Source organism: Narcine bancroftii, chromosome 6, assembly GCF_036971445.1.
Source record: "Narcine bancroftii isolate sNarBan1 chromosome 6, sNarBan1.hap1, whole genome shotgun sequence".
Taxonomy (NCBI): Eukaryota; Metazoa; Chordata; class Chondrichthyes; order Torpediniformes; family Narcinidae; genus Narcine; species Narcine bancroftii.
In genome coordinates, this window is record NC_091474.1 from 219,881,759 (window position 1) to 219,953,847 (window position 72,089).

The 72,089-nt window shown below is 40.7% G+C and overlaps 1 long non-coding RNA gene across 1 annotated transcript; it reads left to right on the forward strand.

The window, feature by feature from the left end:
• The first annotated feature begins 18,606 nt into the window (after positions 1-18,606).
• On the forward strand, positions 18,607-49,241 carry LOC138735534 (uncharacterized). The gene is made up of 3 exons (XR_011339748.1): positions 18,607-18,854; positions 44,032-44,120; positions 48,451-49,241. It is a non-coding gene; the product is annotated as an uncharacterized lncRNA (long non-coding RNA).
• The last annotated feature ends 22,848 nt before the right edge of the window (positions 49,242-72,089 follow it).

Below are 72,089 nucleotides of genomic sequence, written 5' to 3' on the forward strand. Positions count from 1 at the left end.
AACTCAAAACGGTCAACCAGTTTACCTATCTCGGCTGCACCATTTCATCAGATGCAAGGATCGACAATGAGATAGACAACAGACTCGCCAAGGCAAATAGCGCCTTTGGAAGACTACACAAAAGAGTCTGGAAAAACAACCAACTGAAAAACCTCACAAAGATAAGCGTATACAGAGCCGTTGTCATACCCACACTCCTGTTCGGCTCCGAATCATGGGTCCTCTACCGGCACCACCTACGGCTCCTAGAACGCTTCCACCAGCGTTGTCTCCGCTCCATCCTCAACATCCATTGGAGCGCTCACACCCCTAACGTCGAGGTACTCGAGATGGCAGAGGTCGACAGCATCGAGTCCACGCTGCTGAAGATCCAGCTGCGCTGGATGGGTCACGTCTCCAGAATGGAGGACCATCGCCTTCCCAAGATCGTATTATATGGCGAGCTCTCCACTGGCCACCGTGACAGAGGTGCACCAAAGAAAAGGTACAAGGACTGCCTAAAGAAATCTCTTGGTGCCTGCCACATTGACCACCGCCAGTGGGCTGATAACGCCTCAAACCGTGCATCTTGGCGCCTCACAGTTTGGCGGGCAGCAGCCTCCTTTGAAGAAGACCGCAGAGCCCACCTCACTGACAAAAGGCAAAGGAGGAAAAACCCAACACCCAACCCCAACCAACCAATTTTCCCTTGCAACCGCTGCAATCGTGTCTGCCTGTCCCGCATCGGACTGGTCAGCCACAAACGAGCCTGCAGCTGACGTGGACTTTTTACCCCCTCCATAAATCTTCGTCCGCGAAGCCAAGCCAAAGAAGATGTTTACATTGTACCTTTAGTGGTAAAAATTACCAAGATATTCACAATTATCTATCATATTTGTAATTTTTTTTTAATGTGAAACTTTAAACTAAAAATATAATGTCCCGCACACAGCTCAGGTTACATATCACTTATGAAAGAGCAAAATCATGCAAATTTGTGTCTGAAGTCTTTACACAAGCAGGGAACTGGTCACAAAACAAATATATTGTTTCAGAAACCTGATAATTTAATTGATAAGCTCAACCGACATAAGAAGGATATACATAACCATCAGGAAAACCAGTTCAGGAAACATTACACCATACCATGTTAGCTCTGAGTTGTATGAATTAAGAATATCATCCACCAGAACTACTTGGCAGAGTCATTGGCAATAAATTTGAAATATTATCCCTTGAGTATTCATCACTGACAAAGATCTCTCACTTCAGAAGGAAATTAGTAGACAGATAGACAGATCCAATTAGCTGGATAGATACAATTAGATATTAAAATACAATTACATAGACTGATGGTTATGATTATAAATAGATAAGATTCGTTAGAGAAATATGTATGAATTAACTTAACAGATAACATGTGGTGAGACCCATAGATATAAATAAATAGATTTGATTAAATAAATAGATAAGATTGCAAAAAGAAATATGGTTGCCTTCTGTCTCAATTTGACAAAATACCTGTGCACAATACCTCAGAAATACTGCTAATAGGAACATAGGAACATAGGAAGTAGGAACAGGAGTAGGCCAAAAATGGCCCATCGAGCCTGCTCCGCCATTCAATACGATCATGGCTGATCTAATTGATGACCTAACTCCACCTACCTGCCTTCTCCCCATATCCCCTAATTCCTCTATCAGGTAAAAATTTATCTAACCGAATTTTAAATATGTTTAATGAGGCAGCCTCAACCACTTCCCTGGTTAGAGAATTCCAAACATTCACTACTCTCTGGGAAAAACTATTTTTCCTCATCTCTGTCCCAAATCTACTCCCCCTGAATCTTGAGACTGTGTCCTCTCGTTTTAGTTTGCCCGGCCAGCTCAAAAATCCTTCCTACATCTATCCTATCCATACCCTTCATAATCCTATATGTTTCTATAAGATCTCCACTCATTCTTCTGAACTCGAGCAAATACAATCCTAGACGATTTAATCTTTCATCATAAGTCAACCCCTTCATCCCAGGGATCAACCTAGTAAACCTCCTCTGGACCGTCTCCAAAGCCAGTATATCCTTCCTCAAATATGGAGACCAGAACTGGACACAGTACTCCAGGTGCGGTCTCACCAGTACCTGATAATGTCAACTAGAGATTGGTCGCATTAGACAGAAGTAAATTTGGTCCAGGATAAAAATAGAACTCCACTGCATTGTTTTCAATAATAGAATCTCTTATAAGAAAAACTTCAGACTTTAGTTTAAAATTAGTTATTCAGTTCCTAAATTTCTCTCCCCATAGCTACAGTCTGATCGGTTGTATACATCAGCAGTTTCTGCTTTATTTCTGATTTTCAGCATCTGCAGTTTCTTTTATTTGGATCTTAATTTAAATGTATCTGAAAGATAGTCCTTTCTGTTCCATCCTGAAGTATCAGCCGAGATTGTGTGATCCAAGTTATGTTATATGTCTCAGGTTGTATGTGTCGGATGATGGCTCTAATTTACTCCATGGATACCTGCACAGCGTTTTCACTGAGAATTTTGCAATAACTGTTGGAAGACAATGCTAACCTGTGCTTCTCCCTCACATGATCAGAGTGCTGCAATGGCAACCTGTGATATCAGACCTCAACAAACAATTGTTTGTGGCTTTCATGGGCACAGAGAATCATAATCTCAAATCTCAATGGACAATAATTATTTCTGTAAAGCTGATCCTACCATCACCTGCTTCCTTCTCCAACATCTTTCTTCTATCCAGTCATGACTATTCTAATGTCCCACTGATGAGCCTGCTTTCAACCACCATCTGTAACTTTCATCTCATCCAAAGTTTTTCAAGTTGGATCCTGTCCCACCATCAACCTTTGTTAATGATCTCCATTGGTTTTGAGACTGTCGCCTCCAAATTAAAATTCTTCATGTTTACATGACTTCATGAGATCACCCTCCCTATGTCTGTGATCAGCACCAACTTTACAACTCTCATTCTTCTGACTGTGGACTCTTGCCACCCTCTGTGATTAAAGCAGAGTAGAGGTGAGGAGAGTGTGTAAAGGATAAAAGGATGGAGCTAACAACAAGTATGAGTCAGCATGGAATGAATATAAAGAATATGCTGAAACCTCACCACTGACTCGTCATAAACAATGTTACAGGAAATCCATTTATATACGCACTTGAGATTTTAGTAGTCTTTGGACCATGTTTCCCCACTGTTACCTGCTGTTCTAATTCTCTCCACATGATGGTGCTTATTCACTGCAAAATCGTATTCTAATCTGGGCTGTTAATCTGACAGTCTCCCGGTAGCTACACATGTAACTGCACTCTGTGATCGATTTACTATTGGGTTTTTCATGCCTAGGATATTCAGTTTATCTTTCTCTTTCTTCCAGTTGCGTCACTTTATGCTTAGCTCTTTGAGTCTCTCTTTAGCTACTTGATCTGCATTTTCTAATCTTCAAGGAGGTAGATCTTTTTCAGGTGAATTTAAGGTGAGAAAATCAGTTTGAGCGCAGGTACAATTAAATACTATGATTTACTCATGACTGCTTAATTTTGATACAGCCCTGCCTTGACCAAAAGTACATACCTAAAACAGAGTTCATTTTATTTTCATTACAACTTTTTTGTAGATGGGAGAATATTAATAAATACAAAAACGAAATAGATTTCTTTGGCTTGGCTTCGCGGATGAAGATTTATGGAGGGGTAATGTCCACATCAGCTGCAGGCTCGATTGTGGCTGACAAGTCCGACGCGGGACAGGCAGACACGGTTGCAGCGGTTGCAAGGGAAAATTGATTGGTTGGGGTTAGGTGTTGGGTTTTTCCTCCTTTGTCTTTTGTCAGTGAGGTGGGCTCTGCGGTCTTCTTCAAAGGAGGTTGCTGCCCGCCAAACTGTGAGGTGCCAAGATGCACGGTTTGAGGCGATATCAGCCCACTGGCGGTGGTCAATGTGGCAGGCACCAAGAGATTTCCCTGTAGTTTGAGCAGTCTGATTTCTCGCCTTTGTTTTTGTACAGGGTGCTGATGATGGCATCACGAAGGTCCTGAGGCAGCTTGTGACAAAAACGAAATAGATAGAGCACTCATAATGGGGTAAAGAGATTCTACTGCAGTTCACAAGCATTACCTAATGAATCTTGGCATAAAGAAATATTAAAGTTTGAGCAAAATCTGGGTCTCAACAGGAGAGTTTTAAACAAGTCTGGAAAGTACATAAAGCAGAGAGATCTATACATTTAGAATGGTGCAGTGATTATACATAATCATATGAAGTTGTTGCTTATCCTATCACAGCAACACACTAAACTATAAACAGAGATAATATTTTATTGTTCATTGCTTCTTAAGTTTTAGAAGCTGCTGATGAGCATAAGATATAGGAGCAGGAGTAGGCTATTTAGCCTGTTGAGCCTCCTCCACTATTTAATAAGGGTGACTTGGTTAGTGTAGGGGCAACATCAGGCAGCACAGTTGGCGTAGCTATCAGCAGGGCACTATTACAGCGCCAGCTGCCTGGGTTGAAATACAACGTTGTCTGCAAAGAATTTGTACGTTCTCCCAGTGACCTGCATAGGTTTCCTCTGGGTATTCTGATTTCCTCCCACGCTCCAAAAATGTATGTGGTTTGTAGGTTAATTGGTGTATTTGGGTGGCATGAGCTCATGGGCGGAAGGGCCCATTACCGTTCTATACAGCTAAATGAAATAAAAATCATTGCTGATATGACCCTTAATTCTCCTTCTATGCAAAAATCTATCCATCTGTTTTTTTTTAAATGAGGCAACCTCCACTGTTTCTCAGGGCAGAAAATGCCACGGATTTCCCACTTTCTGGGAAAAGCAGTTTTTCCTCATGCCCCCCTTTACGAGACTCGCCTACCAGTGGAAAACACTTTCCAGCCTCCATTTGATCTTTCCCTTTCATAAATTTGCATCCCCTCTCATTCTTAGGAATTCCAATGAATAGAGTCCCAAGTGATTCAATCTCTCCTCAAAGGCTAACCCACTCATCTCTGGAATCAACCTGGTGAACCCACTCTCCATCAACTCCAAAGACAGTATATCTTTTCTCAAGAAAGAAGACCAAAACTACACTCAATACTCCAGTTGCACCCTTACCAGTACCATTTTCAGTTGGAAAGAACCTTCCTACACTTAAATTCAATTCAATGAAGGCCAACTTTCCATTTAACTTCTTGATGACCTGTTTCTCCTGCAAACCAACTTCAGCAATTCATGCACAAGCACTCTCAAGTCCCTCTGCACAACAGGATGTGACAATCTTTCACCATAAGTAATAATCTGATTGTCTATTTTTCCTTCCAAGGTGCATGGCCTCAAGTATATACAAACATAGGACTCCATTTGTCAGACCCTTGCCTACTCACTTAACTTATCCATATTTCTCTGCAGACTCTCTGCATCCATTGCACAATTTGCTTTTCCACTCAATTTAGTGACATCAGCAAACGTATATATGCTACACTCAGTCTCCACTTCTAAATCGTCAATGTATATCGTGCAGTCGCAGGCTCACCACTGACCCCTGTGTCACTCCACTCACCACTAATTGCCAACCAGAGAAGTACACATGTATCTCAACTTCTGTTGATTTGTCAATCCTCTTTCCAGGGTACTACATTACTGCCAACTTCATGCATCCTATCTTAGGGATTAGTTTTTTATCCTTATCAAATACATTCTGGAAACAAAAGTACACAACAACCATTTGTTCTCTATATACACTGTGCTCATTTAAATAAATTTGTCAAACACAGCCTACCCCTCATGAATGCATGCTACATTTTCCTGATGGAAGCATTTCTATCCAGATGTCCTGCTATTTCTTGCTTAATAATAGCTTTCAGCATTATTCCAATGACAGACGTTAAGCCAACTGGCTTATAATTGGGTTCATTGCTGGGTCCATTGTAGTTTGTCATCTATATCAACAATCTGGATGATATTGTGGAAAACTGAATCAGTACGCTTGCAGATGATACAAAAATTGAAGGTATTATGGACAGTGAGGAAGGCTTTCAAAGTTTGCAGCTCGATTTGGACCATCTGGAAAAATTAGCTGCAAAATGGCAGATGGAATTTAATTTGGACAAATGTGAGGAGTTGTACTTTTGGAGGATGAACCAAGATAGTTCATACATGTAAACTGAAGGGCACTGAGGATTGAGTAGAACAGAACACTCTGAGAATATAGATACATAATTCCTTGAAAGTGGTGTCACAGGTAGAGAGAGTGGCATGCTGGCTTTCGTAAATCAAAGTTTTGAGTAGAGGAGTTGGGATGTTATGATGAAGTTGTATAAGACGTTTCTCAGGGCAAATTTGCTGTACTGTGTGCAGTTTTGTTCATTGTTTTCTTGAAAATTTTATTTTTCATTTGAAATGGTGACAGGTAAAATAGATGGGGGAGAGCCAGTGGATGTGGTGTACCTGGACTTCCAAAAGGCCTTCGATAAGGTCCCGCATAAACAACTGGCTTCCAAAATCAAGGCTCATGGGATTGGGGGCAAAGTATTGATGTGGATTGAGAACTGGCTGGCAGGTAGAAGCCAGAGAGTTGGGATAAATGGCTCGTTTTCTGAGTGGAAGGCGGTGACCAGTGGGGTACCGCAGGGATCTGAACTGGGACCCCAGCTGTTCACAATTTACATGAGGGGATTGGATGTAATATCTCCAAATTTGCAGATGACACTAAGCTAGGAGGGGTTGTGTGCACGGAAGAGGGGGTCAGGAAGCTCCATTGTGATTTGGATAAATTGAGGGACTGGGCAGATATATGGCAAATGCACTACAATGTGGATAAATGTGAGGTTATTCACTTTGGTAATACAAACCGGAGGGCAGATTACTATTTGAATGGCAATAGATTAAGAGATGGAGAAGTGCAGAGAGACCTAGGGGGTACTTGTACACCAGTCTCTGAAGGCAAGCATGCAGGTACAGCAAGCAGTTAAAAAGGCAAATGGTATGTTGGCCTTCATATCAAGAGGGTTTGAGTATAGGAACAAGGATACCTTACTGCAGCTGTACAGGGCCTTGGTGAGACCCCACCTGGAGTATTGTGTGCAGTTTTGGTCACCTTATCTAAGGAAGGATGTTCTTGCAATGGAGGGAGTGCAGAGGTGATTCACCAGGCTGATACCTGGAATGGCAGGAATGACTTATGAGGAAAGATTGCGCAAATTGGGATTGTACTCGCTGGAGTTTAGAAGATTGAGAGGGGATCTCGTAGAGACATATAAAATTCTGGCAGGACTGGACAGAATGGATGCAGATGGGATGTTTCCAATGATGGGAAAATCCAGAACCCGGGGCCATGGTTTGAGGATAATAGGCAAACCATTTAGGACCGAGATGAGGAGGAATTTCTTTACCCAGAGGGTGGTGAATCTGTGGAATTCATTGCCACAGAGGGCAGTAGAGGCAGGTTCATTAAATATATTTAAGAGGGAATTAGATATATTTCTTCAGTATAAGGGTATTAAAGGTTATGAAGAGAAGGCAGGGACGAGGTACTGAACTTTAAGATCAGCCATGATCTCATTGAATGGCGGAGCAGGCTCGAAGGGTCGAATGACCTACTCCTGCTCCTATCTTCTATGTTTTCTATGTTTTCCATAATTCTTCATCATATAGAAATACAATGTAATAAATATGATACAAAATTATATACAATTTTTTTCTTTTTCTCCCCATCCCTCCCCCTCCCCAAAAGAGAAAGAAAAGAGAGAAAAAAAGAAAAAACACCTGAATTTATTTATCATTCACTATTCATATAATCCTAACATGTTATTCTATTCTGTGCATATTAATTGGGAGGAGCAGGCCGTTTTGGTCATCTAAATACAGGAAAGATATCAATAAGATTGAAAGAGTGCAGATAAGATTTACTAGGATGTTGTCGGGACTTCAAGAACTGAGTTACAGGGAAAGGTTAAACAGGTTAGGACTTTATTCCCTAGAATGTAGAAGAATGAGAGCAGATTTGAAAAATGAATGTAAAATTATGAGGGGTGCAGATAGAGTAAATGCAAACAGGATTTTTTCCAGAGGTTAAGTGAAACGAAAGCAAGGGGACATGGTTATTTGTTGCTTTTTAAAGTTTTCCCAATCTTCCATTTTCCCACTACTCTTGGAAAATTTGAATGAGTGAACATTTAGTTTGACGCCCTCCTTTATTGTGTTAGTTATCCAAGGCTGGCACTCCCCACCCTGACTCTTTGCTTTTAACTGGAATATACTTTTCCAGAGCATTGTGGAATACAGTATATACTGACTCGTTGCATCACAGCCTAGTTGGAGAATTCATGTTCCCAAGAATACAGAAAGTAACAAACCTCCCATCCATTGCAGACATCTATGTGAGCCACTGCCTCAACAAGGGAGCCATTTTCAGAAAGGACACCCATTACCCTGGTCACAACATCTTCTCACTTCTACTGTTGGGCAGCAGGTACAGAAGCCAGCATCTGTAACTTCAAGAACAGTTTCTTTCCAACCATTATCAAATTCTTGAATCTCCCCTTGTTACACTCATCAGGAACTGCTCCAACACCACAAAAGGATTGCCTGCACTATTACTAGGCCACATTTTTTCACTTTGATAACTATGAATAGTTATGATCAATCTATTTTTTCTTGTCTGTTTATTGTCTTTTTAATTCAATTAAATGGTAAGATCGTATTTATTTGTTTTACAAAGTACCTGTCATCTGCAGTGTAATAATTGTGGTGCCTTTGTACAATGTACGTGACAATAAACTCGGTTAGTATTGCAGTTAGCACAGCGCCAGCGATCGGGACCGAACCTGGGTTCAAATCCCACGATGTCTGTAAAGAGATTGTACATTCTGCATGGATTTTCTCCAGGAGGGAGGGGGTCCAGTTTCCTCCCACCCTTCAAAATCGTACCGGGGTGTAGATTAATGGGGTGTAAATTGGGCGGCACGGAATTGTATGGCCAAATTGGCCTGTTTCAGTGCTGTATGTCTACATTTTTTTAAATTAATTTGGAGATGCAATGCAGTAACAGACCCTTCCAACCCATGAGCCCGCGCCATTCAATTACCTCCATGTGACTAATTAACCTGCTAATCTGTCATTCTTTAGAACATGAAAGGAAAGTGGATCATCTGGAGGGAACCTTTGCAGTCAAGGGGAAAATGTACAAACTAGAAATAGCAGTGGAATTGATCCAAGGCCGTGTCGCTGGGATAGTGTTGTGCTAACTGCTACACGAACTGTACTGCCTATTATCATGGCCTTTAATTTTATCTGTATCATTGCACAGGACCAGATCTAAGATGGCAAGTTCACTTAAAGGTTCAGTAACATGCTGTTCAAGAAAGTCTTTCACTGACATTTTCTCGAACCTCATATATCTGCACTTAGCCATACCAGTCATATAAAAAGTTCATGAAATAATACATTAAAAATGTAATATACATGATATACTTCAGTTTTTGTCTGCCATAAGGCAAACAAAGAGTCACCATGGGCATTGCCCTGCAACCTTAGCAATAGGAGAAAGAGAAGCAAAGGAGTCTCATAGCATATCTCCACAATGCTGTCGTTAAGAAGTTCTGTGACTTTGGTGCAGCCTTGATGAAGAAGTGGTGATAAATTAGTCAGGATCTTGGTCCTTTGCTCGTGTTTCCATGTAAACCATAGAAGCAAAGAACACTACAGCATACAAACAGGCCCTACGGACCATCTAGTTTGTGCCAAACTATTATTCGGCCAGATTGCACCTAGATCAGAGCCGTCCATACCCCTCCCATCCATGTACCTATCCAAATTATTGTCTTAAATATCAAATGGACCCTGCATTCACCCATGCAGCTGACAGCTCGTTCCACACTCTCACCACTCTCTGTGTAAACAGTCCCCTCTCATGTTCGCTTTAAACATTTCACTTTTCACCCTTTAGTTCTTTCTCGACTCAGCTCAATGGAAAAAGCCTGCTTGCATTTACCGTGTCCATAACCTTCATGATTTTGGTTGGAGCAGGCAGCTTTTCAAGAAGACTTGATGCCATAGTGTACTTAGTTGAAGATACTACAGTCCTGGTGTACGGGTGGGAAAGCTGACATGGTGCCAATCAAGCAGATTGATCAGTAATGTTTCATAATCCACTTGCCTTTCCACGTTCTCAATGAAATGAAGATGATTGGTCAGGTAGTGTTTTATAGTATGTGTGATTTTTGCCACTCATATTTGTCCCTCATAATCAATTATTCAACAGGATAATCAGTTTATTGTTGTCAGTTTCTTTCTCAATCCCTTGTTTGACAGTAGCATGTTAGCCTACTTGCAGTAGACTGCTTATCCCCACTGTCCAGTGATCATCCTACCACATTGATAGCTGACAACAAGGTCATGTAACTCAAAACTATGATGTTCCATCTGTTTTATTGGATGAAATCCTAAATGCAAGAAAATGCATCAGAATCTGAATTTATTGTCATTTACATGTCATGAAGTTTATTGTTTTGCGGCAGCGTCACAGATGCAGTATTGCGATAAATTACATTTTTAAAGTGAATAACTAAGTAAAAAAGAAGAGAAAGTGAAGCGATGTCTGTGGTTCACCGTCTATTCAGATCTGACGGCAGAGGCGAAGTGGCTGTTTTTGTATTGTTGGGCATTCACCTTCAGGCTCCTTTACCTTCTTTGTGATTGTAGCAATGTGAAGAGGGCGGTGAGGGTCCTTGAGGCTTTCTTAAGACACTGCCTCTTGTAGATGTCCTCGATGGAGTGAAGACTGATGTCTGTGATGGCACTGCATGAGATCACAAATCCCTGTAGATTTTATTTTGTCCTGTGCATTGGCACCTCCACACCAGACAGTTATGCAACCAGTTAGAATGCTCTCCACAGTCCACCTGGTGAAGTTTGCCATATCAAATCTCCTCAAACTCCTCACAAAATAGAGCCTCTATCTGGCGGGCCTTCTTTGTGATTGCATTCCCTCATGGTACTAACCCTACAGATCACCAGGTTCTGTTTACAGCTCCTTGCCTGTTTAAGTTCATCTGATTTTAACTGAATGTTGATTTGGATGCCATAACAAGTGACACCACCTCTGCCTGCTTTCTTTGTCGATTATCATCAGTTAACTTCTTGGGAATTATATAAATGCTGATAAAAAGCATATTTGAAGCCAGTCAAATATGTGATTTCTGTGGCTAAATACATCAACACAGCGGACAAATAGAAATTTAGAAATAGGAGAAGGTCATTCAGCCCTTCAAACTTGTTCCACCATTCAGTACAATCATGGCTAATGATATTACTTCAAGTTCAAGTTTATTATCATCTGACTACATATCTTTGGCTTGGCTTCGCGGACGAAGATTTATGGAGGGGGTAAAAAGTCCACGTCAGCTGCAGGCTCGTTTGTGGCTGACAAGTCCGATGCGGGACAGGCAGACACGATTGCAGCGGTTGCAAGGGAAAATTGGTTGGTTGGGTTTGGGTGTTGGGTTTTTCCTCCTTTGCCTTTTGTCAGTGAGGTGGGCTCTGCGGTCTTCTTCAAAGGAGGTTGCTGCCCGCCAAACTGTGAGGCGCCAAGATGCACGGTTTGAGGCGTTATCAGCCCACTGGCGGTGGTCAATCATTTTTCGGACGATGCACACACATATACACACAATACACTGCTCATAAACATTACATATATACATACAGATATAATTCTAAATAAGCATATTATAAATATTTTGAAATTACTTGCTCAGTTACAGGATATTGTTCATCAATCTCATAGCCTGCAGGAAGAAACATTTTTAGTCTGGCAGTCCTGAATTTCATGTCTCCCTCCATCTGGTGATAGTAAGTGCTGGATGGAAAGGGTCCTTAATAATTCTATGAGTCCTATTTAAGTAAACTTCCAGGTGAATGTCATCAATGGAGGAAATGGGAGACCCCAGTGATCTTCACGGCCATTTTTGTATTGATTTCTGATCCAATGCTTTGCAGCTGGCATTCCACCAATTCAGTGCCCAGTTCCTGTGTTTTCTCCAGAATTGTTTAGCAATGGACAATGGAGAAGAGCTTTATGTAGACAAAAAATAATGATGGTGGGGAGATGGTTAATAATTGTAACCTAACTTACATGGCACAAAATTGTTAGGATTAGGTGGAATGTTAGTTTTACATTCCATAGATTTCAATGGAAAATAAAATTAGTGAGAGTTTAAAACTCGTTAACACCAGGCTTCCAACTTTTTCTTAAAAGAATATTGTCCCCAGTGTTAATTCACTTGCTAAAATTTATAGGTGAACAAATCAAAAGTGAATTTTATTGTATATTTGACATAGTGAAACATTTTAAGTTTACCTGGCAAGAGAACTATCAATAATATTTGAACAGAGATTTCAAGGTTAAAAAATACCATCACCTGAAAGTGCATGCTTGTGTTTCCCTCTGGGAGCAGTTCTTTCTCGCAGCATTAAATACTTTCAGCTGATCAGGTTTTGGAGGACTTGTCATTTGGCCTTCCAGTCCAGTGCACGTTCATCCTGGACAGTTATGTTCTCAAGGATCTCACCCAAGCCACTAGAAAAAACTTCCTAGGAAGAATTCAGTTCCAACTTGGAATGGAGAAGAAAGGAAACATTAATGTAAAAATAAATCATTTGGAAAATAAAACAAAACTAGAATTGATAGAAAAATGGAATGCCTTACCCTTGACCTTCTTGCCAGGTGGTCTTGGAAATAGCTCTAGATACCCCACAGGGAGAAAATAAATATCAATGGTGGCTACAAGAAGTAAATGTGTATTACTCTCTGGGATTGTTATGTTCTTTACACTGACTATAATAATCATAACATACTCTTTCCAGGAAGGACATATTTCTTCCTATTACAAGAGACTTGATTGTTTATCACAGAGCCAAATGTTGGTTGTAATATTTCCTTCTGTGATTGAGTGGAACCAATACTTATTCTCCCTTTCAAATACACACAAGATTTTGGGGCCTGTCTACTCACCATAGGGTAAATTGATAGTGGAGAGTGCAAACAGGTTCTACTTTTCCCTCATTGCTCCTTTCAAATACAATTCAGTTCAAAAGGTTCTATAAATACTATGAAGCATAAAGCCCAATAAATCCTTTCAACTCTCCAGTATAGCCCGTCACTAAAAAGCTTTTAGTTGCCATTACCTGTGGCTATTTCACCATTCTGCTTCAGCTCCAACTTAAATCTTCTTTGGTATTATGCTTGGCAGTTTTATCACAGACAAAAACCTCTTCCCAATAAAAGTATATGTGCTTCCACATTGTCTGCAGTTTAGTTTTTAATAGCCTTCACAAGTCTGTGATGTCTTTCGGCCAGAGAAGAACATCAAGCCTGGAGATGTTCAAGGAGTGTGATTTAAGGACTGGGAGCCAGATAGGTTCAGTTCCACTGTCTTCCTCCAATTTCCTGACTAGCCATGAAATTCTTTCAAGTGAGGGCTCAATTTTTTTTTAATATGTACATTTTAAATTATCAAATGACTAATACCATTGAGTACTGGAATTGGTGGGGTTTCATATGAAGATGATTTGACATGTCAGACCAGTGTTTGCTGAAATGTAGAGGTCTTAATTAAAACATATAAGATTATTGACTGTAGTGAGTGGATTTAAAACAAGGTGTCACCATTGAAAGACAAAGATAACCCATTCAAGACAAAAAAAATTTAAACTTTTTTATTTTTCACACTATGAACCATATTAATCAAAATACACACGAACAATTCCCTCTTGAGTATACACAGTGTCATTTTCTCCCCTTTTTCCCCCCTCCCTTCCCTCCCTCCCTCCTACCCTGCTCCAAACGCATTAAACATTTAACATATACAATACAATAAACCCATTAAACAATGTCATCACACAATGAAAATAAACAAGAAAATTGTGTCATCTACTTTGGCACACTGGATCAGTTCATTTCGTCTTCTTCTCATTCTATCATTTTAGGGGGTGGAGGTCCTTGGTAGGCCCTCTCTGTTGTGTTCCATGTACGATTCCCAAATTTGCTCAAATAATGTGACTTTATTTTTTCCAATGGAATACGTTTATTCATTTCTATGTACCATTGCTATTTCTCAGGCTCTCTTCTGATTTCCAAGTTGACATGATACTACAGCTAAGGCTATCATAATAAATCTTTTTTGCATTTCATCCAGTTTGAGGCCTAATTCTTTACTTCTTATATTACTTAGAAGAAAGATCTCTGGATTTTTTGGTATGTTGCTTTTTGTGATTTTATTTAATATCTGATTTAGATCTTCCCAAGACTTTTTCACTTTCTCACATGCCCAAATTGCATGTACTGTTGTTCCTGTTTCCTTCTTACAGCAAAAACATCTATCTGATAATGTTGGATCCCATTTATTTAACTTTTGGGGCGTGATATATAGCCTGTGTAACCAATTATATTGAATCACGCGTAACCTCGTATTTATTATATTTCTCATAGTTCTGGAGCATAACTTTTCCCATGTTTCATTTTATATCTTTATGTTTAGATCTTTTTCCCACTTTTGTTTGGGTTTATAGCTTATTTCATCATTTTCTTTCTCTTGCAGCTTGATGTACATGTTTGTTATAAATCTTTTAATTATTATTGTGTCTGTAATCACATATTCAAAGCCGCTTCCTTCTGTTAATCTCAGTCTGTTTCCCAATTTATCCTTTAAGTCGGTTTTCAGATGGTGGTATGTAAACATTGCACCATGAGTTATTCCATATTTGTACTTCATTTGTTCAAATGATAATAAATTATTTCCCAAAAAACAATTTTCTATTCTTTTAATTCCTTTTCTCTCCCATTCTCTAAAGGAAAGGTTATCTATTGTGAAAGGAATTAGTTGATTTTGCGTCAATAATAATTTTGGTATTTGGTAATTAGTTTTTTTTCCTTTCTATGTGAATCTTCTTCCAAATGTTGAGCAAATGGAGCAGTACTGGTGAACTTCTATATTGCACCAATTTTTAATCCCACTTATAAAGTATATGTTCTGGTACCTTCTCCCCTATTTTATCTAGCTCTATCTTGGTCTAATTTGGTTTTTCCCTGTTTGATAAAAATCTGATAGATATCTTAGTTGTCCTGCTCTATAATAATTTTTTAAAGTTTGGTAGCTGAAAACCACATTGTTTGTACCATTCTGTTAATTTATATAGCACAATCCTCAGTTTTCCTCCCTTTCCATAAGAATTTCCTTATTATTCTCTTTAGTTCATTGAAGAATTTCTCTGTTAAGGGAATTGGTAATGATTGAAATAGGTATTGTATCCTTGGGAAGATATTCATTTTAATGCAATTTACCCTTCCTATCAGTGTTAGTGGTAAATCTTTCCAATGTTCTAAGTCATCTTGTAATTTCTTCATTAATGGCTGATAATTTAATTTGTATAGATGGCCTAGATTATTATCTAGTCTAATACCTAGGTATCAGATTGCTTGTGTTTGCCATTTAAATGGTGATTCTTTCCTAAACTCTGTGTAATCCGCATCATTCATTGGCATCGCTTCACTTGTATTTGTGTTGATCTTGTACCCCAATATTTCTCCATATTCCTTCAATTTCTTATGTAATTCTTTTATTGATAATTCTGGTTCTGTTAAGTATACCATGATGTCATCTGCAAATAAACTGATTTTATATTCCTTCTCTTTTATTTTTATCCCTTTTATTAAATTTTCTGTTCTTATCAGTTCTGCCAATGGTTCTATTGCTAAAGCGAACAGTGACGGAGATAGTGGACATCGTTGCCTAGTTGACCTGCTTAATTCAATTGGTTTGATATATATCCATTTACTGTCACCTTCGCCATTGGTCCCTTATATAATGCTTTATTCCAATTAATATATTTCTCTGGTAGGTTGAACCTCTGTAATACTTTGAATAAATAATTCCATTCTACCCTGTCAAAGGCTTTCTCTGCATCTAAAGCAACAGCCACTGTTGGCATCTTATTTCCTTGTACTGCATGGATTAAGTTAATGAACTTACAGACATTGTCCGTTGTTCATCTTTTCTTAATAAATCCAGTTTGATCTAGTTTTACTATTTTTGGTACACAGTCGGCCAATCTGTTTGCTAATAGTTTTGCTATTATCTTATAATCTGAGTTAAGTAGAGATATTGGTCTATACAATGCTGGTGTTAGTGGATCTTTCCCCGTCTTTGGTATTCCTGTAATTATTGCTGTTTTACATGAATCTGGCAAGTTTTGTGTTTCTTCTATCTGGTTCATTACTTCCAGGAGAGGAGGAATTAATAACTCTTTAAATGTTTTATAGAATTCTATTGGGAGTCCATCCTCTCCAGGTGTTTTATTGTTCGGTAGCTTTTGTAAAATATCCTGCATTTCCTCTATTTCAAATGGTTTTATCAATTCGTTTTGCTCCTCTTCTTGCAATTTTGGTAGTTCAATTTTACCTAGAAACTCATCTATTTTGTTTTCTTTCCCTTCATTCTCAGTTCGGTTTAATTCTCATAGAATTCCTTGAAGTTTTCATTGATCTCTGTTGGGTTATATATAATTTGTTTGTCCTTTTTCCTTGATGCCAATACCATTCTTTTAGCTTGTTCTGTTTTAAGCTCCCAAGCTAGTATTTTGTGCATTTTTTTCTCCTAGCTCATAATACTTCTGCTTTATTTTCATTATGTTCTTCTCCACCTTATATGTTTGTAGTGTTTCGTATTTTATTTTTTTGTCCGCCAATTCTCTTCTTTTTGTTGTATCTTCCCTTGTTGCTAGTTCTTTTTCTGTACTTACTATTTCCCTTTCCAGCTGTTCTATTTCCCGATTGTAGTCCTTTTTCATCTTAGTTACATAATTTATTATCTGCCCTCTGATGAAGGCTTTCATTGCATCCCATAATATAAATTTGTCTTTCACTGTTTCCATATTTATTTCAAAGTACATTTTAATTTGGCGCTCAATAAATTCTCTAAATTCCTGTCTTTTAAGTAGCATGGAGTTTAATTTCCATCTATATGTTCTGGTGGGATGTCCTCCAGTTCTATTGCTAATAACAGGGGTGAGTGATCCGATAACGATCTAGCTTTATATTCCATTTTCCTAACTCTCCCTTGGATATGGGCTGACAACAGGAACAGGTCAATCCTTGAGTATGTTTTATGTCTACTCAAATAATATGAGTATTCCTTCTCCTTTGGGTGTTGTCTCCTCCATATATCCAAAAGTTGCATTTCCTGCATTGATTTAACCATAAATTTGGCTACTTTGTTCTTTTTGTTAGTCCTTTGTCCAGTTTTATCCATCTTTGAATCCAAATTAAGGTTAAAATCCCCTCCTATCAATATATTCCCCTGCATATCTACTATCTTCAAAAAAAATCTTGCATAAAATTTTGATCCTCTTCATTAGATGCATAGATATTGATCAAATTCCAGAGTTCTGAATATATCTGACACTTTATCATTACATATCTCCCTGCTGGATCTATTATTTCCTCCTCTATTTTGATTGGTACATTTTTATTGATTAATATAGCTACACCTCTGGCTTTTGAGTTATATGATGCTGCCATTACGTGTCCTACCCAGTCTCTCCTTAATTTATTATGTTCCACTTCAGTTAGATGTGTTTCCTGCACGAACGCGATATCTATTTTTTTCTTTTTTCAGTAAATTTAATAGCCTCTTCCTTTTGATTTGGTTATGTATTCCGTTAATATTTATAGTCATATAGTTCAACATGACCATTTCATACTCCTTTTACACCTCATTTCTGCTTCCTCACCACCACCTTCCCCCTTTTCCCCATTTTCATTTCTCAGTTTTCCTTTTTTGAATGCACTGTATGACAACACTTCTAAAACATAAAATACTTCAATCACTCCTACATCTAAAATTCCCTTAACTCCAAGTGTCACCCCCCACCCACCTCTCTGAGTCACCCCTTGTCCCTTGCCGGGGACAACTCCCCTCTCCAATCGGACTGCGAACACGTTCACAAGTATCAATTGATTTTACAGTGACTGTTATTCTCTCCCACCCAACCCTCTCCAGAAAAGACTTTTATCTTCACATTAAAACAAAGCTCCCCTTCTTTGCTTCTCTTTTTCTTTTTTTACCCCCTCCTATTCCTCCACTCCCCCCCCCCCCTTCTCCCTTACTTCCCTTTTCTTCCCTCCTTTAGTTATTCAAGACAAAACTTAGGATGTTTTTTGCTATCTGAGGGGCATGTGGTTTAGAGTCATACAGCACAGGAACAAGCTTATTGATCATCAAGCACCTGCCTACAGAATTCCTTTCTACCAGGACTTGATCCAAGGCCTTGGTTAATCAATTCCTCGTTTTGATCTTATTCCTCTGATCCCCCTTTGATCACTGGATCATACACCTCTGGTTGTCCCTTCCTAAAGTCAATATTCAGCTCCTTGGTTTTGGTGACATTGAGTGTGAGGTTGCTGTTGGAGCACCATTTAGCCAAGTTTTCATTGTCCCTCCTGTATTATGACTCATTGTCCATTTTTATGCAAATCTCTCCCATGGTATTGTCAGCAAATATGTAAATGGTGTTGTGTCATACTGAGCCACTCAGTCATAGGTTTATAGCGAGTAGAGTAGAAGGGAAAGAATGCAGCTCTGTGGTGTACCTGTACTGATCGTGCTTGGGGAGGAGACATTTTTACTAATCCTCACTGATTATAGATGACGCAGAAACAATTTGCCACAGCTGAGGTACCAGCTCACCAGTCCTCAACTTCGATCTCATTCTTATCAACAAATATCGTGAGAAAAGTCGCAAATTGATCTCCCAAGGAAGGACACCAATCAGGAATAATTTATCAAAAAAGTAAAATCCAGGTAAACATTCAAAATTAAATTCTCTGCAATATATCTGAAATGTCAGAAGCAATCCAACAGAAATATTGGGTATCCATTTATTAGTAATATTAGAAGGATAGGGCAGTTAGGTTAAATGGAATAATACTTAAAGAGGCTCAGGTAGACTATAAATGATAACAGACACCAGGAGGGTCAATTGGCCTGTTTAATCTACAGGTCTTTCACAAGCACATAAGCAGAGATGGAATCAGTGCTACTGAAAGATCATCAACTCAGTGAAACTTATACTTTGGTCAGCACGGTGTAAGGAAAAGTTACTGACTAATATATTCCAGACTGCATGATTATATGCTGAGGAGGTATGGGATGAAGTTCTTTGAGGATATAATGAGCCCGCTGAATAGAGGGGAATAGGTGGATGTGGTATGCTTAGATTTCCAGAAGGCATTCAGTAAGGTACCTCCTAAAAGACTGGTATAAGGATTCATGGAATGAGTAGTGTATTAGCTTGGATTGTGCATTGGTTAACCAACAGAAGGCAAAGTGTTGGGTAAATAGGTGTTGGCAAACAATAGTTAGTGGTGTGTCACAGGGATTGGTGCTGAGCCCACAGCTATTTATATGAATTGATTTGGATTTAGACAGTTTGGCAGGTCTAAGTTTACAGCCGATATCATACTGAGTGGTAAAGCAAATCACATAGAGGCAAGGAGTGTCCACAAAGAAATATAGATAGGTTAAATGAGTCGATTTGGTAAATGGTCGTCCACTTTGGAAGGAAAAGTAGTACATCGCACTACTATTTAGTGAAAAGTTGAAGCATGCTGTTCTGCAGAAAGACCTGAGTGCATGTACATGAATTACAAAAACCTAGATTGCAGGTACAGCAGGTAATCAAGAAGGTAAATGAAATGTTGATCTTCATCACTAGAGAGATTGAATTTAAGAACAGAGGTTTTGCTGCAGCTGACAGAGTGCATTGGTGTCCAAAGTTCGGTCTGTACCTGGCGTACGGTGTATGCAATGTTGGTCTCCTTACATGAGAAAGGATAAACTGGCTTTGGAGGCAGTGCTGAGGATGTTGTGGAGATGAGGGGATTGGCTTGAGAGGAGAGGATTGCCTGGGACTAGACTGACTAGAATGCAGATGAATAAGAAGAGATCTTACTAAGATTTATGAGGATATTGCTGGGTATTCAGGAGTTGAATAACAGGGAAAGATTAACAGTTTGGGACTTTATTCCTTAGAGGGCAGAAGAGGGGAGATTTGATAGCGGTTTTAATAGACAGAGTAAATGCAAGTAGGCTCTTTCCACTTAGATTGGGAGAGATAAATACAAGAGGACATGGCTTTAGTGTGAAAGGGGAAAGGTTTAGGGGGAATATTAGGGGGAACTTCTTCACTCAGAGTGTGGTGGGAGTTTGGAATGAGCTGTCATCTGATGTAAATACAGGCTCACTCTCAAGTTTTAAGAATAAATTGGATAGATATATGGATGAGAGAGGTCTGGAGGACTATGGAATGGGAGCAATCAGTGGGACTACAGGAATTATATGTTTCAGGACAGACAAAATTGGCCAAATAGCATGTTTTCTATGTTGTAGTTTTTGATCTTAAAGAAGCATAAAATTATGAATGGAATAATCAAGATTGGACTGGTGAGTGTTGGTAGCTGTGCTTTGTTTCAGGGAGATTGCATTGAAATGGAGTGAGATCCTTAGCAACTATTTGAAATCATACAGATAGAGCCAGCAGAAGAATAATATAAAGAAAGGAATCTCAAGCAGAGATGCCATTGTTGGAACAGCCTCTGTGTGTGTGTGTGTGTGTGTGTGTGTGTGTGTGTGTGTGTGTGTGTGTGTGTGTGTGTGTGTGTGTGTGTGTGTGTGTGTGTGTGTGTGTGTGTGTGTGTGTGTGTGTGAGTGTGTGTGTGTGTGTGTGTGTTTGTGTGTGTGTGTGTGAGAGACTGTCTGTCTGTAGGGGTGGTGAACTATTGGCTTTGGCTGAAGAGTCTTCGGCGAGCAGAGGCTGAGGACATGCTGCAAGTCAGTTAAGACCTTTTCATAATAATTCCAGAATAGGTAGTGGAGCTCCTGTTGCAGCATGTGGGAAATCTGGGACAGCACATTTTCCCTGATGATTACACCTGAAAGAAGTGCATCCAGTTGCAGCTTTTGCAGACCACATTAAAGAACTGGAGCTGGAGCTGGATGAACACTAATTCATTTGGGAGGCAGAGGGGGTGATAGACAGAAACTGTAAGGAGACAGTCACACACAAGAGGCAAGATGCATTTAACTGGGTAAATGTTAGGAGAGGGAAGGGTATGGCAGTCAGCACAAAGCATCCCTGTGGCCATTCCCCTCAACAATAAGTATACTGTGTTGGATACTGTTGGAGGGGACATTGTGGTTGTGGTTCCCCCTAATACTTGTCAAGTAGGATAGACAGGGGAGATGAAGTGGATGTTGTGTATTTGGATTATAAAAGGCCTTTGTCAAGATGCCACACATGAGTCTGCTAAACAAGATGAAAGTCCATGGAATTGCAGGAAGGACACTAGTATGGGTAGAGCATTTGCTGATCATCAGAAAACAGAGTGGGAATAAAGGGATCCTATTCTGGTTGACAACTGATTACGAGTTGTGTTCCGTAAGGGTCGGTTTTCCGGCCACTTCTTTTTGCGTTATATATAAATTATTTAGATTATAAAATAGACGGCTTTGAGGCTAAATTTTCAGATGATTCCAAAATTGGTAGTAAGGTACTGAGGATACCAAAAGGCTGCAAAGAGACTTGGATAGATTAGGAGAATGGGAAAAGCTGTGTCAAATGAAATATAATGTTGGAAAGTACCGTATTTTTACACATATTACATGTGCGTTTATTTATTTTTTACAAACCCACCATGCATTATATGCATGTGCACGCTATACAAGAATATTTTTACATGTTGAAACAATGCATACAATTTATAGCGGGTCTGGGAATGTAATAGCAGTAATGAAAGAACGCGCACAATTTATATTAATAATATATAACATAACAATTACAGCACGGAAACAGGCCATTAGGCCCTTCTAGTCCACACCGAACCAAACACCCCTTTCTAGTCCCACCTCCCTGCACAATGCCCATAACCCTCCATCTTCTTCTCATCCATATACCTGTTCAACCTTTTCTTAAATAATACAATTGACTCCACCACCACTATTTCTCCCGGAAGCTCATTCCACACGGCTACCACTCTCTGAGTAAAGAAGTTCCCCCTCATGTTACCTCTAAACCTCTGCCCCTTAATTCTTAACTCATGTCCTCTTGTTTTAATCTTTCCTCCTCTTAACGGAAATAGTCTATCCACATCCACTCTGTCTATCCCTTTCATAATCTTAAATACTTCTATCAAATCCCCTCTCAACCTTCTACGCTCCAAAGAATAAAGACCTAATCTGTCCAATCTCTCCCTATACTCTAGATGCTTAAACCCAGGTAACATTCTGGTTAACCTTCTCTGCACTCTCTCCACTCTGTTTATATCCTTCCTATAATTAGGCGACCAGAACTGCACACAGAACTCCAAATTAGGCCGCACCAACGTCTTATACAATCTCAACATCACCTCCCAACTCCTATATTCCATGCAATGATTGATAAAGGCCAGCATACTAAAAGCCTTCTTCACCACCCTATTCACGTGAGTTTCTACCTTCAGGGAACGATGTACCATTACTCCTAAATCTTTCTGCTCTTCTGTATTCATCAATGCTCTCCCATTTACCACGTATGTCCTATTCTGATTCTTCTTACCAAAATGAAGCACCTCACACTTATCAGCATTAAATTCCATCTGCCATTTTTCACCCACTTTTCTAAGCAGCCCAAATCCCTCTGCAATCCTTGAAAACCTTCTTCATTATCCACTATTCCACCTATCTTAGTATCGTCTGCATATTTACTAATCCAATTAACCACCCCATCATCTAGATCATTAATGTATATAACGAACAACAATGGGCCCAATACAGATCCTTGAGGCACACCACTGGTCACCGGCCTCCAACCTGACAGACAATTATCCACTACCACTCTCTGGCCTCTCCCTTTCAGCCAATGTTCAATCCATTTGACTATCTCAAAATTTATACCTAAAGACTGCACCTTCCTAACTAACCTTCCATGTGGTACCTTATCGAAGGCCTTACCGAAGTCCATATAGACAACATCCACTGCGCTACCCTCATCCACATTCCTAGTCACCTCTTCAAAAAATTCAATCAGATTGGTCAAACATGACCTTCCTCCCACAAATCCATGTTGAGTGCTCCTGATCAGACCCTGTCTATCCAGATGTTTATAAGTACTATCTCTAAGAATTTTCTCCATTAATTTACCTACCACAGACGTCAAACTTACAGGCCGATAGTTGCCAGGCTTCCTCCTTGAACCCTTTTTAAATAACGGAACCACATGCGCAATGCGCCAATCCTCCGGCACTATCCCCATATCTAATGACATTTGGAAAATTACCGCCAGAGCCTCTGCTATTTCCTCCTTCACTTCTCTCAATGTCCTGGGGAAGATCCCGTCTGGTCCCGGAGACTTATCCACCTTTATATTCTTCAAAAGCCTTAAAACTACACCTTTTGTAATCTCTATATTCCCCATATTTACCCAATTTGCTTTTTTTATCTCACAACTCCCAATATCCTTCTCCTTAGTGAATACCGAAGAAAAGAAACTGTTCAATATCTCCCCCATTTCTCTAGGCTCCACACACAGTTTTCCGCTCTGATTTTCTAAGGGATCAATTTTGTCTCTAGCTTTCCTCTTACCATTAACATATTTGTAGAACTCTTTTGGATTAGTTTTCACCCTGCTTGCCATAGTTTCCTTGTACCTTCTTTTAGCTTTCCTAATTCCTCTCTTAAGATTCCTCTTACATTCAATGTATCTTTCAAACATCTCCTTAACTCCATGCTTCTTATATCTAATGTACGCCTCCCTTTTTCTTCGAACCAAGTTTCCAATATTCCTTGAAAACCACGGCTCTCTCAAACCTTTTGCCCCTCCTTTTAACCTAACAGGAACATAAAGCTTTTGCACTCTCAAAATCTGATCTTTAAAAGACTTCCATCTCTCTACTACATCCTGCCCATAAAACAAATTGTCCCAATGCACACCCTGCAAGTCCTTTCGCATCTCCTCAAATCTAGCTTTTCCCCAATCAAAAACCTCAACCCTTGGCCCTGACTTCTCTCTTTCCATAATGACATTGAAGCTGATGGCATTATGATCACTAGACCCGAAGTGCTCGCCAACACTAACCTCCGTCACTTGACCCATCCCATTTGCCAACAGTAGATCTAACACTGCTCCTTCTCTGGTTGGCACCTCTACATATTGTTGTAAAAAACTATCTTGCACACATTTCACAAACTCTAACCCATCCAGTCCTTTCACAGAATGTGTTTCCTAATCTATATGTGGAAAATTAAAATCTCCTATAATTACAACCCTGTGCTTATCACAAATATCTACTATCTCCCTACAGATTTGCTCCTCTAGGTCTCGGTCCCCTCCGGGTGGTCTATAATACACCCCTACACGTGTAACCTCTCCTTTCCTACTCCTCAGTTCCACCCAAATAGCCTCCGTGGATGTGCCCTCTAATCTATCCTTCCTAGGCACCGCTGTAATATTTTCCCTGACAAGCAATGCAACCCCACCTCCTCTTGCCCCTCCGACTCTATCACACCTAAAACAACGAAACCCAGGGATATTCAGTTGCCAATCACATCCCTCTTGCAACCATGTCTCACTAATCGCTACCACATCATACTTCCAAGTATCAGTCCACACCTTCAGCTCATCCACCTTTTTTACAATACTCCTGGCATTAAAATATATGAATTTCAGAGATTTCCCAATTTTTAATCCCTGTTTTCCCTCATCTTTAATAACAACATTATTTACTTTTCCTGCCAATTGCCCTTCATCTTCTTCCAGAGCATTTCCCTTCTCTATCACCTGCCCATCCATATTCAAATACTAACTACAAACTTTCTTTGTTTGCATTCTAACCTTCTCCTTACTGCTCTGTACTATTTTGTTCCCTCCCCCCAACCATTCTAGCTTAAAGGATCCTGAGTAGCCCTAGCAAATACCTCTGCCAGGATTCTGGTCCCCCTGGGATTTAAGTGTAACCTGTCCTTACTGTACAGGTCACATCTCCCCCAAAAAAGGTCCCAGTTATCCAGAAACTTAAAACCCTGCCCCTTACTCCACCCCTTCAGCCACGTGTTAATCCTCCACCTCATCCTATTTCTATTCACACTGTCATGTGGCACAGGGAGTAATCCAGAGATTACCCCCTTTGCGATCCTTCTTTTTAACTCCCTACCTAACTGCCTGTACTCACTTTTTAGGACCTCCTCTCTATTTCTCCCTATGTCATTGGTACCTACATGTACCACGACCTCTGGCTCCTGTCCCTCCCACTTTAGGATATCCGGGACACGAGCAGCAACATCTCGGACCCTGGCACCAGGGAGGCAAACCACCATCCGGTTCTCATTGCTGCGTCCGCAGAAGCCCCTATCCGTCCTCTTAACTATGGAGTCTCCTACCACAATTGCCCTCCTCTTCCTTTCCCTCCCTTTCTGAGCTACAGGGGCTGACCTCGTGCCAGAGGCACAGCCACTGTCGCTCCCCCCAACCTTGATGTCCCCCTCAACAGTGCTCAAAGAGGCGTACTTATTGCTGAGGGTTACATTCACAGGGCTCCTCTCTGGCACCTTACGTTCTTGAGCATGGGAACTTCTTTCTTTCTTTCTCTTTGGCTTGGCTTCACGGACGAAGATTTATGGAGGGGTAATGTCCACGTCTGCTGCAGGCTCGTTTGTGGCTGACAAGTCCGATGCGGGACAGGCAGACAGGGTTGCAGCGGTTCCAAGGGAAAATTGGTTGGTTGGGGTTGGGTGTTGGGTTTTTCCTCCTTTGTCTTTTGTCAGTGAAGTGGGCTCTGCGGTCTTCTTCAAAGGAGGTTGCTACCCACTGAACTGTGAGATGCCAAGATGCACGGTTTGAGGCGATATCAGCCCACTGGCGGTGGTCAATGTGGCAGGCACCAAGAGATTTCTTTAGGCAGTCCTTGTACCTCTTCTTTGGTGCACCTCTGTCATGGTGGCCAGTGGAGAGCTCGCCATATAACATGATCTTGGGAAGGCGATGGTCTTCCATTCTGGAGACGTGACCTACCCAGTGCAGTTGGATCTTCAGCAGCATGGATTCGATGCTGTCGGCCTCTGCCATCTCGAGTACTTCGATGTTGGAGATGAAGTCGCTCCAATGAATGTTGAGGATGGAGCGGAGACAACGCTGATGGAAGCGTTCTAGGAGCCGTAGGTGATGCCGGTAGAGGACCCATGATTCGGAGCCGAACAGGAGTGTGGGTATGACAACGGCTCTGTATACGCTAATCTTTGTGAGGTTTTTCAGTTGGTTGTTTTTCCAGAATTTTTTGTGTAGTCTTCCAAAGGCGCTATTTGCCTTGGCGAGTCTGTTGTCTATCTCATTGTCGATCCTTGCATCCGATGAAATGGTGCAGCCGAGATAGGTAAACTGGTTGACCGTTTTGAGTTTTGTGTGCCCGATGGAGATGTGGGGGGGCTGGTAGTCATGGTGGGGAGCTGGCTGATGGAGGACCTCAGTTTTCTTCAGGCTGACTTCCAGGCCAAACATTTTGGCAGTTTCCGCAAAACAGGACATCAAGATCTGAAGAGCATGGGAACGAGGTACATGGAAAATGGCAAAATTCAAAATATTGATCTTGGAAATATCTCTTTGGCCTGAAATTTTGGTATTGTATTCCGAGAAACAGGATATCCTGGATATCTATGTTAAATGCCCAGATCCATACCCTGAGGGAGGAGATTAACAAAATAAGGTTTCTTTTAAAGAAAGGCTTTTTAAATCATGACAGAATTAAAACCCTACTTAACTCTGAAGCCTATCTTCAGTCTATTTAATTGATTCCTCTCCAAAGCCTGTTAATGAGATGTAGGTGAATATCATGTATATAATGGGTGAAATACACCTCTGGGGGGAGTTGAATGGGTTGTAAATCATTGGAGATTAACTATGGCAGATAGTGGGAGTGTGGAATGTGTTTTTCCTCATGTCCCAAGTAAATGCAAATTGCTCTTCTGAGTCGGAATGTAGAATACTACCCCCACGCAGTATATGCATGTGCGCGTTATACGAAACCATTTTTATTCAATTTGTGATTTTCTGCATGTGCACATTATATGCATACACGAGTTATATGAGTGAAAATACAGTTTATGGTTATCTGTTTTTGTTACAGACTATCGTTTAGATGGGGAAAAATTCAAAATTTGGAGGTGCAATGGGACTTGGGAGTCCTCGTGCAGGATACCCTAAAGGTTAACACACCAAAATTTTGGAGGAACTCAGGTGGTCATTTTAGCATCTCTAGCAGACAAAGGTATATTGCCAATGTTTCAAGCCTGAGCCCTTCTTCAAGGAAAATTTAGAAAAGACAGAAAGTATCAGAAATCAAAAAAAAAGGGGGAGGAATCCAGACCAACAAAAAGTGTTAATTGGACATGATAAGGGGTTAGTCAGAATTTATCATGTCTGTGTGAAAGGAGTCAGGGAATGGAGAGACGATGGGGGAAGAAGTGGGTGTGTGGTGTCTCTCAGACACTTCCTCTTACTGACCCCTCCAACAGGACCCCACCAAAACTCATCAAATCAATGTATCATGCACCATCTCTAAACTCACCAATTCTAGTCACCTCCTGGCATGACGTCTAAATATATTGTTTCCTAACTCCGTACCACCTGTTTCTACCTCCTACCCAAAATCCACAAACATAATTGTCTTAACAGACCCATCATATCTGCTCCTGCCCCACTGAATTGGTCTCCACTTACCTTGACTCTGTTTTATTCCCCCTCCCCCCAGGTCATGTCCCTCCCCACCTACATCCGGGTTACTTCACATGCCCTCCATCACTTCAACAACTTCCAGTTCCCTGAACTCGATCACCTCATTTACCATGAATATCCAAACCCTATCCTCCTCCATTCCCCATACTGAATGCCTCAAAGCCCTTCATTTATTTCTGGACATTCAAACAAACCAGTCCCCCTCCACCACCACTCTCTTCCAGCTGTCACAACTTGTTCTCACCCTCAACAAATTCTCCTTTGACTCATTGCACTTTCTCCAGGTTTAAGGTGCAGCCATGGGTACCTACATGGGCCCCAGCTATGCCTGCCTTTTTGTTGGCTACGTGGAGCAATTCATTCTACAAACCTACACAGGCAAGGCCCCTCAACTCTTCCTTCACTACATCGACGACTACTTTGGTGCTTCCTCATGTACCCATGATGAGCTCGTTGACTTCATCCACTTTACTACAAACATCCACCCTAACCTCAAATTCACTTAGTCCATATCTAGCAACACTTTCCCTTTCCTTGATCTCTCTGCCTCCATCTCAGTCGACAAACTCTCGACAGACATCTTCTATGAAAGAGAGAGTGTGTGTATGAATTCAGTTCTATAGTTCTGCAGTTCAGCATCAGCAGCTGGGACTGGAACAGGACAAGCTGGCAAGCTTGTGGAAAAACACCATTTTGAAGATGGGTTGTGAGTTCTTAGTTCAACCTGCTCAAAGCCCTTGTGGTCTACACAAGAGGAGATGGCTGGCTGTATAATACTTAGCCTGAGATAAGGAAAACAGAAAAGAAACTCTGTGGTGAACTGATTGAAAGAGGTTATCATCTGGAAACCCTGATGGGGCAAGATTCTTCGGCAAGACACTGGATTGGCTGATCAGAAGGAATCAGTTTGTTTCCAACGAGCAACAAATCTCTCTCTGAAAACCGACAAGAACCTTCCTGAGCAGTAACCATTTACCTTTCAAGCACCAAAGTCTGGTGAAGATTCATAAATGTTAAATTCTGTGCACAGTATAGGAATTGCCTGATACCGATCAACTTGGAGGAGTGAGAAGTGAGATTGGACTGTGAATCAAATAACTTTTCTGAACTTATACATACACATACACATGCACATAGAATTAGAAGGGGGTTAGGTTAAGTTAAGTTAATAGTAATAAGTTGAAGTTTGATCCTGTTTTCATGTTTAAAGATAATTAAAAACAACTTTTGTTTAAGTAACCATTTGTCTTGGTGAATTTCTATTGCTGCTGGGTTTTGGGGTCCTTTGGGCCCATCACAGGATTCTTCCTCCATTGTTTGAATTCTGAGACTTTTGAATATATCCTGTTTCTCCTTTTTTCTAATTTTTCCTTAAAGAAGGCCTCAGGCCCGAAATGTCGTCAATATATCTTTGTCTCCTAAAGATGCTGAAAAGACCAGCTGAGTTCCTCCAGCATTTCAATGTTTTTACTACAATCACAGCATCTGCAGCCTATCGTGTTTCACTTCAGGATAAAAGAGGGTCAATTTAAAACAGAGATGCAGCAAACTTTAGCCCAAGGGTTGTGAGTCTGTGGAACTTGTTGCCACAGACAACTGTGGAAGCGAGGTCATTGGGTATTTTTAAGTCAGAGTTTGACAGGTATTTGATCAGTCGGGTCATCAAGGGTTACAGGGAGAAGACTGGTAAGAGGGGCTGAGTGGGAGGAGGTTGGATCAGCTCATGATGGAATGATGGATTAGATTCGATGGGCCAATGGGCCTACTTCTGCTCCTATATCTTGAAATAACTAATAATTCTGTGATTAACTTCTTTTCATAGAATATCATTTATCTTTGAATCCAGGGTAAACTGATCCAATAACATTGTCAAGGTACATGCTACCATATTCCTAATCTTCCTGCCTTCTTTCCTGGAGAGATGTCTTTGCTGGTAACCAGTGAAAAGGTGCAGGAAAATTGTAGGCCAGGGCAAACTTGTTGTTCAAATTATTTGTGATGTTTTAGCAACTCAGATGCTAATATTTCAATGAAAGTTCTGGATGAGGTCCATACACAAAGTTCTATCAAAATGAAAATAACCTGCAAGTTGTTCAAAGTCTCTATTTGCTGAGGATGTGTCCCCAAGAACTCCTGAATGAGGACGAAAGAAAAACACCTAAAAATTACATTTAGAAGATACTAAAAGAATAAAACGAAAGAATAAATCCCCTACCAGAAGAAGATGGGAAGAAAGAACTCCAATCAACAGAAAGCAGCTTTTAGAACAGGGTCGAGCTGTGGGGGTAAAAACAGCCCACCTTGACCACAGCAAGATGGCGTGGGAAGCGCTGAAGGTGGTGGGCTCAGAGCGCTGATGGCAGCAACAGAGATCTGATGTACGGTGAGCCCCTAGTGCTCACCCAACAGAGTGGCAGCGGGAGAAATCGGCGACAGCAAGAAAAATGGTGGCGTAGTCAGGGTCCAGTTACTGTGAGGCGTCGGGCTGGCGGATGGGCTGAGACAGAGTCGGCTGCCTTGAAGAGAACAGAGAGATGCAAGAGTGCAACCTCAGAGCCTGGGAACGAGTAAGGGGACAGCAAGGAGAGGTGCGGGAGGTGCGGAAGACTCGACCCTACGAGAGGGGTGCAGATGGGCACGTCCACAAGCTCAGCTAGTGATGAGGAGAGTAGCACCACACCCCCAGAACAACGAGCTCTGATGAACAGCAGAAGGGGACAGAGGGGGAACGTGGGAATCAGCAACTCCAAGACAGAGAACTTAACAGGCAATTAGACATTTTTTTGGTAACATCTTCTGTAACTTTTTTGGGGTGGCACAAAGGAGCAGTTGGTGGAGCTCTTGTCCCACATCTCCAGAAACCAAATTCAATCCTGACCTCGTGCTCTCTGTGTAGTTAGTATAATCTCCCTGTGAGGACACAAGTTTCCTGTAGATGCTCTGTTCACCAGCAAAGATGTGTGGTTGCTTATCAATTGGCCACTGTGAATTGCCCCTAGTGAGGGCAAGAATCTGGGAGGAGACAATGGGAATATGGTGAAAACAAAACAGAATTAGAATAGAGAAAATGCGACTTTGTGGTCCAAATGACTTCTCTGCTGCATTGCTCTGCAACTCTATAATTTCTGAATGAATACATTCAGCCTTTACATGAACATCTGGAACAATATTTTAATAGGGGCTGGAACTAAAAGATGCTCATCAAACATGGTGAGAAATTTATTGATGAAAATATGTCTTACAATGGAAAGATGCCCCCAACGCACCGATGGCGTCGTGAAGAAAGCACGTCAGCACCTCTACTTCCTCAGGAGTTTGCGGAGGTTTGCCATGACATCAGAAACATTGAAAAAACATCTCATATTTCCAGCATCTATAGTTCTGTGAATTTCAGTCACTATTAATTCAGTTCTCCATAGGAACAGAGGAAGTAGGAACAGGAGTAGGCCAAAAATGGCCCCTCGAGCCTGCTCCGCCATTCAATACGATCATGGCTGATCTAATTGATGACCTAACTCCACCTACCTGCCTTCTCCCCATATCCCCTAATTCCTCTATCATGTAAAAAATTTAAACTCATGACAGGTTCTTCAATACTTATTGGTTAACAGCAGAAAGTATAATTGTTATGAACCATACAAATATTAGTGAAAAGCGTAGATGGTGGTGACCCACTGTACATAAATACAGATAGTGTCCTTTACGGTTAATCATGAATGATGGAAACCAAGCAGTCACCTGGTTTATTTCCTTGTTCGATCCCTGATCCGCAATAAATTAGCTGATGTTGATCAGGGTCCTACAGTTGACAGTGAAAGAGGGGAATAAATCACACCCTTGCTTCTAATTAATATTCACTCATCCCTGCCGCCCTGGTGGAAGATAGACATGAACAGGCCTTGTGTAAGGGAATAACTGAGTTTGGTTGAGTTGAGTCACACAGCTTACCGAAACTCACCATAAGGTCCATGAGAAACACTCATAAATTAAGAGGCTTCTCGGACAAGAGATTATTGCTATTGATAGTGTCTGACAGCTTTGCAACTGAATCCAGGATGAGTCAACACCAACAGAAGAGAAACAAGCTGGAAACGATTCACTTCCTATAACAGGACAATTGAAGGATATTCAGTTGCTCTTACCGTAGAACAAATGGTCCTGAAACCTAGCGCAAGAAGAATTCATGACTGACTCCAGACTTTAACTGTTGCATTTTCTCTTTCTCTTGGTTTCTTCCAGTAATCCGCCATTTAAAAAGCTGGGAAATACATAAGATGCAATTATTGCAATAATATGGTTATCACAAGCAAATTTGATTGTAATTCATTCCCTTGGTTGGTTAATGCCCAATTCTTTCTTTCTTTCTTTCTTTGGCTTGGCTTCGTGGACGAAGATTTATGGAGGGGTATGTCCACGTCTGCTGCAGGCTCGTTGGTGACTGACAAGTCCGATGCAGGACAGGCAGGCACGGTTGCAGCGGTTGCAAGGGAAAATTGGTGGGTTGGGATTGGGTGTTGGGTTTTTCCTCCTTTGTCTTTTGTCAGTGAGGTGGGCTCTGCGGTCTTCTTCAAGGGAGGTTGCTGCCTGCCGAACTGTGAGGTGCCAAGATGCACGGTTGGAGGCAATATCAGCCCACTGGCGGTGGTCAATGTGGCAGGCACCAAGAGATTTCTTTAAGCAGTCCTTGTACCTCTTCTTTGGTGCACCTCTGTCTCGGTGGCCAGTGGAGGACCATCGCCTTCCCAAGATCGTGTTAATGCCCAATATATCATACACAAACATACAAAATTTTAAGACTTGATTACATTACATTTTGAAAAACTCTCCTCATTACTGCTGTCATTAACTCTCAACAGAAAGTAAGAAAGCTCAGTGCTGTGGTCAGGTAAGATTTATGTATGGAACAGGAGAAGTGAGCAGCTGGAAAACTATTATGTGCCCTTCTCAAGTTGTGCACATGTCAGTGTGCTCAAGAAAGAACAGAAAAACAGGATTGACTTTGCTTGAAAGAATGGAAGAGAGAAATCCTCTAATGCAAAACTAAGGAACCATTTGTTGCAGAAAAAGGATTTAGAATCATAATGGAAGATATACTTTAGACTAAGGCCACTGCAGTGTTTTATTCTTACACTAGTTTGTTATGCTGTTTTAACAGGATTTAACAGGACAAACTGAATTCATTCATAAACAATGTCCAGATTCACCAATTGAAAAATGCATCTTAAAATTAAGCCAAAATAATATTTCAAAATTTACATTACCTGATCCAGTTGTTTGAACAAATAATTCTGAAAGTTGTATTTTAAAGAAACAGCTACAATCCATTAATTTCTCTGTACAAATTATGGATTCAATTATACAAACCGGAAAGATAACCACAAGGTCATATGCAAATGCACTTTAAAACTTACTAATGGATATTTGAAATAAAATTCAGATTGAAGTTGCTGCAATTTGCATAAATATATTCAAATATTTTTCATTTCCTGTACTTATATCTTCATCTATCGCTTAAGCACTCGGGCTTTGAAATAAACCACTGATGAATTATTTTTATGTAGTCTTAATTAGTAAGAGGCACTAGAATGGTCTGTTGACCATAACCTCCGTCATTGAGCTCCTGTATACAGACAGCACTTGCATACACTATGTGCACATTTGGAGGCTGCGCTCCAAAGTATTATTGAGTTCTCGAAGCGTACACTCCAGAAGTCAAAGGTTCTCTCCTGATCTTACCCCATTACACAGCAGTGCCTCCCGCAAGACCCTGGGGAACTTGAACCATTCACCCTATCTGGGAAGGCACTTTTTAATGGCGACAGGTATCCATGCCAAATTCACTTCTGCCTTCAGTGCATCAATACAGCTTTCAGGCAACAGGGGAAACAATATTTGAAGATACTGCCTATAAACTTGGCACAAGGGTGCTGGAAAGCAAAGAATCCCTCCCTGTTCCATGCTTCAGCAATATGAACCCTCAGCAACTAGCATCTCAAAGCAATAGAGACCTCAATATTGTCTTCACAAAATCTTCCAAAATCATCGCAGGATAAGTGACCAATCACTAAAAAATTCAGTTCAGTGGACCCTTTGGTTACCAATCTTTCTACCAGTGGAAACAATTTCTCCACTAAAACTCTCACAAATGTTGAACTCTAATATTAAAGAGCTCTGGATCACCTCAAAAGCAGCAATTCATACATATGGCTGCTCTTCATCAGCCTTCAATATCATTATTCCCTCAGTGCTGGTCAAGAAGCTACAAACTCTGAGGATGATGTAATATTATTTCTTACTGAACCAGAAATATCATTGAAGAAAATAAATGTATGATTGGCAGAATATGGTTTGATATCAGGTTATAAAGTTAATGTAGGAAAGAATGAAGTGATGCCTATAAGTAGGCAGGTGATGAAGTCTAAGTGACAAAAGGAAGCAATTAAATATTTAGGAATTAATAGTGATATAAATTTAAATAATTTATTTAAATTGAATTACCTACCATTACAAAAAAAATTAATTAAGATTTGAAGAGATGGAAAGATTTACCAATAACTTTAATAGGAAGGGTAAATTGTATAAAGATGAATATTTTTCTGAAGTTGCAATATTTATTTCAGTCATTACCCATTCCTATACCAGTGAAGTTTTTTTCAAGGATTAAATAAAAGTATAAGAAAATTTATTTGGTGTGATAAAATGCCAAGGATAGCTTTGGAAAATTTAACTTGATCAGGGAGGATTACGGTTGCCGAATTTTAAAAATTATTATAAAGCAGCTCAATTAAGATTTCTATCCTCCTGTTATCAAATTGGCGAGAAGACAGCGGGGGTGCAAAGTGAAATGAATAATATAAGAGAAACTAATCCAGAGCATTTTTTTTGTATAAATGGAATGAGGAACTTTTGAAAGGAGAGCCAATTTTCAAACATTTATTCAAGATATGGAATGGAATTCATATGGAAAGAGGAATTAAGAACTGCCAAATAGCTAAGATGATGTTAAATCAGAATCCACTTATTCCTTTTACTTTAAATAATCCTTTCTTTAATACCAGGCACAATAACAGGATAAAGATAAAATATTGTTTCTTAGGTTTTTTTTCTTGACTTTGGAACAAATGAAAGAGAAATACAATATACCAAATAATGCTATTCTTTCATACTATCATCTTAAATTGTCAGGAGAGATTGTGCCAGGAGAGTGTAACCAATACAATTAATGTCAGATATCAAATGGTACATTAATAATTCTTTACACCAATTATACTACATGCCAAATAAATTACATGGACTTAATTCAAATTGTTCTGACAAATATTTCAGATGTAACAAAGAAACAGGAACCTTATTACATGCAGTTTGGTCTTGTGAAAAAGTGGGAAAATTTTATGGAGACTTCAATATATTACTGGGACAAATTATGAAGGTGATTTATATGATACTGGTACTAAATTGAAGTTAGGCAAATAACAACAAAAATTTTTGAGTGTAGCAATAGCAGTGCCATGGAAATGTATGGAAGTCAGATAATTTTATAAGGTTAGATAGATGGCATACGGAAATTCATAATTGTATACCATTGGAAAAGATTACTTATAATTTATAATTACTGATAATTTTTATATGATTTGAAAACCATATATGGATTTCATCAGTAAGAGTCCATCCAGATCGTCCATAACACCCGCTCCTCCCAATTAATATGTACAGGATAAAATAATATGTTATAAAGATGTGAATAGTGAATGATAAATAAATTCAGATGTTTTTCTTTTTTTCTCTTTTTTTTCCTTTTCTTTTGGAGAGAGGAGGGAGGGAGGGAGATAAAATGAAAAAAATTATATATCATTTTTATTACATTTTATTCCTATATGATGAAGAATTATATGTATGTATTGATGCAAATGAAAAATAATTTTTTCCAAATAATAAGCTACAAACTCTAGGCCTCTGCACTCCCCTCTGCAACTGGATCCTTGACTTTCTCATTAGAAGACCACAGTCAGTACGAGTTGGAAACAACATCTCCACCTCACAGGTGCACCCCAAGGGTACATGCTTAGCCCACTGCTCTATTCATGGGAGCTCAAACACCCATGACCCATGTGGCCAGACACAATATCAATGTTATCTACAAGTTTGCCGATGACACCACAGTTGTGTCAGTTCAGGTCCTGCTGTTAAAACACGAACAGGCCCTTCCAGCCGACTAGCCCACACCACCCATATAAACCCATTTGACCAATTAACTAACACATTCCACACATCAAGCCCTAAAACCTCCTCCAAGCTTACAACCTGTGAAATAGCTGTGTTCTATCCATTCTGGTTTCTTGCATATCCTAATTCTCCAGGGATCAACTACACTCTCAGCTTCTTCCTCCACCTTTCAGGTGAACCTTAACATCTACAACCTATATAATGCCACACCAATCACAATCTCCAACATGAAAAGAGAAAACCAAAAAGGTGTTGAAACTAAAAAAAAACAGTAGAGAAGGGATGATAAAATGAATCCTTGGACTTCCCACAAAATAACAATAGAAACTCCTTTGACTTTACAGACAGTATATAATAAGGTACCAAAGAACACTGAAGGAATGTTATCAAACAAAATTTGATAAAAAGGATATTAAAACAGATGACCAGAAGCTTGCTCAAAGAAATTGAAGTGAAAAATGAAAGTTGAGTACCTTGGCTCTGTCCACCACAATACCTGGGATCTCCCAGTAGCCACCCATTTCTATTCCCTGCCCCATTCTCTTGCTGACATGTCTATCCATGGTTGCATGTATGGCCAGACTGAGACCAGCTGAAAATTGGAGGAACACCACTTCATATTCCATCTGGGCACCTTCCAACAGGTGGCATTAACATCAACTTCTCCGGTTTCTGCTAGGAACCCCCCCGCCCCCACCCATCTATCCCTATGTCTTCTTCCCTCTAACTCTCTTTTTCTCTCGCTCTTCTCTTTTTCCCTCTGTCTACTTTGCCCCAGCTCTGCATTCACAGAGCCAACCCCCTCCACTTCCCCAACCATTTATCGGCTTTCCTCTCTCCCATCCTCCTATTCATATCCAACTAACACCTTCTTTCTGTTGGTCTGTACTCCTTCCTCTACCCTTTCTTCCCTTCTCCCCAGCCTTTTAATTGAGGTGCCTGCCCACATTTTACTCATATTTTGAAGAAGATCTCAGGCCCGAAACCACAGTTATTTATCTTGACCTCCTATGGACACTGCAAGACCTGCTGAGTTCCTCCAGTGTTTCTGTAATTTTAAAACACCTTAAAAGAGGAACGAAGGATGGAAATGTGTCAGAGGGAATTCCTTACATTGCAGACACTGGTAGATCAACCATCAATTATGCATCCTATTCAAAATCAGAAGACATAAACAATGGGGAGTGAATTATCTACCAACTTCCCATGAACAGTGATACCACTGCTAATAACTAGAATTTTACATTTAGTATTAAAAATCCTTGCTGAAGAAGAATCTTTAAAAAAAAATCCTTTCAGAAATTATTGGAACTGCTGCCACTTGAATCTTTCAATCAAATCATGTGATAGGTTTGATGAGGTTTTGCTCAACATTTGATTTATGGGGGTTACTATTTATCTAACTAGTCATAACCCAGGTCAAGGAAGATGAAACAACAAGCATATTTCTGAGCACACTTGGGACTTGGGTTACACCCGTGCTCGCCCACAAGACAACTTAACCTGTTTCATGATCTGCCTTTTTGATCCCGACAATAGATTTATTGGCTGTCCATATGGTTATGTTTTTCATCTTAATGATGTGAGGTCAAAAATTTAACCTTGTGAGTTAGTGAATACTTTATTTATTTAAGTTCTTGTATTTGAAAACATTTATATTGTAGCCTTTATGATATGACCCTCTGAAGTATTATTTTCAAATTGTTAAGATGTCTCTTCTTTGGCTTGGCTTCGCGGACGAAGATTTATGGAGGGGGTAAAAAAGTCCACGTCAGCTGCAGGCTCGTTTGTGGCTGACCAGTCCGACGCGGGACAGGCAGACACGATTGCAGCGGTTGCAAGGGAAAATTGGTTGGTTGGGGTTGGGTGTTGGGTTTTTCCTCCTTTGCCTTTTGTCAGTGAGGTGGGCTCTGCGGTCTTCTTCAAAGGAGGCTGCTGCCCGCCAAACTGTGAGGCGCCAAGATGCACGGTTTGAGGCGTTATCAGCCCACTGGCGGTGGTCAATGTGGCAGGCACCAAGAGATTTCTTTAGGCAGTCCTTGTACCTTTTCTTTGGTGCACCTCTGTCACGGTGGCCAGTGGAGAGCTCGCCATATAATACGATCTTGGGAAGGCGATGGTCCTCCATTCTGGAGACGTGACCCATCCAGCGCAGCTGGATCTTCAGCATCGTGTAAAGTTAATCAAACAAATGTCATTCCAAAAGAAAAAATAATCAGAACCTATTTCAGACCTGTATTGATTATTTTACCGCATAAATTTTAATGTTTCTATTTCAACAGACTACTTATAAATTGTAAACTGTGTACAGTTCTTGTCTCCTTCATTGAGTTCTCTGCCCAAGTATGCAGTAAATTCTACCTCATTAAATGTACCTCAGACACACAGCTAGATTTTTGTATAGTAGGTGAATTAAAGGTGATGGGGAAAAGGCAGGCAGATGGAGCTGAGTCCACAGCAACTCAGCCGTGTTGTTGAAAGGCAGAATAGGCTCAGTGGGCCAGTTGACCAACTCCTGCTCCTACTTCTGATGTAAATGCTGGAGAAAGGTTCAATTTTCTGGCCTGGGAGTTACCAATTCAGCCACTTGATAACATTCGGAATCCAGATGCATTTAAATAACTGTCTTAAATAAATTGTTTTGTTTTGGGCTTAACTTGAGCTGCTTAAAGTTTAAACCAAAGTATTTTTCTCAATTATTTTTCATTATTTATTTCAAGACTAATTTCAAAAGGAAAGGTCTTAAAACTCTTCGTGAAAGCATTCTGTGGACCATAATTGATCAATGTTGCTCCAAACTACCCCCCTCCCACCCATTGCCACCCCAATGAAGAAAATCAAAATCACTCACATTCTTGCATATTGTGAAGAAAAGAAACCGATGCTAATATGACTTTTTCAGAGTTTAAATATCCAATGTGTCCAACATTTCAAATGATCACTAAGTAAGTTTTCATTCGTTTAAGTTGCATGACTTCAGTGTGATCAATTTCTTTCGCAGATACTTTCCAAGGCTTTCACCTTTTTGGAAATTTCTTCTACTTCACCCTCAATGTCCGGGAGCACAAGAGTTGCTGAGTGCTGTGGGGGCTTGTGAGTCATTATGGGCATCTACCCAATTATGGTTCCCTAGGCTCAGCGATGCCCAATTTAGGTTGCACCAAGATCTCTTAGGTCCAGATCTCAGCACTGCCTTGACCCGAACATTTGCAAAAGAGCAAAATTCCAAGATAAGAGTGATTCATCATCACAGCACTATTTATCCCAGGGAGGCATCAAAGAACCCTAGCAACAATGGAGTCAATGGCAGGGACTTTTATGTGACAAGTACATTCACATTACATAAGTGGCAAATGATGACTAGTTCTAGTAAAAGATTCTATATCTTAAACACCAATTTTCCAGTTTCAATAACATTGAATTCACAATGGTCACAACCAATTATCACTAACTGCCCAGATGGGTAATGGACCAACCACGTAAATCTGGTAACTGCAATAGCAGATCAGTGGCTGTGTACACAAGTCTGAAAATGCTGGAATCTGAAGCCAAAGATCGAATAGCTGGAGGACTGAGTGCCATCCATGGTGGAAAAGGAATTCTTGACGCTTCAAGTCGAAACCATGAAGCAGTTTTCCTGGGTGGGATGTCCTATCCTGATTGACCGCTGACATCCCAAACCCATTCCACCATTTAGCAATCAGTAATGTGTGTCAGAATATAGATTTGTTTTTGGGAGATAAATTGGGGCAGGGTTTGTTAGTGTAGGTCACATATAAACATTTTAAAACAGATCTTATTTGAAATACTGGAGCTCCGGCGCCAAGAGCTTTTGCAAAAGCTTTGGAGAGTGCCCAAGAGACTTCACTAATGGATTGTTGTTTACAAAAAGGCAACAGATGAAAAAAATTTGTGGGTGTTGCCTTCTGTCTGGTGGAGCTTGCTGTTCTAAGAGCGTCATGTGGTTTTGCAGGCAGAGAGTCAAACAGGCTTTCATTCCATGTCAGAGAGAGAGAGAGAGAGAGAGAGAGAGAGAGAGAGAGAGAGAGAGAGAGAGAGAGAGAGAGAGAGATCAGTTCTACAGTGTGACAGCCAGCAACAGCAGCTGGGACTGGAACAGGACAAGCAGGCAAGCTTGTGGAAAACCCCATTTGGAAGACGGGTTTGTAAGTGCTCAGTTTTGCCTAGTCAAAGCCCTTGTGGTCCATGCAAGAGGAGAGGACTGGCTGTCTAATGTATCATTTGGAATAAGGGAAACGAAAAGGAACTCTGTGGTGACCTGAAAGAAAGAGGTTATTGTGGTATGCTGTTAGACAGAATCAGACACACACAAAGGTAAAGACTGAACAACAGGCTTTAATCCACAAAGACTTCCACAGAGCCAGGGTGGCTGTGGCTGCAGCAACTCAGTGTGAGGCCTTGAGAGGCCGGCGCAGACTTATATCCCGGAGGGTGATTGACACCTAACCAGGTGGGGCTTGATCCATTCAGGCCGATTGATTGGCAGCCAGCCAGGTGTTGTCCTGTCCCCCTACACTCCTGCAGGTACAGAGGTTGCCCCTTGCAGTAGGCTGGTGGTGTACCACCACAGTTATCACCTGGAGAACCCTGAGGGGGCAGGTTTCTTCGGCAAGACACTGAAGTGGGTGGGTGTTCAGCAAACAACAAATCTCTGTCTCAAAATCGACAAGAATCTTCCTGAGTAGTAACCATTTACTTTTCAAGCACCAAAGCCTGGTGAACTTTATAAATGTTAAATTCTGTGCACAGTATAAGAATTGCCTGCAACCAGTGATCTTGGAGGAATGAAAAGTGAGATTGGACTGTGAATCAAAGAACATTTCTAAACTTACACCCACATTACATACACATGCACTTAGAATTAGAAGGGGGTTAAGTTAGGTTAGTTAAGTTAATAGTGATAAGTTAGAGTGTGATTCTGTTTTCATGTTTAAATATCAGTAAAAGCAACTTTTGTTTAAGTATCCATTTGTCTTGGTGAATATCTATTGCTGCTGGGTGTTGGGGTCCTCTGGGCTCATAACAAATGCAATGGAATACTCTCCACCTGCCTGGATGAAACCAACTCCAACGAGAGACAAAAAGTTTGATGCCATCCAGGATAAAGCTGCCTGCTTGATTATTATTTCATCCATCATACTAAATGAACGTTCCATGGTGCAGAGCTCATCGAAAGAATCAAAGACTTGTTGATCCAAACCAAGGCTTTTATTAGCAAAAGACAGGAGCTCTTCACAGGTGGCCGACCAGTCCAGAATGATCCGACCTGGCTAGGGACACAACCCTTTAAGGCCCAGACAGTAGGCGTGGCTCAGCTCTCAGCCAATCGCTGTAAGCACAGTCTAGATACTGTAACTATATACACTATATACATTGGTGATAGATCTGTAATATCACACATGGCCATTGGTGCAGAAAACAATTTTGAAAGTTCATTGCATTCACTTTCCTTTGCTACTCTGCCATCGCCTCCCAAACCCATGACCTTTACCATCAAGGTGGACAAGATTTCACAGGAAAGCTGCCATTTGAGATTTCCCCTCCAAGCTAACACCATCTTGACCTTACTTTGTGTGATTTCATCATTGCCTGGTTTCGCTGTGTGGAAGAACCTTCACCAGTAAGAACTCACCAGTTCAGAAACATGGCTCACCAACTTCTTCTCAAGAGCAGTAAATAACTGTTGGCTTTGCTGGCAACATCCAGATTCTGCTAAATGACTAAATGAAGTAAAAATGTCCTTTGGCAATGGAATTAGGTGCAAATTAGAGTACAGACAGCAATGCTGATTTAATGCAAGCTGACAAATTTTGTAAGCAGGACCTGAGATAATTTCTGTTCTCAAGCTTCATTTGCATAACATATTCAAATGATTTGTTTGTTCAAATATGAATAGTGCAGTATGAGCCCTTTGGCCTATGATGTTGCACTGACCGATGTAAAACTACTCCACATCAATCTATTCCTGCCTTCCCTTTAGAAAATAGAAAAATGCAAACCACTTGGGGAATTTAAGAGCGTTTTCTCTTAAAATCTTGGAACAGAGCAAAGGAAGCAGATGGAAATATGGCAGTGTCTGAGAAGGTACACATAATAGGCCAAGTGGAGCTGGCAAGGCTCAGATGGACATCCGATTGTGAGATAAGTAAATCTGAAGGTATTGTGTAAGACAAGTAATGGAATTGAAAATTTGATTAGCTGTAATCGAACAGAACTAGCCTCAAGTGGATCAATCAGAAGCAGAAAAAAATGATGTTGTTAAAACTAAATAGATCACTCCAGTGTATTTTATAGATGGTCTTCTCGGTAGCTTTGGCATAATAGTGATGGACATAATAAGTTGATGGATGGAATACCAATCAAGTGGGATGCTTTGTTCTGGATGGTGTCAACGTTTCTGATTGTTGTGGACCTGCACTTACCCAAGTAAGCTGTGTCTCTTCTGTCACACACCCAATTTCTATATTCCAAATGGTTAAAAAAAATTAGGAGCAAGGAGATGAATTGCTTACCTCATGATACCCACCTGTGCTTATAGCCACACTATTTTATGTAGCTGGCTCTGTTATGTTATCAGCCAGTTATCACATCCCCAAAATTCATGGTTGAGCATAGAGAGGTCCTAACCAAATTTGAGATAGTTAAATTGTGCAACACTGATTTACCATCATAATATGTTTCTATAAAAGCCATATTGTTCAAGGATCAGACAGAGTTTATTCAATGAAAGGTAATAAAGGAAAAGAAAAAAATATAATCATCATTTATGACCTCAGGAAATCCCAGTGTTTTATAGTCAATTACTACTGCATTGTAGGAAGTACAACAAATGATTTGAGTACAGCAAGCTCACAATGTGATAACAACCCAATAACCAGTTTAAACAATGTTGCTTGAAGGAGGCTTGGATTCATCAGCCCTTTTTACACTGGGTAACCAGTAGAATGGCTGTTCAGGGAACCAGTTAAGGATGTCGTTTTAGCTTTTCACTCTGGACCACTGTTAATCTGTTACTAGTGTCCTTTCATATTCACCACAAGCATCCCCAGGGATAGGTGATTCTATCCTCCTCCAGAGACGTCCCAAGTGATGGGACAGGCACTAAGTAGAAGTGGCATCATTGGTAGTTGTGGACTTAATTGCTTTGTCCGTCTTGAAAATGTGTGATTCTGTCACCAGACAGATCTTATCAACACCCTCATATGCAAGCTTGTTCAGATAATAACGAAGCCTACTAGAGACCATTCAACTGCTTGTAGGTTGTATGATTTAATTGATATATTGCGAATAACCTTGAGGGAATTGAGGAGGAGTGCAGAGCTGAGCTGATTAGCTGCTAGAGAAGTCATCTGCGTTTATTGTGGTATTTTGAATGGATATATAATAACAGAAGAATATGGAGAAGGGAGAGACCACAGGGGCCCATGTTCTGGATTCAAGTACTCAAGAAATATGATGATCGACAGTGGCATGAGAATCTTAGAATGACTTGGAGTGCTTTTGAATTTATAGCATGGATGCTCGAGTCTGCAATGAGGCATAAGAGCACCAACTGCCTGTGGAGCATTGAAACAGGCTTTCAATGGCTCTGTGGTGGTATGCCGCTCCTTGTGAGTATCGATCAATCAGAGTTCTCTTTGGTGTAGGTGTTTCCACTATGTGTATGGTGGTGTGCCAAGTAATTGTTGTGTTGAGGGACAAGTGGAGATCATCTTCAGGAGACAATCAATGTGTTTGCAAAATGGAGTGGCTATCCAATGTGTGACGGTGCCATCGATAGCACACATATTCCCACCTTTGCCCCACACGATGATCCATCAGCCTATTTCAATTGAAAAGGGTGGCACTCCATTATTCTTCAAGCTATTGTTGACCACAATTACTGATAAGGAACGTGCCTGAGTTACAAGTATTTGTATTAACTTGTTATGGCTTTCCATATGTCAATCAGTGTCTTGTGTGTTTGTGTTTTCCCAGCTTCACAGATGTGTATGTGAATTGGCCCAGTGGATCCCTAATTATGCAGAAAGGCCGAGGATGCAGGTGGTTATCTATTCCCCCATGAAGTAAGTGAATATGACGCACGCAATGGTGATGTCTGAAACTTATGCTTAGGAGATCTCAAGCATGAGGCAAAGGCCTTCAGTTGTTTTTGAAATGTGTATAGAAGTATGTAGGTCTGTGTAGGTTGACATATAACATCAAATGTATTAATGTTTAGCCATATATGTGTTTTTTGTACATGTAGGTATAGACACCTAGCCGCAAACCGCGGAGGTCTGGTCATCTAAAATCCATGGAGGAATGAGAGCATTGGCTGTTTGTGCTAATTGTTTATATGAGAAACCTTTACCTCTGTATTGTTTTGACAGTATGGAAATACCTGTGTGGTAAACCACACTATATATGTTTGGATGTGTTAGGACTCTCCCATTTCTGACTGTGCCTGAGGTTCCTCCAACTGACCCCTGAATAAAGGCATCAGCCCCTTCCTTAATCTAGAAAAGTCGACCAGCATGGACACGCTTCCATTCTGTTGTGAATAAAAGCCTATCAGTTTCTCTACAATTTCTAGTCTTTGAAGTTATTTATGGCACATCAATTTTATTCACAACAGGATTTTTTTGATAATGGAGCAGAACTTGAAGCCAGAAATCCTGGTCATAGTAGGGCCAGTCCACCCACTCCCTCCCACTCATCCCATTGTGATCCTTAACCTGCAGAAACTTCCTCCAATGTGTCTTAAGCTTATTTATCACCTGGAACTTGTCCCTGGAGAACCCCATCCCCCGGAGTCTGACTGCAATTCTCTCATAAAATGGGCCTTTCTTAATGGATCCCTTTAGATTGAATGTCTCAGCCTCCTCCAGCCTCAGTGAGAGCAGCACCTGCACCTCCCTATCCCCTCACTTTGAGACCATTATTTTTATTTTATTTTATTACTTAAATAAAACCAATCAAATCAGACCCACCCTGTACCTCATGTGAAGACTCCTACAGAATGTTTATTAAGTTTTACCATTGAGCATTGAACAGAATTTTTTATACTATTTTGGATTGATCAGATGGATCTTTCTCAAATGTGTGCCCTATTGTGTTCTATAGAAGCACAATTGTTTAAGTAAATGCATTTTTCAAGAACAAGATAAATAAGCCATACTGCAAAATGGGAAAGATAGAAAGTTAACAACAGTGTAGAAATGGGGAACCTACAAATGAAAGCTGAATAAAGGAAAACTACTTCCATTTAAGTAAGCGCCTTTCACTCCTTAGCAGATTCAGGGGATGGGGTTCTCCAGGGACAAGACCGAGGTGATAAATAAGTTGAAGACACTTTGGAGGAAGTTTCTGCAAGTTAAGGATCCTAAAGAGGGGAGTGGGTGGACTGGCCCTACTTTGGCCAGTCTTATAATATCTGGGGTACTAGCAAGTCAGCAGAGCCCTTGTCCCTGGTGGCAAACATGGATCCCAGTGAGAGGGCCCCTGTGCATTCACCAGACAACAGTTTGCAATCACAGCACAGGCAATGTCATTTTGAAGTACACACTTTAGTCCTCTAGACACAGCAAAGTCTGGGGTATTGCAATGCAGTTGGTGCATCAATTTCTGACAAAAGTGTTTCAAAGATATATGTTGTCCAGAATACTGGAGATTGCCATTTTTTTCCCCAATAATGCATTGGCATCAGTGCAACCTTGTAAATTCAAGATGTTAACTGTGGTGTAAATGACATGGTGACAACTGAACCCTGTGATTTCTTGCTTAAGAGGAATGTACACTAAAATACATCCATTAGTGCATGTGACTTCCATCTTACCATCACAAAATGATCGTTAATCAAAACAGAAAAATGAAATAACACTTCAGATCAATGATCTTTCATCAAAGTTCTTTTTATTTTTTACGACGCTTTTGTCACAGTTGGTATTAACAGAAGTTTCTGCTTTTATTTAATATATCCAGCAAATACATCGTTTTATTTCATTGTATTAACAATATGCAAATTCTCTTTGGTGCGAAGGAGACGATGTTGTGAACTGCTCTTGTTTGTCTGTAACCATTGACTTGAATGGGAATTTAAATGATCTGGGTTTTGGAGGAATAGGGAATGCATCGTTAATATTATGCAATGATTATGTTCTCATCCAACCCTTTCCCCATCTTTATTACATGATTTTTAGGAGGGCCCATGTGCTGAGTCCTAGTCAACATCACCTGTTGTCTCCCTATCCCCAGTACCATACCCACCTTGTGAAGGCCTCTCGTGTCTTCAGAATATTTTCCTCCAGGCACTTTGCAACCAGAGAAATGATTGGAATCCAGAAGTTTGCAGGGATTGCTGTTTATTTATATGTGCTGTTCAACTGAACCTCGTGCCTTTAGGTTCTAGAACATTTTATTTCCAATGGCTTTCGGGCTCTCAAACCTTACCTTGTCATAGTAAACACCACAAAAAGTGCCTGCAACTTTTTTTCTTGCTCTACCATAACTGAATATTTATTATTCAATTTTTTTATTCATTATCCCTTTTTAATTTATTTTAAAATGTATATTATTGTAGTTTTTAACAAAATACCTATTCAGCTGCACCGAGCAAGAATTTCGGTAAATATATACATTGAACAATACATTTGTACTTCTGCAATCAGATGACAATAAAGTTAACTAAATGACAATAAATTCATTATCAATCATGCATTAAATTATTTCTGATGCAATTTACCATTTTTTGCAAACAATGCTTAAATGGATAAGTAGTGTAGATCTCATTACCATTCACAAGTACAAAATAAAACTGGTCTTCACATTTGTTTGATCTGCTTATTACTTTTGTGGCTGAATGAAGCTGTAATGCATTAAATATTAAGCAATTAACTTGTCAGGTCCGTCTAATTTTAGTGCATTCATTATTTCAATGCTCCACTGGGCTTTTAGGTGAAAACAACCACCCACACCAAACCAATCGGCCATTAATAGAGAAACCATTGGTGACTTCACCATTCGTTCTCTTCTTGTTTCATCTTTGTTGCAAAGCACCTGATACCCAGGCCGCACTGTATAAATTAGTTCTGAAGGAATAATGGATTGAAACCTGAGTGCAACATAACCGTTTATCTTGCATCTATGCCCCTCTTCATGAATTATTAATCGCATTTGCTAACAATTGAGTTCGATCAATAAATCAGTTCTTTTTTCTTCAAATTGTTACATGGAAAAATAAATAATAAATAAATAGTTCAGGGGACAACCACATAAATAACAGAAATGATGAATTCCACATAAATAACAGAAATGATGAGTTGAGAGAGCACACAGGATTGTGAATTGCCCCCTTTCTAGTTCTCTCTAAAGTGAGCAATGAAACAATAACAAAGAAAATCATAACATGCTCCACAATATTTTTATTTGAAATATCAACTAAATGAATAAAAACATTGCATGCCACTATTTTACTTCAATGAACAGCCAAGCAAAAGCAAACTTTCTTCAGTCCATTTAAAATTAATAAATTGCTCTTGGCAAGAAATGTTTACAAAGTGAACTGCTCTCATTACTGAATGAAAAATAAAATTTCCCTTAAAATAAGTTTTCTATTATAAACGACTCCATTAATGGATTTTAATTTGATCCATAAGCAAATATTTCTCACGGGAAGTAGTTTGTGGTCTTAATAACTAATAACTTTCTTAATCTTTCCAAAATTTATTGAGACTTTTGTTTAGTTTGATTCTCTCCCATATATTTGTGGTGGAGACCAAAACTGAAAGCACTTAAACTGAAGTCCTTCTAATTTTACTCAATGAGAAAATTGATCATTTGAGCCCTGAAAAACAGTAGAAAGTCTTTATTTATCTTTTTCCTAAATTTGGAGTTTCATTTACGGTGTGAAAGGATAACCTTCACATTAACCTTTGAAATGTAGAAATTAGGTCCTTGCGATGACTTGGGGTGACTTAAATGAACTAGTCAATGGTCAGTGGGGAAGGGTAACAACACTCCCATCCCCCTCAGCACATGCTAATCTTTCTTTCCTAAATCCCTGCATTTTACACAAAAAAATGGATAAAACCCTTTCCCTTTTGAAAACCAGTCATACCTTATTTACATTTGTTAATCAACTGAATCCATTAACATAGAGATTTGCTTTTAACCTGCAACATGCTGAAAACAACTGCCCTTAATTCCAAATTCAAAAAAATATAGTTCACCCAATATAGTGATTTATTTATTATCCCAATAAATATTTTAGCATATCATGTTTACTTTGTAAAACATCTTACATAACATAATGCATAATTTATTGTTGCAAACAATATTTATTATCATTAACGAATGTAATATCACTTTTAAAGATGGGTAGAAATTTGTGTTGACCTTTTCTTTAAATACTTGCAGATTCAAACTGGCTTTTGGAACCTTACTGTATACGAAATTAAATGAGATAAACTGTTGGAAGAAAAGGAACAGATGAAACATTGCAGTAAAAGTGTGTCAAAACTGAAAATGGGATATTAACAGCCAACAATATACTGCAGGCCAATCTCTTTTTGCAGAGAGAAAGGGATGACCAATTTCTTCTTTATGTGTGTATGCATCTAACTATATAACATTCATCATTCAACCAGGACCCAGAGGCAAGTTATCTGGTCATCATTCAATTACTGTTGGTGGAAGCCCCTTGCCACATTTTCTGCATCACAGCTCTGATTACAAATGTGTTTCATTGCCTGCCAATTGATTAGTTCTATCTTTAGAAGATAAAAGGAATGTCTTATAGAGATATGCAAGTCCTTTATAATTTCTTATGAAACAAAAATCTTAATGTGGGAATCAGCTACTGAACCCACATGGATTCTGATCTTCAAAGATTACCCACCTTATAATTACCAATATTGAATGGAGAGTTCATTGATTTGAAGCAACACTATAATTTCTCCTCCATTGAGACTTCTGAACATTATCGCTGACATTGTCATTATGTTATTCCTCCTTCACATAAGATTTCTCTCTGAGACATTTTGTTCCAGCCCTGCACAGGTGGTGTTCTTCAGCCATCCAATAGCAGGTTTATCATGTCGTCTGGGCTTTACTCTGTTTATACCTTTAACCTGTTTGACGTGTTATCAGATTCGCTATTTTAATTTTTAAAATAATTAATGATTTATGCCCAATTTTGGAAAGATTAAGGAAGTTATTAGTTATTGATATCACAGACTACTTCCCATGAGAAATATTTGCTTATCATAAATAAATCCATTAATGAAGTAAAGTCATTTATAATAGAAAATTTATTTTTAGAGCTAATTTTATTTTCAGTTCAAACACATACAATGGGATTTTCGTGAGGCATTTTCTAATGAGAGCAGCTCACTGTATTAACATTTTTTTTTGACCAAGAGCAATTCACTTAATTTTAAATTGTCCGAAGAAAATTTGCTTTTGTGTGGCTGTTCATTTAAGTAAAATAGTGGCTTATGTTAGAATATGTTTTAGATGAACAGTTGGCCTCGATACCCATGGAGATCATGGGGAAAATCAGCTCAAGTTTCTGCCACGAAGTGTGTGTGAATGGAATCCTGGATGACAGTGGGATCAGAATAAACGGTGCTAAAACGGGATGGCAAAACAATGTCTCAACCACTCCAGAAAGAAGAGTGACTGATATCAACACTCATTAAGCTGACTCCATAGATCATCACATTCAAAGGACAAATTATATTCACAACCTAAGAATAAAGAATGTAAAAAAAACAAATCCTGCAGCAAAATAAGAGCTTATATCAGCTAATTAATGGCCACTCCTTAGAATGTAGTTGATACCTGGCGAGGAATTGTGCACATAAATTGCATGAGACGATGACAGCGTGAAGAAAGTGCTTTAATTTATTTTTGCAGATATAGATACAAAATATATCGAGCTCTTTTAAATGTATATTTCTCATTATAAACCAATTAATACGGATTTCCTTACGATCGCATCTATGGCATTCTGTGTAATATTTCTCATCCAATTCAAACTCTTATTTTTCTGATTTGCTACTTGTAGCATTAAAATAGTGTAGGCACACTTGGATACTAGTAAAAAAGTAATGCGCCATGGCAAGGATATTTTGAAAGTGTGCACTATAATCAGGCAGTAAAGACCGGACAGCTTTTCAATGGTGTAAATAATTAATATCGTTCGATCTCGTATACTCATCCTGAGCGGAAAGTAATTTAGATCCCTCTTCTAATTGTTCAGCATCCTTACGTCGATACATCTAATTAAAGCCAGCACAGTAAAATTTGCTGTTCGAGGTAAGTGATTCAGTTGCCACCATATCTGGTCCAATTATACACAATGACTGCAGATGTCTCCATTTCAGACACTCTGATGAAGTTTCTGCTTCTCTTTGGAAAGCAGGCAACATACCTTTTTCCCATTCCTGAACAGATGTATCGAAGACGGATAAATCTAGACGCCCACCTGCCCCAATCCACATTGCCATTCTTTCACGCGGTGCTCGAAAGGCAGATAAAACCCAGCTTTCGTGCTCTGTAAGAGGGGCAAGTGACGATTTTCCAGTTCAGCCCCAACCCACCGTCCCTGTCTCCCTTTTTGCCTTTGAGCTAGTTCTGTCTCCGGTTGCAATCTGCTGATGTGCGGTGGATTGGGGTGGGCGGAAAGACTTCCGGTTCCTCTCTGTCTTTTGTTTCACCAGATCATCGACACAATGATCGTTCAATGGGGAGAAACTGCCCAATGATAAGGTACTTCAAAACAGGAATTGTTGCACGAGAAAGAGGCATCAGCCGCCTGACTCCCTCGTTTACATTGCGAAAACAAGCTCCCTGATACCACCCAACAGAGAAACATTCTGATGGCAGCATCTAGTATTTCTGCTCCCAAAGGAAGATTTTACTACTTACAGTCTTGATGGCTGCCATTTCTATTGCGCTGAATACCAATTTCAATATTTAGGAATTACAATGTGAAAAATTATAAAAATTTATTGAAAGAAATTTTTGGTATAACTTAATCAGATTAAAATACTATTATTGGGATGGTCGCCATTATTCATTACAATGATTGGATGTATCAGTTCGATTAAAATGAACATTTTATCTAAATTTGTGTACTTTTTTTCAAGCCTTACCAATTTTCATTCCTAAATCTTTCTTTAACTCATTAGATTCAGTTGTTCCTTCATACATATAGCAGGGAAAATAACCTCATATAAATAAAGCCCATCTTCAAAAGACTAAAAGGAATGGGGGAATCATCACTTACAAATTTTGATTTTATTATTGGGTGATTAATATATGTAATCTACTTTTATTATCACATTTTGATAAATTAGTAAGTTGCCCTTCTTGGGTAGAAATGGAACTGAAGTTTTCTCAAAAAAATCATCTACGTTGGCAATTTTAGGTTTCTTTTTACCCTTTTCCTTTTCTAAATGGACACATAATCTAATAATGAGAAATAGGTTGAGAATATGGGCTTATAACAGTTTTTCTCTTGCTTGTCCCATTATAGGCAACCATCTTTTTCAGCCGTCTGTGTTAGGCGCAGGCTTTAAGGAATGGTATTGATTTTGTTTCAAAAATTATAAAGATCGTTTTGTTCAAGATAATGTTGCCTCTTTTTAACAATTGTCAGCTAAATTTAATCTTTCTAACGGACTTCTTTTAGATATTTACAAGTTAGAAATTTTGTTCAGTCATAGGAACAAATAGGAACATAGGAAGTAGGAACAGGAGTAGGCCAAAGATGGCCCATCGAGCCTGCTCCGCCATTCAATACGATCATGGCTTAAGATCCAAACTTACTGATTTTCCTTGAATTTCAAAATCAAATATTCATGATTCTTTTTTTTATAGTTCAATCACAGTGGATTAATATCATCTGATTAGAATGATTTATTGGATTTAAGGATAGCCTCAATGGCTGGGATTAAGAATGATTGAAAACGTGATTTGAATATAACATTTTCAGATGAAGACAGGTATTCACTCTTAGTTTGTTTAATGATTCTGTAGTGTTCACGCTATGCGAGCTTAGAGAAGAATGACATGCACACAAAAGCATTGGAAAACAAGGCTGGTTTATTGCTGTGGCCATCGTGATTATATGGGCCCCAGGGGCTGTTGTCAGGGGCTCGCCAGCCTGGATTTGCTGGTATTCCCGTTAGAGTTCCCCATTTTCCCACCGTGTGGAGGTCACCTGGGAAGAAGGCCAATGTCACCTCCAGGTCTGCACGGTAGCCACATTCATCGGCCATTTTGTGGGCCTGTTTGTGTCTGGGCAAACAGGCCCACCCCCCACCCTAAAATAACTGGTGACCAGGCCATTGTCCATAGCCTTGGGCGGCCTGCCTCTGCTTTGTGGGGGAGGAGTGAAAGCTGGCTCATCACAGTCCTGATGTGCTGGTTTCAGGCGGTCACTGATGAGGTGGAACTATTATCCCTAACAATCTGGTATGGGCCCTTGTAGAGCCATAGTAAGAGCAGCTGGTGTGTGCCCCTTCTCATGAATACATACTGACCCTGGGGTCATTGTGTTTGGGCTGGCTATGTAGTGGGGATTGCCACGGGACCAAGGACACCAGTTTTCAACGCAAGTTCTTGAAGGTCACCGTAGGGTCTTCTGGGCATTAATCGAGGGCCAAGAACTCCCTGGGGGTGATCAAGAGTGCACTGTAGACCATCACCACTGCCGAGTCATTGAAGTCCTCCTTTGGAGTAATACAAATGCTCAACGGGACCCAAGGCAATTCGTCCATCCAATTAGGATCCTTGAGCTGGGCCATTAAGGCTGTCTTGAGGTGCCTGTGAAAGCGCTCCACCAATCCGTTGGCCTTCAGGTGATAAGCCATGGAGCTGTGTCCCCAGAAAGTTAGCTAGCACTGCCCAGAGTTCAGAGTTGAATCGTGCCCCCCTTGTCTGAAGTTAAGTGTTCTGCGACCCCGAATCAGGACACCCATGTGTCCTGGCGCAGGTTTCTGTGGTGGTATCAGCCAGTGGGATTGCCTCTGACCACCTCATGGAGTGGTCAACCATGGTCAAGAAGTATCTCACCAAACACGAAACTGGCAATGGCCCCACTATGTCAATGTGTACATGGCTGAACCTGCACCACACCAGCTTAAAAGTCTGGGTGGGCACTCTCGTATGAACCAGCACTTTGGAGGATCAACAGTTCATGCAGGTCTTGACCCTCTGGCTGACCTGCTTACTGAGGCCATGCCAGACAAATCTGCTGGCCAGCATTTTGACCATGGCATGGATTGCAGATGCGCCAGGTGTGGATGGCATCGAAAACCTGGCACCCCCATGTAGCCGGAACAATAGGGCGGAGACTGCCGGTAGAGACGTCACACAGCAATGTCAGGTCCAACTGGGATGTCCTCCACACTGAGTCTGGAAACAGCTGACCTATATGTGTGAATCTCAGGGTCCTGCTGCTGCACTTTGGTGAGGGCCACGTATTTGACCGCTTGAGTCAGGACATGATCCAACTCAATCGCAGGGCGTGATAGACCATCGGCTACCAAGTCATTCCCTGCGATATGCTGAATGTCTGTGGTAAATTCGGACATGTAGGACAAGTGTTGCTGTTGTTTTAGATTAACTTCTTAAATATGGGTTCAATTATGGTTGTCATAGATCATATCATTAAATTGGGCAGAACTTACCCTTTGTTTAGATCATGGTATTGACTGAAGTAGTTTACTTATTTTCTATCCAGAATTATTTTTAAGAAATATTGTTAAATAAAGAAATATGGATAGGTTTTCAATTTGTGATATGTTACTTGTTAGTTGTTTTATTAGTTGACTTTGTATGTAGGATTCATATGTTAAACTCAATAAAAATATTTTTTTTTAAAAAACAAGTCTGGATTGATGTGCCGTAATGTGATATTAATATTTTGTAATACAGTATATGTCAACTTGAAATGGTGCAGCCGAGATAGGTAAACTGGTTGACCGTTTTGAGTTTTGTGTGCCCGATGGAGATGTGGGGGGGCTGGTAGTCATGGTGGGGAGCTGGCTGATGGAGGACCTCAGTTTTCTTCAGGCTGACTTCCAGGCCAAACATTTTGGCAGTTTCCGCAAAGCAGGACAACAGACTCGCCAAGGCAAATAGTGCCTTTGGAAGACTACACAAAAGAGTCTGGAAAAACAACCAACTGAAAAACCTCACAAAGATAAGCGTATACAGAGCCGTTGTCATACCCACACTCCTATTCGGCTCCGAATCATGGGTCCTCTACCGGCATCACCTACGGCTCCTAGAACGCTTCCAACAGCGTTGTCTCCGCTCCATCCTCAACATCCATTGGAGCGCTTTCATCCCTAACGTCGAAGTACTCGAGATGGCAGAGGTCAACAGCATCAAGTCCATGCTGCTGAAGATCCAGCTGCGCTGGATGGGTCACGTCTCCAGAATGGAGGACCATCGCCTTCCCAAGATCGTGTTATATGGCGAGCTCTCCACTGGCCACCGTGACAGAGGTGCACCAAAGAAAAGGTACAAGGACTGCCTAAAGAAATCTCTTGGTGCCTGCCACATTGACCACCGCCAGTGGGCTGATATCGCCTCAAACCGTGCATCTTGGCGCCTCACAGTTTGGCGGGCAGCAACCTCCTTTGAAGAAGACCGCAGAGCCCACCTCACTGACAAAAGGCAAAGGAGGAAAAACCCAACACCCAACCCCAACCAACCAATTTTCCCCTGCAGCCACTGCAACCGTGTCTGCCTGTCCCGCATCGGACTTGTCAGCCACAAACGAGCCTGCAGCTGACGTGGACTTTTACCCCCTCCATAAATCTTCGTCCGCGAAGCCAAGCCAAAGATATGTCAACTTAATTGAGACTATTGCTGGGCAAGATTCCTTTTTGACATTGCACAGCTTTCGGAACGCTGACATTGTAACAAGCATGCTTGAATCCACCTTTATTTTTAAGAACATTCCAGGTCAAATCCCATTAGTCTAGCTGAGAGAGAAAAAAGATGTCATTTTCCTGCTGAAGAAGCAAGTCGAATGGACATTATGACAATGTTGAAGGAGAAGACCTGAGACTGAACCTTATCCCTGTGAAAGTATCTACTGATCATTCCTCAGTTACTTCAGTGCATCAGAGAGCAGTACCTCCAGAGATTTTGGCTCTCCAGCAAAATCATAGCAACAGGTGTATCAGATGGTGTTGCTTCAATTGGACAGAACCGCAGTCAGCTGCTTCATCGGTGGTTTGGAATTAGCAGTGCTCGCCTATTTTTGCCTCAGGTTTGTTTCAAGCACGACTGAACATTCTGCTGATATCAGACAAGTAATAAATACTCCTGCATTCTGAAGATGGTGGATGCATTTTTAAAAGGCATTATTATAAATCTCTGTGAATGGAATCTCGCAACGACTCAACTTTTTATGTTGTTGCCGTCTCCTGCAGAGAGAAGCTTCATGGTGATCACTATTTGCATAAATGGGACAGTGGCATCACTAGGGTTGGAGTCATGACTCATGGTGTCATCAACACCACCCCCCCTCCCAGCACAATTTAAAAAAAAGACAAATTAACCATATTTGAAAAAGTATATATCGTGGTTAAAATATAGAATAATATGTGATAAATATAGTTGTAAATTGCTTAAATGTAATATTTCTTAGATTATATAAATACTAACAACAAAATTGTTTTGTAAAATCTTTCAGCATTGAATTACAACATTATTAGTCACTGAGTTGGAAGCCTTTTTGATTGTTCTCCTTCTTTTCCTTTAATTATGAATTCATTCTCAAAAAAGTGATTAATTATAGGTTCACAAATACTAATTACCACAATATTGTAGCTAAAACACCAGAAAATTTGACAAAAAGCAGTGACTATAAAAACACCAGCAGCAACAAAAACAACAGCGCATGCTTGTGCAGAAGAAACCACATGATTCAGAGTGTCATTGTAATTGGATAATAATGACAGTTCTGACCAGAGCGCACTCGAGGTTTAAAAAGTAAATTAGCATCGAGTTTTAACCTTGTGGGTATATTGGTACCTGTAAACTGGGCTTATGAAAAAATGTTTTTGTTGTTATAACTGACTACAGGGATTTTTTTTAATGAAAAATAAGAAATTTCTGCTGAAACACTGCACAAAAATTTTATAGATAGTCATTCTGGTGTCACCCGCTGCAGTCCACAGTGACACCAATGAAATGGGAAATGTTTTCTGTTTCTGAACTGGAAGAAACTCTGAATTTACCAAAGTAGACCTAAGCATCCGAATCACTCCAAACGTGGCCACTGTTTGTTTTTTTTAAAGAGAGAACTGTGGACTTATTATCAGATGCATCCACCAGCACATCAGTGCAACACCGTTAGGCCCAGACTGTTAAAAAGCACTTCCTGAAACCCATATTCAGATCAAGATTTTTAAGACTTAAAATTAACTTAAATTAAAAACTTGCAATATGTGTTCATGTTTATATCAGCAAATAAATCTTTAAATGCTCTTGAGTCTGAAAATAATACTGTTATGTCATTAAAATGTGGGCACTTTACGATTGAGGAACCAAATTAATTAGAATTTTTTTTCTGTTTGTTAGCAATGCGAGAGAAAATACCTTCTTTTATTCATCCTTAGATTATTCAAGAGTAGATTCATATTTGTAAAAGATGTGAATCTTTTGCATTCCTCCATTGGCTGGCATGCAGCTATTGATTTATTCTGAATAGTGATAGCAGGACTGGCAAACAGAATTCCAGGGCTGTGATGCAGATTTTCTTGCTGTTTTTTTATTGATTATTTATATTTTCCATAACATCTATACTCTTTGTCACAAGTCTGCATGTACTCTATTAAGAACCATTAAAGTCATATCTCCCACGTAATGAAAAGCCAGCTTTGGTTTCACCGATATAAAATACGTTAAATGGATAAAATGTGTAATTGCAATAATTTTCAAATATTGTCTCAGTTGTCCCATTTCTTATGTCTTCCTCATATCTAAAGGCATGCTCGTGAAGTAGAAGATGAGCCATACTTCCCAACTAAAGCATGACCATATTGTGATCTTGGGTGAACCGAGGCGGTGAGAATGACCACCAACTTACATACCTTGTTTTGAGTACTTAAAATTAATAGAGAAAGAAAATATCTTTGAGAAAAATGGAAGGTGATGCAGTCAGGAAAAACTAGGCAGTTGGTCGAGTAGATTATTATGCTGGCACAGTACTGTGCTGTAGATTTCCATGGTTAATGTCTAAAACAGCTATTCTCAATGGGGGCCACAAAACATGGACCGAAATCATAACATATTTTTTTTCTGTTTTTTATGTTGTGAGTAAGAGAGAAGTAAGAAAGAACCCAATTAAATGACTGCTTCGCAGGGAAGGGAGCCCATAAACTGTCCTGATTTTTAAAAATGACTGAGAATAGCTGTTCTAAAATGAATGTAAACTGGACAAAATAAAAACAAATTGTAAATGCAAAAGTAAATCATTACATTTATTAGAATTTGTCACAGAATTAATATGACGAATGAAAAGTCAGAAACTTTGAACAAACTTTTTGAATATGCCTTGAAATGCATAGTAAAGGTAGCAGGTGACCAAGAGGAAAAGAAAGTAAGGGGCAAAAAAAAGTTACAATCACAGGTTAGGAAGTACGAGACAAACAAATGAGGTAGAGGACTGATAAATTCCTTCACTGTGGTACATTCTGTAGCTACCCCTTCTGCTGCTTTATGGCAGTTGTCTTGCAAAAGTCTTCAGATTTTGGAAAGTGTGCAGCAGGTTGTAAAATGGCATCTCTTAATATTGCCATTCCAAAAAGGAAGAAGCAATGAAAAGACAAGAACCACCATCTGTCAGCTGGCCAACAGCTATGAGGAAAAACGCACAAAAATGCTGAAGGGACTCAGCTGATTTTAGAAAACAGTCATTCGGGAAAAAGGCTACAATTATTAAGGAAGTAATATCAGAACACAGTACAGTGGAATAATAAAATCAAAAGAGCCCACATTTCACTTCAACATCCATTTCAATTGAAATAATTGATTGTCTCTTTGATGCAATTAGTAACAGATTAACCCTGAAGGTACTGACATTGCGTTTCAGCTCAGCACTTGTTTAATCTGGGTAAAACTACAACACAAGTCTCACCTTTCTTTCTTCATTGTGTTGTCAAACAGTTCCAGTTTAGAATGTGACCAAAAAAGGTAATCGTACTGACCGATACACATTTGTAAATGATTTGGTGAAAAGGAGCCTCTTATTATAAATTTAAATTAAATAATTTAATTTATTCATTATTAATAAATGGAAATGTTATGGATGACAGTAGGAAAGTTTAAAAAAAAGTGACCAACATGCAGATGATCTTCCAGATTGAGTAATGGTGGGGGGGGGGGGGGGGGGGGAGCCCTGCAATTGGGAAGAGAAAGGAAGTAAATAAGAAAGAAAAGTGAATCCAATGGAGAAAATTGTAGGAAAAATTATAATGGGGAATCAGAAATTTGCACATGCATTCCCAAATGGAGATACAACCAGTGTGTAATATTAGTAAGGATCAAAAGTCATGAATGTTACTTGAGGAAGTAATGGGAATGTCGCTCCACACCAGATGCAATATCTTTGGCTCTCCACCCAACTCTGGATCACTTAGAAAAACAGCAACTCACACATACGGCTGCTCCTCATTGACTACAGCTCAGCCTTCAACACTATTATTCCCTCAGTGCTAGTCAACAAGCTCCAAACGCTGGGTCTCTGCCCACTCCACCACCCCCCCCCCCACTCCCCCACCCCCACCACCCTTCTCTGCAACTGGATGTTTGACTTCCTCATCAGAAGACCACTGTCAGAGCAAATTGGAAAGTGTCTCCTCCTCACTGACAACACAGGCACACCTTAAGGATGCATGCTTAGTTGACTGCTCTACTCACTCTACACCCATGACCGTGTGACCATGCACAATTCCAATGCTATCTACAAATTTGCTGATGACATAATATGCCAGAATCATAAACAGTGTGCGGAAGTGTACAGGGGGGGGGGAGATAGATCAGCTCATTGAGTGGTTTCATACTAATAACCTTGCGTTCAACATTAGTCAAACCAAGAAGATGATTGTGGACTTCAGGAGTGACATGAACCAGTCCTCATCGAGGGCTCAGGAGTGGAAAGGATCAAGAACTTCAAATTCCTGGGTGTCAACATCTCAGAGGATCTGCCCTGCAGCCTCCATGCCGACGCAATCATGAAGAAGGTTCGCCAGCGGCTAAACTTTGTGAGGTGTTTGTGGAGATTCGGTATGTCACAAAAGACTCTTGAAAACTTCTACAGGTGTACTGTGGAGAGCATTCTGGCTGGTCGCATCACTGCCTGGCATGGAGGCGCCAACTCTCAGGACAAGAATAAACTCCAGCCTGTGACATCAGAGGCACCCAACTTCATTCTATTGAGGACATCTACATGAGGTGGGGTCTTAAAAAGCAGCCTCTATCCTCACATACTAACCCCACCACCCAGGCCATGCTACAATCAGGAAAAGGTTCAGGAACCTGTGATAGTACAGATTCTATCACCAATGTGTATATGTACAGATGGTCGTGTAGGATGACTGTGATTGGCAGAGAATGTAGCCACACTTACTGGCAGGTCTTAAAGGGTTGCTCCTAGCCAGACCAGGTCATCCTGGACTGGTCGACCTACATGTGATACGCTCCAGTCTTCTAGTTAATAAAAGCCTTGGTTTGGATCAAGCTTTTGATTCTTTCAACGCACTCTACAGAGCCTAAACGAAGAGCACTCAATGACACAAGGACAGCTTCTTTCCTGCTGCCTTCAGACTCCTGAATAATCAATGAACCACAGATACGACCTCACTTTGACTTTTTCTTGCACTATTTTTTTTATTTATTTAAGGTATTTACACTGTGATACTACCGCAAAACAACAAATTTTGTGACAATGTTCATGATAATAAATTCTGATTCTGAAATTACGGTTGCTAATCTCTTGAACGTGATCCTACACCCAAGAGCTCTAAGATAAATGGCTACAGAGATTGCAGGTGCATTTGTAATGATCTTCCAAATCTCTCACAACTGTAACAGCATCAGCAGACTATGAAGAGATAAATGTAACACTGTTACTTAAAAAGAAAAAAAAATAGAAAAATACAGAATGATATACTATGTAACTTAACAGGTGTTTTCAGCAAAATTCTGGGATCAACCACAAAGGACACAGTTATGGGGCACTAAGAAGATCCAAATATGTTTCAGCAGTATACTATTATTTAATAAAAGGACAATTCTATTTACATTTTTAGAGTTTGTTGATGATGTATTTGCAGGATGGGCAAAAGGATGTAAAGTTTTTAGAGTTTCAAAATGCATTCAATGCTGTGCTCTATAAGGATTAATTGGGGTGATGAAACCTGTTACTGGAAGAGGAGGATTGGGTAAAGGCCAAAAATGACAAGAAGGATAAATTAACCACTTTTAAGTTGACAAGATGCATTTGAGTAATCAGTTCCAAAGATCAATGCTGTATCTTAATCCAATTGCACTCTATATTAATTACTTAGATCAACGGTTCGCAACCTTTTTTTTGTTCCACTCACATATCACCTTAAGTAGTCCCTTACTAACACAGAACACCTATAGCAGTGGTTATTGACCTTTTTCGTTCACTCACATACCACTTTAAGTAATTCCTATGCCGTAGGTGCTCTGTGATTAGTAAGGGATTGTTTAAGGTGGTATGTGGGTGGAAAGAAAAAGTTTGAAAACCACTGTTTTAATCGTCCCTAATTGACTCCTTATGTGCACAGTTTCATAACTCCAAAGGAAGTGGGGCAATGACCATTTTTCTCAAGCAAAATATTTCAGTAACAATTGGGTCTGGAGCAGTGATTCTCAAACTTTTTCTTTCCACCCACATACCACCTTAACCAATCCCCTACTAATCAGAGAGCACTGATGGCATAGGGATTACTTAAAGTAGTATGTAAGTGGAAATAAAAAGGTTGAGAACTACTGATTTAATATCCAATGGCAGAGGTGCTCTGTGGTTAGCAGTATGTGAGTGGGGGGAAATAAGGTTGAGAACTACTGATTGAGATGAAGGGACAAGGAGTATTACATTCCAGTTTGCTGATTATCCAAATATAAATGGGAGAACAAGTTATGTGAGACAATGGACAATTAGAACTAATGCAAAAAGATATAGATAGCTGGAGTGAAAGGGCTCGGTTCATCACAGGAAGTCATGTGGCTCCAGAGGTTACAGGGGTGTAGTAGACAGTGGCATCAAGAAAGATGCCAGATTCCACAGACAGTCGATGTCAAGTTCATTGTCATCTAACTGCAAAAGTACAACTTGATGAGCAGGGACAAGTATTCATAAATACATGTAAATAAATAGATTTTGCTTCATCAATATGAGAGTCTCGGGTGGTTAGTGTGAGCAGTTCCTTTGGTTGTTCAGCCTTCTCACTGCCCATGAGAAGAAGTTGTTCCCCAGCCTGGTGGGGCTGGCTCTGAATCTCCTGCATCTTTTTCCTGGTGGCTGAAAGATGCAGTGCGCAGGGTGGAAGATAAGTCCTTGATGATTTTGAATGCCCTCTTCATGCAATGATCCCGGTGGATCATGTCGAGGGTTGGGAGGGGGGAGGGGGGAAGGAGACTCTAGTGATCCTCTCTACCACTCTTTTAGTTATGTGAATTGGCCTTCGATCCGTTTCACTGGGTATTTGTGAAATGCAATTTATAGCAAATTTTGCACCTGTAATCCACAATAACATTGCCGCAAAGCAACGGATTTCACGACACATGTTCATGACAATAAATTCTGATTGAAATCTCACCTCATTTTGCTTCAGAATCATCTTAATTCTCTGTCCAGATTCTTTCTTTTTCTTTGGCTTGGCTTCACGGACGAAGATTTATGGAGGGGTAATGTCCACGTCAGCTGCAGTCCAGATTCAGGCCGTTACTTAAGACCTGATGCAAGGCTGAAACTGCCCCATTGACAAATTGACTAATTCATTATGGAAATACATCCAATTAATAAGAAGATACATCAGCACAAGGAGATTACAAACACCTTTCTTTACTCTCCTCAGTTCCTTGAATGTTTCTGCAGCACCCTCTCTTCTTCAATTCTGCAACTCCTCTCTAAAGTCCAGACTTAATTTTGCCACTGTACCCAGCATAGTCTTTCATTCAAACATTTCCCCTTCTATATATTCACTCCCACTTATGCATGCCCCAAAGTTCAGCTTTCAAAAGCATGCTGACAATCCATCTATGATGGATGCCATCTCACTGGCTCTACTCAAAGTCATGGTAAACCTGGAAGCAAAGATGTATACATCAAGATATTCTTTATTGATGACTGTTCAGTATTCAACACCATCATCCCCTCAAAACTAATCAGCAAACTCCAATCCTGGGACTCAACACCCCACTATGTAATTTCCTCATCTCCAGACCACAATCAGTGAGGATTGGGAAGAACATCTCCTCCACAATCTCCATCAGTAGTGGAGCACCACGTTCTTAGCACCGTGCTCTGCTCAATATACACCAATAACTATGTGGTTCGGTAAGACAACACCACTATTTACAAATTCGCTGACAATACCACGGTAGTGGGTTGAATAAAAAGGGTTGATGAGTCTGCATGCAGGGAGAATGGTGCACCAAACAACCTTGCATTCAATGCCACCAAAACCAGGGAGCTGATTGTTGACTTCAAGAAGGGAAAACCAAATGCCAAGTATAGATTGGTCCATTAAAATGTTCTCCATCAACTGTACCTCACTCCACAGAAATTACAGCAATATAAAACTGAATTATCAAAGAGTGTTTTAGGTGTGGTACAGAGGTTGGTTCCTTTTTACATTCTACCTGGCTTTGTATGAAGGTGAGGCCCTTCTGGTATGACCTCTGTGACACCCTACAAGATCATGGGAGTCACCTTCCCAGTAGACCCAGAGCTTTGTCTTTTGGGGAACTTTACCATGGTTGGTAGATCATGAACTAATTCTCAAATTAAATTCACAGAAATTTCCTTATGTGTGGCCAGGAAGTGCAGAGCAGTAACATGGAAGTCCAACCAAAGTCTTAATCTTTGGAGATGAATATCTGCACCCCACTTGAACAGGTCACATACAATCTCAGGAGGAGATATAACATTGGTGTTTGTGTAGGGTTAGGATCACTACTGATTTTAACACTGGTATTATCGTGTCTCCATATGTTTTACTGTACACGCTGACAAAGGGATTTTTTTGTGTTTCTTTTTCATTCTTTCTCTGTTTAATTGAACATATGGTGGGATGGAGGGAGGGATTCTCTTGATGTTATGTATTTGTTATGATTGTGGATTGTTTAAAATGATAAATAAAATATTACCAAAAAAATGGAAAACCAGAGATGTATGATCCAATATTCATTGGGGGATTAGAGATGAAGAGGGTGACCAAATTTAAGTTCTTCTGAGTCATTATCTCGGAGGATTTTCACTGGATCCAGCACATTAATAGCATCATGAAGAAAGCACATCAGCGCATCTACTTTCTCAGGAGTTTAAGGAGGTTTGGTATGACATCAGAAACCCTGGCAAATTTCAACTGAAGTGTGCTGACTTCAATTCAGCATTCAACACAATCATATCTCAGTACCTGATAAGGAGGTTGGTCCTACTGGGACTAAACACCTCCCTCTGCAATTGGATACTCAACTTATTGGCGGGGAGACATCAATCAGTCTGGATTGGAAACAGCACCTCCAAGAATATCACACTCAGCTGATCCATGATGGTGCAGCCAAACACAGCTCGAACGACATCATCAAGTTTGCCGACGACACGACAGTGGTGGGCCTGATCAGTAAGAACAAGGAGGAAGCATACAGGGACAAAATGCTGACACCAATGAATTGGTGCAGACCAAACAATGTGAACTTTAAAAAAAAACCAAAAGAGATGATTATCGACTTCACGAGGGCCCAGGGAGATCACGCTGCCCTGACCATTGACAGCTCTTCCATTGAGGTTGTCAAGAGTATCAAGTTCCTCAGTGTGCACCTGGCAGAGAACCTCACCTCGTCCCTTAACACCAGCTCCATGGCCAAGAAAAACCAGCAGCGCATTTGCTTCCTGCGAAGACTGAGGAAAGTCCATCTCCAACTCTCCATCCTCGATACATTCTGCAGGGGATGTTTCGAGAGCATCCTCTGCAACTGTATCACTGCCTGGTTTGGAAGCTGTACCACCTCGGACCGCAAGACCCTACAAAAGATAGTGAAATCAGCAGAAAAGATCATTGGGTAACCTCTTCCTAGCATGAAGGGCATCTACTACACTCGATGTAGGTGGAAAGAATAAATATTGTGAAAGACTCCACACATCCCATATGTAAACTGTTCTCCCTTCTGTCATCTGGCAGGACGTACTGAAGCATTCGGGCCCTTATGTCCAGAGTGGGAAAGAGCATTTTCCCCCCAAGCCATCAGGCTCCTGAGCTCCCAGTACTGATGTGCTTCGTGTTCTGTGGACGTTCAGTGTATGTGTCTTAATACCTTAATATTATAATGTGTTAACTGCTTTCCTAACTTATATCTATGTAAATGTGCTCTGTGGTCCTGGAGAAACGCTAGCTCATGCTATCATGTGAGCGATGGTATGAACAATAAATATAGTTGACTTGACTTGGTTTGCATCATGGTCTGGTATGGCGATACCAATATCCCTGAGTGGAAAGCCCTGTAAAAGTTAATGGACTCATCCCAGGACATCACAGGCAAAACCCTCTCTACTATCGAGAGCATGTACAGGGAACGCTGCCGTCAGAGAGCAGCACCAATCGTCAAAGATCTATATCACCCAGCACACACCCTGTACTCAGTGCTGACATCAGGAGAGAGGTCTAGGTGCCACAAGACTCTCACCACCAGGTTCAGGAACAGCTGCTGCCCCTCCACCATCACACTCCTCAATGACAAACTCAATCAGGGACTCAGTTTAGGACTCTTTCTTTTGCCCTTTTTTTTCCCTTTCAACATTTCACAGTCAGTTTGTTTACATTTCTTTATTTGTTTACACATAGAGGTATCCTCTTGAGTAGTTTTGTGCACTACCAATAAGTGGTAATTCTGTCTTGCCCGCAGGAAAAAAGAATCTCAGGGTTGTATGTGATGTCATGAAAACAATCTGGCAATAATTCTGAATTTTGAACTTTGAACAATAACAAGAAAAATCTCTCAGTAAAACCCATTTGCCTTGTTGCCTGTATGATACATTCAACATGTCAGAATTGCTTGCAGTTAAGGAATACCATGACTGAAGCAGTTCTATTTTGATCTTACTGAGAAAAATGGATGCCCTTGACCCTGATCCAATTTTTTTTAACTAAATCCTTACTTAAACACCACACAATTGTACTCACCTTTGATATCTTGCTCAAATATTAACTCCCCATTCAACCACTCAGCAACACAATGTACTTTTATCCTTGAAACATTGAGAACTCTCTCCCTGTCTCATTCACCTCACTAAAGTGAAACACAAAATCTGTAGGCGCTGTGATTGTGGTAACAATGCAAAATTGCTGGAGGAACTGTGTGGCTTGGTACACAATAACACCATCTACAAATTTGCCCATGATACCACAATAGTGGGTTGTTTAAAGGAAGGGGATGATTCAGCATACAGGATGGAGGTTGAAAACTTGGCTGAATGATGCACCAACATCAACCTTGCACTCAATATCACCAAAACTAAGGAGCTGATTGTTGACTTCAGGAAAGGAAAGCCGGAGGTCGACAATCCAGATGTCATTGGGCAATTAGAGGTGGAGAGGGTGAGCAAATTTAATTTCTTGGGAGTCACTATCTCGGAGGATCTTTCCTGGAACCAATGGCACCGTGAAGAAAGCACATCAGCCCCTCTACTTCCTCAAGAGTTTGCAGAGGGTGGATATGACATCGGAAACACTGGAAAATTTTTACAGAGGTGTGGTGTAAAGTGTGCTGACCGGTATGGAAACACCTGAGTGTAAAACTCTCCAAAAAGATAGTGGACACAGCCCATCAGATCACAGGCAAAACCCATCCCCACTATTGAGTACATCTACATGGAACACTTCCATCGGAGAGCAGCAACAACCATCAAAGACCCACAGCACCCAGTACACACTCTGTTCTCGCTGCTGCCATCAGGAGAGAGGTCTAGGTCCCACAAGACTCGCACCACCAGGTTCAGGAACAGCTGCTGCCCCTCCACCATCAGACTCCTCAACGACAAACTCAATCAGAGACTCATTTAAGGACTCTTGCTTGTGCAATTTATTGATTTTCTTTTTGTTCTCTCTGTATTGTTTGTTTACATTCATTATCCACTTAATTGTTTTCATTGTTTGTTTACGTTTTACACTTGTTGTTACTCCCCACTCTGTTGTTTAAGGCATTTCTCCTCATCCTCAGACTTTCAATTCCCACTTCTGGAAGGACACTAGACTCCAGTCCTTCCTCACACTGCCCTTAGCTGTGCGTCCCTCAGCCTGCACTCTTGCAGCCTGGAGTGCGCCAGTTGGCAGCATTCCACACCAACGTCTCTGTTTGCAGAAAGACCAACAGGATTCAGGGAGACCAAAGTGCATTTTTCTCGAGTTGATGGACTTTCAGCAGTTCTGGCTGTCTAATTCTGTGCATGTCTCAGGGAACAGTGTTACGAGCCCAGAGGACCCCAAAACCCAGCAGCAATAGACATTCACCAAGAAAAATGGTTACTTAAACAAGAGTTGTTTTTAATTATCTTTAAGCAAGAAAACAGGATCAAACTTTAACTTATTACTATTAACTTAATGAACCTATCAACACCCTTCTAATTCTAAGCGCATGTGTATGTAATGTATATGTAAGTTCAGAAAAGTTCTTTGATTCACAGTCCAATCTCACGTCTCATTCCTCCAAGCTTACTGGTTGCAGGCAATTCTCATACTGTGCACAGAATTTAACATTTATGAATTTCACCAGGTATTGGTGCTTGAAAGGTAACTGGTTTCCGCTCAGGAAGATTCTTGTTGGTTTTCAGAGAGAGATTTGTTGTTTGCTGGACACCCACTACTGATTCCTTGTAACCAGCCACTTCAGTGTCTTGCCAAAGAAATTTTCCCCCTCAGGGTTTTCCAGATGATAACCTCTTTCTTTCAGGTCACAACAGAGTTCCTTTTTGTTTCTCTTATTTCAAGTGAAACATTAGGCATCCAGTCCTCTCCTCTTGCATGAACCACAAGGGCTTTGACCAGGCTGAACAAAGCACTCACAATCCTTCTTCAAAATAGGGTTTTCCACAAGCTTTCCAACTGGTCCTGTTCCAGTCACAGCTGCTGCTACTGACGGTAGCACCTCAGAACTGAATTCTCTCACTTTCTCAGAGAAAAAGCCTGTTTGACTCTCTCTGCTTGCAAAACCACATGACCCTCTTAGAACACCAAGTTCCACTACAGACAGCCTGTGGCTCCAACGAGTTATTTCATCTGTTGCCTTTTTGAAAACAACAATCCATTAGTGACGTCTCTTGGGCACTCTCCAAATATTTTCCAAATGCTCTTGGAGCTGGCCTGTCTAGCATGAGCAGAGCTCCAGTATTTTAAATAAGATCTGTTTTAAAGTGTTTGTATGTGACCTACACTAAAACACCTGCCCTAATTTATTTCCGAAAAACATATCTATAAACTGTCACAACAGCCTGTAAATTAGAGAGTCCTTTGTCACTCTGCTGCTGGGGATGAACTGGGGTAGGATCCCTGCATCCTTCTCCACACATTCCAAATGAATCTGCATTCTGCAAAGAAATGGGTGACTGTCTCCTCTCCACCACAGTTATCTCAGGGATAACTTGCATTGAGGGTGATGTTCCAGTTGTAAAGGAGGGATCTGACTAGGAGGGCTCCTTTCACTGCCTGCCAGGCCAAATCCTGGCACTTATTTGAAAGCACTGACTATGAGGCCTTCTGCCAAATGATCTGGATGGTCTGCACTGGGAACCACCCAAACTGTGTCCACTGAATCATTTCTCATTGTCTGCAGGACATTCTGTGTTGACCATTGCCGGCTGACCTTGTAATCAAAGGTGTTTGTTTGGAAAAACCTTTCCATGAAGGATAGGTGGTGTGCCAAAGTCCAGCAGACTAGAACACTGCACGGCAATGGAGTCAGGCCTATTCTTCACAACACCAAGGATACGCCTCAGCACATAGCAGCACTTGGTCCCCATGTACTTTTGTTCCATGCACAGCCTGATGCAGCCACACACAAAGGTGGTCATAAAGATGAGGTCCACATTGGGTTTACCCTTAGCCCCTAAGACTGGTGACTTTTACGTGGCGATCCTTCAGACCCTTTCTATCTTGAATCCCCATATGAACGGGAAGACTGCTCTGGTGACTACCAGTGCAGAGGTGTAGTGGATGGGCTACACCTGCACCATGTAGTGCCATTCTGAGAGCACCTTGCATCTGATGACCAAATTCTTCCTTGTTATTGAGAAGGAGTGATGCACCCACAGACCCAATTTCTGGTGGACCTTTGTGACTCACTCCAAACAAATTTTGTTCCATGGCTTGGTCCCTCCAAACTAGATCCTCAATGGTTCCAGGCAGTCAGATCTGCCTGTAAAGGGCATCATAGACTGGTCAGATCAGTTCCCAGAGAACACTGCCTCATTCTTCTTCTGGTTTATTCTGTCGCCCGATGCAGACTCGAAATGGCTGCAGATGCTGATACGTCTGTGGACCGATCATGTCTCCAAACAGAAGATGGCCACGGCACAGGGAGACCTTGTCCTTAGTGCCGCCACTGCCTGGCAATGTCATTCCTCAGGCCCTTGTCCTTCCTGATGGTTTCTGCAAGCATACAACTAAGAGTGGAAAAAGCAATGTTTCGGTCTGAACCCTTCTACAAGGTATGAGCAAATAAGTAGGGGGAGTATCTGAATGAAAAGGCTGGGGAAGAAGAGAAGAAAGGGCAAGGGGAGGAGGACAGGCCAAACAACATTAGATATTATTAGGAGGACAGGAGAGGAAAGGTGACAATTGATCGGGAGAGGGGTGGCTCTGTGATTGCAGAGCTGAAGCGAAAGAGAGACAGACCTAGAGGAAAGAAGAAATAGGAATGGGGAAGGGGAGAGGTGAGGGTAGGAGGGTGAGGGCTAATGGAAACCAGAGAAGCCAATATTAATGCCATCTGGTTGGAGAGTGCCCAGACAGAAGATGAGGAGCTTATTCCTTGCAATTTGCAGGTGGTCTCAGTCTGCAATTGACCGGTGCAATAGCAGGGATGTCCCAGTGCCAACCCAATTCAATTCCCTTCCCATTCCCATGCTGACCTATCTGCCAATGTCTCATGGACTGCAGTCTGAGACCATCCACAAATTGGAAGAACACCACCTCATATTCAGTCCACAGGGCATTGACTTCTTTGGTCTCCTCCCCCAACCCTGTCTTTCCCCTTCCCCAATCCCTATTCCTTCTTTCCTCTAGGTCTGTCTGTCTGTCTGTCTGTCTGTCTGTCTGTCTGTCTGTCTGTCTGTCTGTCTGTCTGTCTGTCTGTCTGTCTGTCTCTCTCTCTCTCTCTCTCTCTCTCTCTCTCTCTCTCTCTCTCACTCTGTCCCCTTTTCTCCAGCTCTGCATTCACAGAGCCATTCCCTGTCCCAATCAATTGTTACTGATCTTCTCTCTTGTCCCCCAATCCATTTCCAATTGCCACCTTTGGTCTGTTGGCCTGTGCACTTCCCCCCTGCCCTTTTGTCTCTTCTCCCCCATCATTTTTATTCAAGTGACTGTCTGCTCAATGGTTATTACCTTGAAGAAGGGCTCAGGCCCGAAACTGGTCATAGTTCTTTACCTCCTATGGACGCTATGTAATCTGTGAGTTCCTCCAGCAGTTTTGCAATTTTTTACTTCTTCACTTCTACTGCTCAACCCTTATCAAGGCTCTATCACTTTCAGGCTCATGAGTTCCACCCAATAAAAACTAGAACTCACATCCTGTCCTTCACTAAACCGATCATTATTACTCCAGAGACTCTCATACCCTATTAAAATCTTCATCTTCATGTCCCTCTGTAGCCTCCCACCACAAACTTCCCTACATCTGTTCTTTCCCACATCCTCCTGTCTTTTAATATTGGTTGATCTTTATGATTCTCTTTGTGATTTTTGCTTCAGCCCTACCTCTCACACTCCCAACCCTATTCCTGCTACCATGTCATATGGCAGTGAACAATTCCCACCATCCCAACTGCTAGACCCAGATTCAGATTTCACATTTCAGATTTATTGTCAGAGTACTTACACATCCAACCCTCAGATTCTTTTCCCCGTGGACCAGGCAGAATTACCGCTTATTGGTAGTTTTTTAAAAAAGCAGTAAACATGGTACATGTGCGAACAAATAAACCAAATGCAAACAACTGATTGTGCATTACTGAGGAGAAAAAAAAAACAAAGTACAAAAGTAATAGCCCTTAAATAAGTCCCTGATTGAGTTTGTCGTTGAGGAGTCTGATGGTGGAGGGGGACCAGCTATTCCTGAACCTGATGGTGCGAGTCTTGTAGCACCTATACCTCTTTCCTGATGGCAGCAGTGAGAACAGAGCATGTGCTGGATGATGTGGATCCTTGATGATTGCTGCTGCTCTCTGAGGGCACCGTTCCACGTACATGTTCTCAATGGTGGGAAGGATTTGCCTGTGATATCCTGGGCTGTGTCCACTATCTTTTACAGGGCTTTATGCTTGGGGCTATTGGTGCTCCATATCAGACCGTGATGTAGCCAAGTCAACACACTTTCCACCACACATCTGCTGAAATTTGCCCGTGATTCTGATGTCCTACCAAACCTCCATAAACTCCTGAGGAGGTAGAGGTGCTGATATGCTCCCAGTACAAACTCTTGACCAGGTCACAACAAGTAGGGGAGTCTGCCAGAGACTTTATACTCTCTCTGAAAGACCTGGTGAGAGGCTGAAACTTTAAAGCAGTATCAGCTCAGGAATATGCAGAGGACCTTATTAGGGGCAGAATTGTTGCGGGCATACGGTCCACTGAGACAAGACTTCGATTGCTGGAGAATGGAATGGTGGGGCTAGATGAGGCAGAGACTAATGCAGAAGCTTTAGAAAGCACCAGGAAAGAATTGGAGGAGTACTCACAGGACCCTGGGGCTGGGACAAACGTCACACTGCTGGACTCTCTAGCCCCATGCAAAGAAAAATATGCTGCCTCACAGGAATTCACAGCAGCAGTAGTACACCTTGAGGGTCCCAAGTGCTTTTTCTGTGGACAAAGAAAGCACCCCAGAGCCCTCTGCCCTGCCAGAGAAAATGTCTGTTCCAACTGTGGAAAACGTGTGTATTATGCAAAAGTCTGCAGAAGCCCCAAGGTCACAGCCAAGGGCCATTCTCATGCTAATGAGAGGCGGGAAAGCTCTTCTTTCTCCACAGACAAACAGAAGAAGAAGAAGAATGCCGGCCATCTTGGACAAATGATATAGAGCAGAGGACACAGTCTTCAGGAGATGAATATGATGCCGAGTACTATCGGATGAAAGGACACGAAGGACACTCCAGACTTCCTTCCCTACGCATGAATCAGGCGAGTCCACAAAATTTATCTGACGCCACTGTGTGCATCAAAATTAATGATGTGAGGGTAAATTGCTTAATAGATAGTGGAAGCACTGAAAGTTTTATTGACCAGGGGTTAGTCAACCGCCTTGCCCTCCCCACATGCCCGAGTGAGCACCAGATCCTGTTAGCAGCCAGCAGCCTTGCGGCTGAGGTAAAACAGTTTTGCAGGGTTACTCTAGAAATCTAGGGCACAAAATAGGAAGGGTTCAAATTACTAGTACTCCCTCACCTCTGTGCCCCGGTACTATTGGGGTTAGATTTTCGGTGCCAGTTAGAAAGCATTACAATAGTGCACAACGGGCCTCACCCCCCACTACGCCTTACGAAGAAACAACACTGCAGCCTG